This window comes from Lytechinus pictus, unplaced genomic scaffold (assembly GCF_037042905.1).
Source record: "Lytechinus pictus isolate F3 Inbred unplaced genomic scaffold, Lp3.0 scaffold_25, whole genome shotgun sequence".
NCBI lineage: Eukaryota > Metazoa > Echinodermata > Echinoidea > Temnopleuroida > Toxopneustidae > Lytechinus > Lytechinus pictus.
Window position 1 is genome coordinate 618606 of NW_026974145.1, and position 72089 is coordinate 690694.

The 72089-nt window shown below is 37.5% G+C and overlaps 1 protein-coding gene across 2 annotated transcripts; it reads right to left on the minus strand.

Moving 5' to 3' along the window:
• Nucleotides 1-39430: 39430 nt before the first annotated feature.
• Nucleotides 39431-48234, minus strand: LOC129256711 (uncharacterized). Of its 2 annotated transcripts, XR_010296851.1 has the most exons (3): nucleotides 47628-48234; nucleotides 40142-47016; nucleotides 39431-39530 (listed from the first exon to the last, which is right to left on the minus strand). XR_010296851.1 is itself a non-coding variant. In XM_064115246.1 (2 exons), exon 2 carries the CDS (start codon nucleotides 46750-46752, stop codon nucleotides 41155-41157), a length of 5598 nt encoding a protein of 1865 aa, XP_063971316.1. In that variant the 5' UTR covers nucleotides 46753-47016; nucleotides 47628-48234; the 3' UTR covers nucleotides 39431-41154. The 2 variants fall into 2 exon arrangements, 1 of the variants encoding a protein (XP_063971316.1); XM_064115246.1 differs by having other exon boundaries at nucleotides 39431-47016.
• Nucleotides 48235-72089: the final 23855 nt, after the last annotated feature.

Sequence of the window (72089 nt, forward strand, 5' to 3'; positions counted from 1 at the left end):
CCAAATTAAATTTTATGATTGTACTTGTAAGCACTTAAAAATCGACTATATTTGTCACTTCTCGTATAACACGTAGATGTAGAATGTGTAAGTCTCGCTTCACATTTTAGATTGTAAACAGCTAAAATGAGGGATTTTCATGTCAGGTGATATTCTGGAGGGGAGGGGGGGGGGGGTTATACCCCGTAAAGGAATGCTGGAAGAAGGGGATTGAACTCGTTGGTGTCCAATGATCTAGAAAGAAATAAAAGAAAGCGATTTTAAGGATGAAATCTGCCTTAATTGCCAGCTCAGATCTCTCAACGAGCTCACACGTGGAACTTTACCTGTAAATTGATTCTTAGCCCTTGGATAAAAGAACCCTACCGCAAAACACCCACTGCTAAGCTATATCCAAGGGGAGTTCGAATGCAGAGGTTAAAAATAGGGGATGTTTTCTTCTTTGGTACTATATCCCTCTTTCTCCAGTTTCTGGTCTAGTTTGTGTTGTTTTTAGAACAATTATGTTTGGGTTGTCGAGTGTATATAGGTGAAAAGGTATTGTACTTGTGCGTTGGTGTAATTCATAGTCGTGCAGTGCACTTTTGAGATCTTTTAACATGAAAAGAGAACAAAAATATGATTCTTTTATCAGTGGTTACACTCTTGTTTGTATCCCCCCAAAAAATAAATAAAAGAGAAAAAGGTGAAAGGAAATCGTAAATATGAACAGAGAGAGAGGTGGAGGGAGGAGGAGAGGGTTGGGAACCGGGTACGAAAAGATAGATGGAAATAATGGGTGAAAGAGCTAGAGGAAGAGAGAGAGAGAGAGAGAGAGGACAAACATAATAAATGACTTGGGGATTGGGAGGGGTGAACGATTGTGAGCCTATGTGGGTGGAGGGTGCATAAGTATGGTGGGTGAGATTATATGCGTGTGTGTGTGTGTTTTCGTGTGTTTAAATGAACTTATTCATGGATGACGGAAAATTCCTCTTCACAAGTATTTCAAATCTATTTCACTGTTTAAGGGCGAAATAAGCTTGACGTCCTTAACAAACATTACGCCGAAAGAGAATCTTCAATCTTCATTCAATAATAGAGCTGATACACATCTTCAGTTCCAATTGATCAAGTAAGGTATATATTCAAGGTATAGGTACAATGTCAAATACCGCCGAACAGAACAGAATTGTGGTTATAATGACAAAATATCATAATTAGAATAAGGGAGATAAAGATAATATTATGTTATTGATGAAACAATACATAGTAAATAAAGACGCTTTAATAGGAGGAAATTATAATTTGTAAACAAATTTTCGGCATTACTCCTATGTGTTTAAGATCGCATGCTCGATCTGTAATGAAAATCATAAGTCAGAAAAAAAAAATGGAACCAGTGGGATTCGAACCTGCCATCTACTGCTTTCCGGGCAGCGAGTTAACCACCGGGCTATTCTGGTTCACGGTTAAATCACGATGAACTGGATTTAAATCACGATGAATGATTTTCATTACAGATCGAGCATGCGATCTTAAACACATAGGAGTAAAGCCGAAAAATTTGTTTACAACTTGAAACAATGCATGTTACTGTTTGATATACCCCTTCTGTTTGACTACAAAATGACTACAATGCGCATTTAGTGAACACTTGCATGACTGAGCTATACCCATACCATAGTCATGATAAGAGTAATATCCTTATGATTTTGTTTTAAGACTGTTTAATGGCAACATTAACTTGGACTGTCTCGACAACACGTGACATTATAAAGTATAATGAAAGTAAAAGCAAAAAGTAAGTCAAATCACTAAGTTAGTTACACCCTATCCTCCCTTTCCGCCTCGATAGATTTCTCCTGAAAGTTTAACGAATAAGATTTATGGTGCCCGTTTTCGCGACATACAATTTCATTATAGTCCTGTAGAGACTGCGCGCTGTCCGGCGCTGGAACAAAATGGCGCGTGAAAGCGCTTTCTACGCTCATGACTGTTAGGTGAGTGAAATTCGGGGCCAACTCTACTTTGTATTCATGTTGCCAGGGGGCTGGTTGAGTTAGCACGACGAGCAGACGACCAAACAATGCTTGTAGGTATCTTGGTCTTACCTTGATCAGTTTGTTGAGACCCCTTGGAGGCGATTGTTCCCTCCGAACACGTCGTCATTGTGATGCATGACGCTGACGACACCAAATTGGCGCCAAATTTGGACGATTCCCAAAACGGTGTATCGATATGCGCTTGTGGAATCCGGGATCAGACGCAATACCAAATCTGTTCCTGTATGCTCACCTGAGATCAATATTTGAATCTTTAATGATAATCATGACTGCAATAAAAGGTATTTGCTGGAGATTTCTTTAGCCTAGTCGAAGCGAGTCACCGAGTAGATTGTTCAGAGGGATAGGTCCCGGAGGGTGCGGGAGATTAAAATCCGCTTATACAAGACTTTCTGCTGAAAAGGTGGTTATTTCATAATGCATGCAGTTAAAATACGGCTGCTTGAAGCAGGATAAACAGTCAAAGCTGCTACGAAGTCGCGCTGAATTATGCGAAGGCGAATAGAAATGGGGAAAATGAGTTGAGGGTGGGTGGAAAGACAGTGAAGAAAAAAAATGAAAGCTGCAAAAACAATCATGGACATGAGTGAGTAACAAATGTAAATTGGTGAGGCAGGTTGGCTTATAGTAATAAGAGGTGAATGTATTTAGCCTACCGTATACTTACAATAATATTCTGTCCAAAGGCTCTTCTCTTTCCGTTTCTCCCCCTCTCTCTCTTTGCCCTCTTCCATCTTGCTGTCTCCATATGTAACTAATGTTGTTGCCACACCATCTAGTAGTGTTTCTCTAGTATTACGCCGGCAGGCTAGCTGCTACCCACAAACACTTGCTCGTAATACTATAAAAGCATGAATGAAAATGAAAAGAAAAAATTATGTGTGAAGATGGAGAGATATACAATGTAGAATGAGGATGGAAACTCTCTGGACTGCTAGCTTCCAACATATAGAAACCTAGGCAAGGATGGGAGAGGGGAGAGAAAAAACACTGAGGTTTACACATAAAACAAACGGAGCGTTGGTTAAATAAACGCCGACCGAGCCCCAGCAATATTATTTCTGAAACGTCAATATTCGTGGATCTGTTTTGTGAAGAAGCACTGGGCCATCTTTGAACAACATTGTCGGGTCATGTAAGACATGGCTATCGAATACACTGTGTATGAGTCAGGGGGATACCAGCTTGTTATTATTAATACTCTACGTCACTGATAGCTCGATTATTAAGGTGTTAAGTACAATGGTGTAAGCCATGGGGGTCGGTTACAATCCATTGTGAGGTTGCCATGGTGATATTAAATTTGTGTTAAATTGTGGTGGAAGAGTTTGATATCTATGGATTAGTCATCGTTATTTATGTTATTGTTTGAGCAACAAATAATATTAATAAAATATATTTAAGGGAGACAATTTTGAGTCGTTGTCATTAATACATTGCTTTCAATGTAAAGCACGTATAATCCGCAGGAATGAATAATTCTCTTTAGTAAGATATGAGTTGCTATCGGGGGAAGATAACCCAAACATAATTAGATGTGTTGGTCTCTAAATTATTAATATGAAATTTTAATTTCGGTCAAATACAGAGGATAACTAGTTTTGTAGAAAGAGGTATTTTGATATTAGTTTTTTGATAAATTCTTTACAATTATAAATCATTTCATGAAATAATGAAATTCATGTTTATGTTCAGATATAGGACTTTCCAGACTATAATCATGCAAACTTATAAAATAGTATTGATTAATGTATTAATAGTCTATAAAAATAGTCTTTAATAAAAGCAAAAACTTTGGTTTAAATGACTAAATCATGATGTTTACGTGTATGGTCAATTTTAGCCATCTCACCTTTTTTAATTTTCGGCTATCCTCTAACCTTTTGTAAGTATATCAATATGATACTAATTTCATGTTAGAACCGAGGTTGCTTTGTATCAATAAAACACCAAATACATAAACATATATGTATATGTATGTGTATGCAAATGTATGTCAGCGTTGCTTAGTTATTTTGGGAAGCACATGAGCCCTCCTTCCCCTAACACACACACACGCACACCCCCACCCACAATCACACGCAGACCACCTCCACAACTCCCTTGGTGCTAGATTTTACGCTTATGAATTTGATTCAATCTCAGGTTATGAACTTCTACCGAGTTGCCAAGCTATTGACACAGTGGACATCGGGTGGAGAGAGAGCGAGGGGGAGATAGAGGGAAAAGAGAAAGTGAATGGGAGGTAGAGAAGAAGGAATGGTCGGATGCAGACATGGGATGAGAATATAGTGAACGATAGGAAGAGGGATGGAGAGAGATGGAGAGAGAGGGAGAGGGGAAGAAAAAGAGAGAGACGGAAGAGCATTCTGATTGTAAATAGGCCAAGTAGAAGTAATATGACTGTCACTACGTGCAATCATCAGTTTAGAATAAGCGTACCAATTGTCATTTTGAAAAGAGAAAACTGTACCGAACTTAACCATTTTATCAACAGAATCGTAGAACCTGTGTTTTTTTCTTGTGATATCTATCAGAATCAGAAATGGCTGATTAATGATTTGGTCCCAGGTGAAAACACGTAAAATTACCGCAAAAAAAGAAAACATAAGCCAAATTTGTGAATATTTTAGCATGCATGACAGAAGCTCAAAGAGTGCAGATAATTAAAAAAATATATATATCATGAAGAGGTTGAATAGATTTCATCCTCGTACTGATAACATGAACATCTGAAAATTACTTCATAATCATTATCAAAATACCTACAGTATTCATTAATAACTGCGTATTAGTGCTCTGTTTTCAAATCTTAAAGTTTAATCACGATTTCGTTTTCAAAATAGAAGTTAAATCTTTATCGTTACGTTTGAATATGATTACGAGATATAATATTATGCCTTTTATAACGGATTGGTGGGGATATTACAACCGAGGAAAGAAATATTTGGATCTTTAGTAGTCAGATAAGCTTGGTATAATATTGAACTAAACTTGAGATATGTTAATCTTCTCTTGTATAATAATAATAATAATGATATGGTCCATTCATATAGTGCAGCTACTATAATTGCATATACTCTACTGCGCTTGATACTTGGTATCATATTATTACCCCGGCTGTAGCTGAGCGGCCATATAGGCACTAAAGCTTTCACGGAATAAGTCCTACCGGGTACCCATTCATCTCACCTGGGTCGAGTGCAGCACAATGTGGATGAATATCTTGCCGAAGGAAATTACGCCATGGCTGGGATTCGACCCTCTGTTTCAAAGTCCGAAGACTAATCCACTGAGCCACAACGCTCCACACATGATGGCGAATGAAAGGCACATTACCAGACGAACAATGAAAGTGTAGAAAGTGTACTTACATGGTGTAAGGGTTTACTTAATGGGGATGAAAAGTTAAAAGGTGTCAATACAGGGTGTATGTTTTTACTAAAAGTGAATGGAAAGGTACAAATACACGGTGTTAGGGGTTTATTGAAGATAAATGGTTAGGCGGAAGGTGTAAATGCATGGTGTAAGGGTTTACTGAATGGGAATGGAAAAAAGTAAAGGATGAAAATTTATGGTGTATGTGTTTACTGAAGGTAAATTAACATGTAGAATGTGAAAATACATGGTGCATGTGTTAACTTGAGGTAAATTGAGAATGTAGGTAAATGTAGAGTGTGTAAATACATGGTAAATGTAGAATGTGTAAATACATGGTAAATGGTAAATGTGAATACATGGTAAAGGTAAATGTAGAATGTGTAAATACATGGTGTAAGGGTTTACTGAATGGGCATGGTAAGGTAAAAGGTGTAAATACATGGTGCATATGTTTACTGAAAGTGAATTGACATGTAGAACATGCAATGCATGGGGTAAGTGTTTACTGAGAGTGAAGGTAAAGTGTGTAAATGCATGTTTTAAGGGTTTAGCGAAGCTAAACGGAAAGATGGGAGGTGTATTCATGGCGTAAGGGTTTACTGAAGGTAAAATGAAAAGAAAGAAGGTGTAAAAACATGTTCTTTTCTTGGGGGGATTCAAGAAGGTGTACAATCATGATGTAAATGTTTTATACTGAAGGGGAATGGAAAGACAATAGGTGTGGTGAAAGGCCATGAAAAGGAAAAAAAATGTTAATACAAGGTGTAGGGGTTTATTGAAGGGTAGTGGAAAGGAAGAATGTGTAAATACATGGCGTTAGGGGTTAACTGAATTTGAATAATTATGTAACATGTTTACAATCCTGGTGGGTGTTTCATAAAGCTGTTCCTAAGTTAAATGGTATAACTACACCAAAAGTTCATTGGCGATGGTTTAGTGAGTAAGAAAGACTCACCAATCGTTCTTAAAGTCGCTCTTAACTTACGAACAGCTTTACAAAACAGCCCCCTGGTGTATGAGATTAGTGAAAGAAAATAGAAAGATTAGGTGTTAATACATAAGGGTATGGAAATGTTGAAAGTGTAAATGCATGGTGTAAGGGTTTACTGAATGGCAATGGAAAGGTAAAAGGTGTAAACATATGATCTACTGGAAGGAAATTGAAAGATAATAAGAGGTAAATACACGGTGTGTGTTTACTGAAAGAAAATGGAAAGGAAGGAGGTGTAATTACATGACGTTACCATGGTTACGAATTACTGACTGGAAATTGAAAGGAAGAAAGTGTACGTACATGAAGAACGGTTAATGAAAGGGAATGGATGTGTAAAAGGTGTACATTCATGGTGTAAGCATGGACCTACTAGCATGGTGTAAGGGTTTAATCGAGAAGCACTGACAAGTGGTGTATTAAGCAACGCAGGCCGCTGCTAAACAACGCAATACAAAAAGCCATCCTCAAGTTTTGTCAAGCAGCTCCATTTATTTTTCTTTCTCCAAGACGTGCCGCGGGCCCATCCTTTACGAGTCCTCTGTAGGGTCGACATCAAGTCCAATTCATATCTTAAGACCTCGTCTTTTCCTCTTCATCGCAGTGGCTTTCCTTTGGAGACCATTTTATTCTTGACTTTCATTGGACTCCAGATTTGACTTTCTTCGTCCCTATACTCGTTTCATCTTAAAGTTGCATTCTTGCTTTCGGCCTTTCATTCTCGGTGTTATCTATACACTATTTTATAATTCGTTCGACATGGAGCCTTATCGATATACAGAGACACGTTAAGTAACAGATACTGTATTTCCCAAAAGGACATTTAAATGGAAATATTCCCTTACTTTCAGCATTTAGCCATTATCATAATGTAATTTATTAAATAAAAGAAAAATACCTGAAAGTCACGAATGCCATACACGATACTTTTGATTTTAATATACAATCATACGTTAAAAGGTTATGAATAAGATATCTTTATCAAAACCAAAGATGTCATTGTTATTGTGACGCAAAGGTGTATAGCTCGTTATCATAATTATGCTGTTTTATGGCGTAACTCGTCAAAGTAAGATAGAGAGTTGAGACAATTGCATAATTCATCGACGTTAGTCCGTCAGTGCACATGACATGCATGGCGACACAGTCTGATCGTGTCTACACTCCCTAAAAGGCATTCTCAATTAAATGTGTAAACGCTCACTGAAAATGCAATTTCCAAGTAGAAAATTAAATTGAATGTATAAATTGAAACAGTGTGAAAAGGTTTAGAGGTGTTGGATTATTGGAAATAGCTCCTGGTCAAACCTGTAATTGGACCACTCTGGTTGGGCAGGACAAGAGACTTACACAATAATCTCGAAAAGGGTTGAATAATTGTGGCACTTGAATTAAATCACTGCAAATAAGAAAGGCTACAAGCAAGACAAAGTAGTCAAGGATAAAAAAAATCAGAATGCGGGGGGTATATTTCAGAGCTCAGAGAGAATAGTTGAACAGATCTGTAAATAGATAAAGAAAGTAGAATGAAGTATACTAATGTAGATTGTCTGTGTGTCACTGTGTGTGGAAGTGCGTGAGTTGGGATATGTGTGTTTGTGTGGGAGAAAGAGAAGAGGGTGGAATGAGCTTTATTTTTTTTTACACGAGTGATTTTTTTTTATCTCTCAACCAGAAGTAGCCAATCATCTTTTTTCTAAAAGAGAATTTGCATTGCATAATCTGATAAATAAGAAGAATCATAATATTTTTGTAATTACGATAAATCATATTAATGTTAACTGATGGAAAGTGGAGTCAGTGATGGATAAAAGGCAGACCTTTGAAAATAAGGATATTTATAGACAGTGTATGTACACCCAAAGCAATCCAGGTCGGTCACATGTTGGTCAAAATGCATTTTGTGGGTATGTCTTAAAAACCTTCCAAGGATCGCGAAGACTTTAATCCCTCCTTTAAATATTTAAGAATTTAGTTTCTTGAAGAGAAAGAAAGAAGATGGGGGAAATGGGAGCAAGGTACTACGATTGCAAAAAGACGACCCCTGAAAAAAAAAGGGAAGGAAGGGGAAAAAGGAGAGAAAAGCCTGAAGGATCTAACGACTTCCTGGTGTTCACGGTTGAACTGGTCGCTCGTTTTCAGAGGGTTGTTTGTGATTCAGGACCAGGGCTTTTGCTGAAAGTTGGCTGTGGGGAAAGCAAAATATCTTCGGGCTGAGAGTGAGCGAGGGCGAGTGAGAGAGACGTTAGAAGGAAAGAGAAAAAAGAGGGAAAAGTCCGGAGCTTTTTATCACCAGCCGTGGAGAAGAGTGCCGGATCCGCCGAGTGCGCCCGCCCGGCCGGGCTTTCATCATCACCATCATCATCATCAACATCACCACCGCCGTCGCCATCGCCTTTAACATGCACCATCATCATCATCACCATCCTTCTCATGCCAAACTCTTCGTCATCTTCACACGAATAGTCCATCACTTCACCCCCTCTCTTTGCCATTTTCCCCATCCTTTTTTCATCACCTTTCACACTTAGTGCAGCAGCGCACGTCCGTTTGATGACGAAAATAGAAGAGAAAAAAAAACACCAAAGAAAATTTTGAGGGCATGGTTATGAAGGAGTTGAAAATCATGACATTGCTCGATTCGGTGCTCTCTTATTGAAGCTTTGTTCCTTCCATACAACCTGTTTTCCCTTTTCCTCTTCGGCTTTATACCCAGGAGGAGTTTCTCTTCAATTTCCATCACCTACAAGTCCCTTAATGGGATTCAGTCTGTTCCCCTTTCCTTCCCTCTTCTAAACCTCTTTCTTTTGATGGAAAGGTGTGACTTTGTTTTTCAAAAGGCGTTGACCCCGACACAGTGCAAGATGTGAACTTTGACCTGGCATCGGAACTTGAAAACAATAAGTAATTATGGTATCTCTAATCGTATTTCAAATCAATCTACTGGATCATTCATATAATTTCTTATTTATCATGCTATTTCATATTTGGTGGGTGCTAAATTAAGGTACATAATTATTCATTGCTATCAAGTTGATCTCTTCAGATCGTCACTTGGTCTTTCTTATTAATATTAATTTGAATGTCATTCATACATCATTGTAATATGACCAAACCCGTGGTAATTACTGACGATGAATTAATTTAAATTTTATTTACAGTACTTTACAACGTGTATGACTTACAATTGTAAAAATTAAAGACAATCTATTCAAATTACAAAATTAGTACAATATAGGGTCATCCTCATAAGAAGTACAATGTCACACAATAATGGATTCGTATAAATCATTATGTGCTTAACTTACTCTCAGATTTTAAATTTACTGTTCTTATATTTTCTTCAAATAATGACACTCACACACGTATCTGCCCCGTCTATTTCAGCTTTTCTGTCTTTATGTATCTGTTTATGTATGTTTGTCTATTTCTTTCTCTCTCCCCCCCCCCCCTCTCACTCTCTCTCTGTCTCCTCAAATGTACCCTCCCTGTTGTAGAGGCTGTGCATCCCATGATGTGTGTGTGTGGCTCACTGGGTAATTCGCCCAACCGGGTTTCGTTACAGTGGCGGCGGCAACATAAACAAAACTTATCTGTCTTTAACGCCAAGGATCCATCATCGTTATCACATATGTGGGACCGACATATTAACGCCCTTCCCCAAGTTGGCTCTTGTAGCGTATCGAATGAATGGAAAATTATATTCCCACATATTTTCGGAGGGTGGTGGGGGAGGAATTGATAAATTTTTCGGCCGAGATCTGATCCGATGTCAGTTTCACGCTTTAACAGGTTTACGGTGTCTTTTTTGGTTTGAGGGGGCGAAAGCGAAGGTGGCTGTTATGGGAAAGAGAATGGAAAATGAGAATTTCGTAGGGATTTCTTGAATGCAAATGAATACAGACAGCGCCGAGGGACGCGAAGGGTTAAAATTGAATGTTTGTGGTATCATATTTTCTTCATTGACGCCGTCAATGTATGTCCTCTTCGTCATAACCTTCATGGCAGAAGAACCGAGAACGTGACGCCTAAAATGCGAAAATCTGGAAATTCTATTAACTCGAGAACATTGTAAATCGATGACGACAACGGTCTCTTTAGATAGAGAAGTATAATAGAAATGTCTAAAATTTGGCCTACATGTTGTAATTTTATTAGTTTGTTAACACGGTTAATACAAGGCATAAACAAGAATGATAGTGACATATATGCTATAGTATATTTTACTTTCTTGATTATTGTATAAGGATTTTAATGTCGGTGGATTTTGCATTTTTATTTTTATTTGTAGAAACGCTTGAAGCATTATCGACCGGTGTGTTTCCATTTCTGAAATACTTTTCGATTGAGATAAGATATGATTTTAGCTACATGTAAAGTGGAGGTGAATGATGAATATACGACAACTCTGAAATTTCTCTTTAAACTTAATACCTCATACAGAACTGCTTTTTGATATGATGGATGCATGCAACATCTCAATTGCTCTAAAATTAAATTTAAAAAAGTGCAAAAGTTCCTTCATAGAATATTGTTTCTCAGTCTTGGGATATAGTAAAGGAATACGATTGACTTATAAAGAATATAATGAAAGTAAAAGGATTTAGGTTATCACATCAGAGGTGAACAGTTAATCTTCCCGAATGAAATAAGAACCAATCTAAGACGAAGTTAAGGGATTGAAGGTGGATCTCAATTAATGAACCTCGATGAGATCTTCCCATAATTCGATTTGCCTTAAATTTTCTTCAATCTGATTCAAGGATTAGGGGCGTTTAGCGCGCTCACACACCTGTCATGTCCGTCCAAACACAGCGCGTGCTTTCCCCATTGATGTCTTGAAGCTTCAGCTCTATATCTTTATTACCCCCACCTTTCGAGTATTGGGCATGGATACGCGAATTAGCGTGAATAATGTTCCTTGATTTATCAGAGAGAAAGTAAAAGAGAGAGAGAGGGAGAGAGGTGGGGGGTTCAAGAATGGGACTCGCTAGGCGTGATCAAGTCCTCCTGGAATCTCACCAATCCCATTAAATTTGATACCCCTGACAAGAAGATGTGACGAGTCTTTCAAGTTTAAACTAAAATTCCTTGAAATTTGATGGCAGAACTATTTTATACTGAATTCTACCATAACGACTACCCATTCATACTATCTACTTGAATGGGATGCATTATTCCCCGTATTATGTTTTGGAACACTAATAGTCATCTTTTCAATACGGCTTAATATATAATAAAAGAACAATGAGCGTCTTTGCTGGTTGAGCTTTTTCCTCATTAGATTTAGCAAGCGTAGAAAATACTATTCTGGTCGTGAGGTCATCGTCAGGGAACATTGTGATATAATCATGATGATTAGGTTTTGATATGTACTTGTGAAAAAAAATGTATCGGTCTTATGAAAGCTCCGAGTGACTTATATTGTTAATGAGATAAATTTATCGGTTTGGGTGTGCGTATGTGTGTGTATGGGGGTGGGCGTGTGCGTAGCCATGGGTGGGTGGGTCTTGGGTTTGCTTGAATGTGTGCCTGTGTAAAATTCATCTCCCTCTTCTTTTTGTATCTTCCACCCCTTTTTTTATCCCTCTCTCTGTATTTATCAGTACCTTATACGATCTACTGCTGATGTGGAAATACCGAGCTAATGCTCTTTTAATCCTCATTTCAAGAAAAATACTTTGAACCTTGGTGTATTGAACCTGAAGACTTCATGATCTCTTCCTCTTTCAGTGTACCGAACCACCAAACCACACCACCTGGTCTTCCGGTTGTCTGCTTCAATCCAAATCCCCGCACCCCTGACATATATATCCCCCGAACTTGATTAAGGCAGGTTGAATGCGCTTAGACTTAATAACCACGGCTTATTGAATCCCTTTGCCACTGGAACTCCTTGTCTTATCGATCTACAGCGTTAGTCAAGAGTGGGTCAGAGCAATTGAGTCACAACACACTATCCCCACCTATTGTTGTCTTTTCGTTACTTCTTAATAGGATAAGATGGTTTTGGCTTCTCACGTGTGTCGGGGATGCAGGATCTTCTTTACGGAATTAGGTAAGAGAAGCTCGGATCACTGCCTGATCACCTGTCATCCACGTCACAGTGTAGCCTTCCGGCACCGGGAACTACCTCAGACCCATACCTATAATACCATTGCACAGCAGAATTTGAGTACCCGCCAACGTCTTACGTGCTTTAATCAACGTACACGAATCACAGTCTGGTGGCGCCACCCAATTTCTGTCACGTGGTCGTATTGTCGAGCTAATGCTAAGGTGTGCTTTTTCCATTCATGTGATTCATGCAATTATGATCACTTATTTCTTAAAAACTAGGGATCACGATTATTATGAAATCAAATTCTAATGAAACTTTACTTAATATACCTGTGAAGTATGTCATCTCATTTTAAGTTTTCGATTACTATTTTTTTAATGCGTTTAATTTCAAATGAATACTATAGTTTCCCGGACCTGTTATTTATCACATGCTTTTCCACTGAATCATTTATATGCAGTTAAGAATATAAAGTCAACAGTAATTTATTAGGATTTGAAACGTACCAACAAACAAAAAATCATCCACATGAGAAAGAAATATATGGGTAGCTTTGTTGCTAGCTACCGTAGATGTAGACACACTTTAAATACGAGTGCGATATGTGAATAGAAAACATTTTACAACAATAAAAATGGTTTCAAATACGTAATTTCTCTAGGAAGAAGGCTCTGCATCACGACATTCTCAAATGTACATGGACTATTGATGGTGATTAACTGCCATTATACAATATCATGTGTACACATACTACTCGATGAAAATGTTAGGACTGTTAAGTGTGGACAAACTGTCGTGAACAGTCTTTTTTTTTAATATAATGTAGACATGGAAATGTTGCATACTCCTAGGACTTTTCCTAAATATTAGCTTTCATGACTTTGAGTTGTCATTCAAACTGTAGAGCACTTCAGATCTCTATTATTTAGTTGGCATGCTCATGATGGCGTTCCAACTGTCCTTCGTCTATCTTTCGGTTTTTTTCTCGCATCTCGGAATAAAAATTCTGAAATGAGAATTCTATTTTGAATGGTAATCTCCATGACCTCGTACTTATATTTCATGTCACGATGATATACTATTGTTCTAAACGAATAGAACATTTTTTGTTATTATCATTATTTAAGTATATGAAAGAAACCGTTTTACCGCCAAAGCCTGGTGAATTCTATCACAATTTTCTGAATAGATTTTATGGGGGAAAATGTGGAAAAGTTGAACGAATTGAATCTTGCTCACCATTTTGACCTGTGGTCAGTTTCATTTGAAAGGCCGTTTGCAACCCAGCTAATTGTGAAAACGAAGAGAATGAATATAAAATAAAGACGAAATCAATGCAAAGAAAGAAGGGGGAGAGAGAGAGAGAGATTTCTTCTCTGAAATTCTTTTGTTCTATTTATGCTATCATTGAATACAGCCAATCCTTATGCTTAAGATGCCTAACAAAGAAGCATACGCTGTTGATCTCGGTTGGAACTTTTCAAAATGCGCCGATAAAACCATTTTCAAACGGAAAGAATACGGTAACTATATAATAATAGCTCTATGATGGTGGATGAAAATACAAGATAATGGTATTCAATTGGACTGATGATCGCCTGTGGAAGCACAGGAAATCATAAAGATTAAAAGCCCATTTACATGGAAATAAAAGGCTTTCTAAAGCGCATCATTATGCCTGAATAAAATAACTGCATTTTTATAACCATGTCTTGGCAATACCTATAGACAACCTTCATTTCAGAAATGAAGATAATAATGGAATATATAAAATTGAAAATAATCCTGAACTTGTTCACGCTTTTAGAGGATTTCAAAAGAATTATGAAATATCAATGGAATTTGGTAATACTTCCTATTCATCGTACAAAATACTGCACCGGTAAATATTGTTCATATTGTTCATGTTATTGTGAAGGGCACATAAAGAGCTTGAGAAGCAATAAAAGATATTCGATACCCTTTTGCAGGATTTTATTATACACTGTTAGAAAATTTATCCTTAAAATAAAAGAAGTTCCTGCAGCAGAGTCTCGAGAACAGCTGTAATCTTACCAGATTGCGTAATCTTACATTATATCATGTAAAATTACAGGAAATTGGTATTTGGTGTATGGAACCTTACAAATTTCCTTAAATAAAACACCCTTTTCCCCTTTTTAAACAGACCTGTTCTGTTAAATTGCAGAAAAAAATTCTGTTTTATGAATTTACAGAATGATTCTTTTATTGCTTTCTTCAAAATCTTATCTTTTTTTCTGTACAATCAGGTTTTTTTTAACAGTGTAGTATAAAAATAATTTGTAATTATAAAAAAAAAAAATGTTTTTTAAACAAAGCTACTTGATCAATTTTTGATATATTTTGATAGTATCATTTTTCCATCGACATAACCAAATATTATTTACTATCATTCTTCGGAGTTGACATTGACAAGGGGTTAGATTTATGCTTTGTAGTCAAATGTAGAACCTTAATGGTGACAGTATAATATTGATAAATTTATTAGTATTATCACGTCTAGATTACAATGCTTTACTATACATGCGAGATAATCAACGAATCACCATTTGCGCAACTCACAATGCTGTTTTCGGTTTTGACCATGTTAAGTAGAATGTCATTCAGTAACGTTCTGGCTTCACGTGATTTCTACAAGTGATTTTTCTCCGCCTCACACCGACATTTCCTTTCCTATATTCAGTTTCGTTAACGCGTGTAATTACCACACATGTATAATCGGCATCTCGTATTACTTCTCAGATGCTGGTCGACAAAAAAAAATCCTCTCACAAATTGCTTCGTTTATTAAAAGGTAATCACACTGAAGTGATATCGATTTCGAGCAAGAAATCAGATAGTTTTTTCGCTCTTTGTTAAGTGCGTTTCGATTTGATTGCCCATCGACAATATGCAAAGGAACCAAACCGTAATAACAGTTTTATCACCCGGTTGACAGCTTTTCGGTTAGTTTTTTATTTGAGTGTAAACTCGAGAAAGATGGATGGGGATATGGTAAAACGCGCATACAGGCATACAGGCTGGTATCTTGTACGATAACTTGCAACCATTATCGTTTTCCATTAAAGAATGATAAGGGGTGCAATGTTACCGTCGTTAGAGGAAGAAACGGCTGATGTTTTTTTCGGGGGGGGGGGCTGGTCCTTATACAATTTTACATTATGTTGTTAAAAAAAGCAGATCCAATAGAGATGGAAAATCAAATTGATAAGAGTTATTTCAGATTATACAATCGGTTCCCTTACCTAAACTATGGGGGTATAAAACATAAATATACCTCCATGTCTAAACCTAGCACTTTGTTTATACTGCGTTGAAATTTAAGAAATGAAATATTTACTCAGCAGTAAACTATGTTATTCTCTTATATATTCCATGGTAATATGATAAGAAATTGTTCATTTCGTTAAACTATTGTTATTCCAATTTGCATGATTTTAGCGATTATCATTTCTTTGCAATTTATCAGCTAGGCAGGGGTATGCTCACTCATCATATTCAACCCCACCATCCACCCTTAATCGCACACCCATGGAGGAAGCAGTTACACCTCCACATGACATGATGTTACCTGAAGCCCCTATCCCAGGCGGGGATACATGATCCTAGCCCCAGGGAAGAGGCCGGGCAAGGGGACAAGATGAGAGAAGAGAGGAAGCAGGGTGGATGACACCATCTGGGTTTTGGTTCCGCATCCGATACCACCACTACCACCACCACCACCAATAACTTACCACCAGCTATCCCCCCCACCTCCCCCTCCTCCTCCCCCTCCTCTCTTCCCTTCCTTCCCCTCCCTGTACATCAGTCATCGGGTTGAGGTGTGAAGCCGGTATACGCGCAGGGCGTTAAATATAATATCTGGCGCAAAACAAAATTCCCGACATATCCGAAAAGTATTGTGAACCCTCGTTCCCTACACCGCATATATCTGTCAGGAGCTCTTTCGGAGCCGCCTTCCATCTTCTTCTGTTCCCTTTCTACTTCTCTGCCCCGGTGAGCAGGGTATGTATAAAGGGTAAAGGGGGGTATTGGTGTAGATCGATCGCTAGTATCGTCAGTAGTCAGGATCGTTTTGAAAAATTAGCAAGGTGCAGTGGCCAAATGGTCTAAGGCGCCCGACTGCACCATGAAAGTCCGCGGTTCGATTCCAGGCATGCCCCTTGACCAAGGCATATCTATATACAATGGTCTTTTAGCTTGCATCAAATATATATGAAAAAGCTTTATGCATTATTCAATTGATACCAACGTGTGCACGAATCTGAAAACACACACACACACACACACACAAATCAAGGTTTAAAGATCTTCGCATGGATATTACAATTGGAGAAATTTAAATTTGTATTTTTAAAATTCAAATCTCAGATATCAGAATGATTTTAAAACAAAAATGCAACCCGATTGCTTTAACATAAAAGTCTGTTGTATGACTTATTTTTGTCAAATGAATACCTGTGTTTAAACTACTTCTTCCTGTCAAAAGCGATGCAAATATTGTTCAAAATTTGTGGGGCTTACGCTATCTAGCTATTTATCAGTAAACTTTTTTTTTTTTTTTTGGGGGGGGTTATATTCAACTTCTATTTTTTTCTCACATTATTCAATGCATACAATACCTTAATAAATCATGACACAATTCCCGTTCTCTCTCTCTCATCAGGTATCCATCCATTTTCCCTTCATTCCCCATTATGTGTCTTTCAGTTTTCAACTTCGCCCTTTATTTTGTGTATAACTGCACTTTTCTAGTTGTTTATGCGTGTTAGCAAGCGATGACACTGAACCTCAACCATGTCAACGGCTCCACAAAGATGCAAGTGTTAAAGGTCTTGTTGAGGAAAAAATTGGAAAGAAAATTATGACAAATGGAAGAAAAAATAAATCATTCACGAAGATGAATCATTATTAACGAAACAGTCATATGTCTTGTTTATTGAAATACCATGGAATTATGTATAGATATAAAAAAATAAATTCTAGTCACGCGATGGAATTGAACATGGAAATTGTTGAAGTTGGTATGTTATATACATGGGGGGAAAGAGCAGAAAGGAACAGATTTTTAGAAAATAGAAAACATGATTTGCCAATAATAACATGTGACAAAATGTGCACCCTAATAAATCATATTTTAGATTGTGAACGACCGATTATCAGAGTGGTGCTCTTTTCAGTCATGTCCATGTGTCAAACTGGCATACATGAAAACTGTATCATGCATGAGATCTCGTCCTATCCATACTTAGAGTTCCTTTTCAAAATGAAAATGTAGACAACTAATGTACATTTAAAACAAAACATCCTTCGAATAGAGACGATTTCGTTTTTTGCTGTTCTGTTCAAAGCTTAGAGGTTCAAATTGAATGAGAAAATTTACATTGCAAAATTACACCGATTATCATTGGATCCGCGTTTTATTATCATTTCTTACATGTAGAAAAACACACTACATTATAAAAATATAAACAAATAAAACGAAAATATTTTTAAAATGCTATTACTTCCTTTTAATGTATTTTTTTATTTTTTTAAATTTTAATCAACATGATCCCCTTTTTAAATTGTTTGTCAATTTGAAACATTAATATACTGTGTGATAATAGCGATATAAATAGGGTGGGACTGGCATTCACAATACGCATTTATCTCTATTTATGAATGAAACATTCTCTCGTGATTTTGACGAGTTCATTCATATTTCCAAGCCTCTGGAGAATGGGTAACAAAAATAATACAATTTTGGGAACTGGGAGCCGAGTTTTTTTTTTCTTTTTGGCAACGTTTTATACTTCTTGTAGCCGACCGACTGCCTGCTCCCTGCAGCTATCACGAATACATTAAGAATTTTATTAAAACGCGGTCATGTGGAAAAGACGAAGACATTATTCGATCGGGCATTAGAAAAGAGTTTTAGACGCAAAAGGAATGTTGAGAAATTCACACATTTTAAGGGAATATAATGACAAGATATGGCATGGATTCGTTGCAGGCTGTATCTCATTTTCCATTTAAATAATAACATTCTCTCTTGATTATCACTGCATTTCCAAATAAATCATAGTTTACATTATAATACTCTCAAATTTGATTTATTTTTCAAACGATTCCGAGAATATGTGAAGGCTAAATATCACTAAAATGCAATGATTAAAAAAAAATGAAATTGCAGACTTTTATACCACCTCTAAACAATTACATCTTTTGGATGAAACACATAATACTTGGAGAAATTTAAATAGATATTATCATATTTATTTTGAAGGATTTGAGTCCTTCATGCATTTACATTCTCCATATTTTAGATAAAAATATCTATCAGTATAATACCCAGTGGTGACTCACACGTGCTTGCATCTTTTTTATATATTTTTTTTCGCTAGGAAAGTTATTACTGTTGGAAATGATATTATGCGGCATAATATTTGAGATAAGTACAACCAAACTACTCGCCTTTGTCATGTTTGTTGCTTGCCAAAGATCTGACACATTTGTGCGTCATCATATATCCGTGGTATACTACTGCAATAATATGATCATCTATATCTACATCACTTACACAATATCCTTGAAGAAAAATAAAACAATTAAAACAGAGATCAGTTAACATGATATTGAAAGAGGTTCAATTAATTTTTAAACAAATTCATTCAGTACCAAATTTTAGGGACTGTCTTTTATTTTTTTTTAAGTTTTCGATGTAAAATATTATAAAATCGACTATGATTCTGCAAATTTTGCAAATAGGACAGGTCCATTCCACAATGAAGGTTCTGTTTTGCTCAATTTTCTCGTTCCCCTGAGGCTGGAAAGTGCCAAACGATTACGGGAAAACTCCGGGAGACATTTCAGTCGTCAACCCATACAAGATTGCCCCATCTACAATCCAAAACGGTGGAAGGACGGATGAGCCTAATATCCCCGAAAAGCTACGGGCATTTTTGAGAAAGTTTAGATCTAAACAAGATCAGGCGAAAGGGGGACAGATCGGAGGTGTTGTGAAGTGTAGAAATAATAAAAAGCATAACAACGGCTGCGAGATCATCAAAAGAGAAATCATATTCTATGCGAGGCTATGATGTGTGTGGTCTAGCGGCACTCGCCCGGGCCGGCGCGGAAGGCTTTAGAGTCTAAACTCGAGCATCAATCACCAGCAGGGGTATTATGGGGTGGGGATGCTTAAATAGAACGAATGAGAAGCACACAAATGTACAAACATCTTCACAATTATGGGATTAAGAATGTCGCTGCTCAACCAAGCAATCTTCTCCTCGCACCTCCTTCCCCCACATATATTTTTTTTCTTGAGATATTCTCCCTTCGTCTACCCATTCATCTCTCCATTTTGGTTTCTCATTTTGTTTTATCCCTCTGTCTTTCTCTTTTCATCTTAGAAGGGCTTTCTTCAAGACTCGATCCTCGGTGTTTGACATATTTAGAGCCCTGAAATTAGGCCAACAGAACCCTACGCGTCAACACGCCGAGACGCGCCGATCTGCGCGCTCTACTCTCGCCTCGTTCTGATATAGCACCATAGACTCTTTTCCAGTCGTTTTGTTTGCCATGCATGTATTACTGTAATTTCTCGGATCAAATCACAACTAGATATTTAATAATTTATTTTCAGTATTGGTGTAATGTTATCAAAGTATCTTGTCGATATTATGAGCCACCAACACATGTTTGGTTAAAAAAAAAACTAAGAAAGAAAAAAGAAAGTTTCATGATAAACAAAATACCATAAGTCACATGTTTCAATTTGTGCAACTTTACTTCGATCAGTGGATGTGTGTAGATCTAAAATGAATCTCACTACATTAGCGATATTCAGAAAGTTAACATTTCAAAGCATCAAGAGTTGAATTTTCTTAGCAAATGCACTCATTCTCATTTAGACAGTTATGCTTGTATTTCTAAATCACCGTCTAAAGTAGTTTGATAACCAAAATCAACAAACGATAGTTTCTAAATAATGTAGGGGCAAACTGAAAACAATTTTATGACTTGGTTAAATGTTATAAAAGCAGCAAAGTAAAGTGATAATGTTGTTCCCTATGGTAAATTAGACAATCGTCACGAGTTTATGTAGGACTACTGTGAAGTGTGTCAGATTTTGTCTCTTTATCTCTAAAGTCACATTGGCAAGCATTTGTATCATGCATGCAGATACTTTAAGTCGGATTTTTACTCACTTGATTATCGACCTGTATATTCGCCGATAATCTCTATATTGTATGTACAACGTTTTGTAATGGTGTTTTCACTTTCAGTTTCTTTGTTGTTCTTTTACTGAGAAATCTTGTACTTGTATTCTCCTTTCTTTTCTTCTTTCTAAGCGCTTTGGAACGTCCATACAAAGCGCTTTATAAATTGTGTATATTATTATTATTTTTATTATGCACTTATAATTGCCAAATTATTTATTGGCTTAACTCCCATCCCTCCTTCACCTCCAAACATTCATATTCATATCTGATATGACCCCCCAAAAAGTAAATAAATAAATGAAAATTTTCTTCATAGAGAATTAATTTTTTCTTATAAATGTATTTTCTGTCATTGTCGCAATTCCCACATGAAGTATGCTATGTGTAGCCAAATCCGGTTTACTTTATACACTATTGAATCTTTATTGCTTTTTTTTCATAGCATCCCTTGAATTTTAATATCTTCCTTTTTCTTATTATCACCCACACCACTCTCTTTCTTTCTCTTCCTGAATGATAAACATTTAATTTGCATTGAATCATTATCAACAGATGGTACATCTATCAGTTTCTCGTTTTAATAGGCAATATCCAGGATATAAGATATGAAATAAGGAAATTGATAAAACATTTATATAAGAAGGCATAAACCTGCTCTGTTATTTTGGATGGCCGAAATGTATAAATGCTTTACTTGTTACTTTTAGAGCTCCCTGAACACCCTCTTTTCAATAATCTGACAATAAACAAGTGTTTGGTACCGCAAAATCGTAAAATAGCCTTAAAAACGGACATACTGGAGCTTTTCGACATGCACTCATCGGAGTAAAATCGCATGAATGACTAAAACGCTAGAGCAAAACAATATATAAATATCTGACAATAATGCTTGAACTTCGGACACGTCAGAATGATATATACAGTCTTGTCTAGAGATAAAAAAAAAGTAATTCATATTGTCAATTCAATTTAAATGTACAAATATTTTCTTCCATTGCATAAATTTCTTCATTTTTTGATATTTACACAGGGTAGCCATTGAATCTTTACGATTCCCGCATAACACAGTTTTATGTTATTCATTCAAATTTGAGGAGTACCAGGAAAGGGGGCTAGTAGGTCCAACGATACGATCTGGATCGTCCCCACGATCATCCGTTCATGAGGCGGGCACACCACCACAACGCACATCCATTATGTTCCTACTTGAAGATACGAAGAGAGAACAGAAGGAATAAAGTGTAACACATTATTCTTCCTTTATTTGTTTTGATCAGCAACATTAGTGTTTCATAATTGTTGTATATATTTCAACATATCTGCTCTATAGATGACGTGTTGTTTACGACGTGTTGTTTACATTTTTTTTCAATCGTTTGTTGTACGCTGTCATCATTTTTCTCATTTAAGAAAATACATCCAACAGATTCGACAGAAGACGGCTGGGATTCACGTCTACACCTGTCAGTGGTATTGTGTATCTAGGCCAAAGGGTCTTGTACTAACGAGTGGGGGTTGGAGGGTAGTAGGGTACTATTCAGCCCATAACTATATAGAAGAACACACTAATTGGCACCTAAACCAAGGAAGCCACTGGGACGCTGGAGTCGACTAGATTAATTGTTATCCTATTTTGGCGAAAGGCTGTTCCAGTTTCGCTCTTTTTTCCCCATTCTTGTCATCTCCGTCTTCTCTTTCCAAGTTGCATTATTGGACTTTAACTCCTCCTGCTTTATTTTCTTATCCCAAAACTCCCCCCTTTTTTTTGGGGGGGGGGGGGGACGCCAGGCGTACACGATTTTTCAATTTTAAAAAATGTTCATAGAAGTTTTAGATTGGTATGCGTATCATAAAAATAAGGAAATCGTTAAAGAATATGATGCGATAGTTTTGTCATTAAAAAATAAAATGCATGAAAATTATTTTTTTTTAAAGCAAGAATGTTATCCATGTCTTAAGAACGCAACCAGGTTTAGAATCCTCTATTGGATTATATTTAATTTTCAGGTATAAAAAAAATCCTTGGGATTAATTATCTAACAACATTCAACATTATCCTTTATCATTTTGTTGATCAAAGTCAATCGAGAACAAAGGAATTTTTCAGACAATTAATACTTTTTTAATTGATATGTTTCTGATAATCATGATAATCGTGAATATATTGGTAAAGATCATCTTCGGTTTGGATATTGAAAGTGATATGAATGAAAAAAGGTTGATTGTAATAATAAAATGTGAAATAAAACGATATCAAATACAATGAGATCCAAACTTTCGCAAATTGTCAAGCGTACTTGATATCCGGATATTTCTTTTATCCTTTGTCTTTTCCCTTTCCATTTCCTTTTCTCAGCGCCTTGAGCACATAATCATTGTGGATTTGACACTTTGAAAATACTCTTTATTATCGTCATTATTATTATTTTTATTATCATTGAAGTATTATTATTGAATTGTCTTTTCCAGCAAGCAAGTCGTGTCACAAATGGGAATTCCGCCCTCGTCCGGCGTAACGACGACAGTCACCCCCTTCCCGAGAAATCTGCCTTTACCAGGTCGGCCATGCCTCAAACTTTCCCTTTCATCGCGGCTATTTCTAAATCTTAATATTTTACTAGTACGTTTAACTTGATTGGTAATTGAATTGTATTCGATATATCCTCAGTAGAGCATGCGGTTGAACCAGTAAAAAATGCTCTAAGGATATAAACAGTGGTAGGCCTATCATACGATGATACTTTCTGAAGTATCAGCGTATCTGAAGAAGATGGTGGGTACGGTGTAAAGCAGTCTCTGTGCTGGTTGCTTTTCTATCCTGTTTAAATATGTTTTATGGGATAGGGATATGCTGCTTTTTATGTTTTTAACAATCACTCAAAAGTTTTATTTTTAAAAAGGAGAAAAGAAACAAATATAAACGATTTGGGAATTGATAATGTGTTTTATTGGTTTTACAATTCGAGAGATGTACCATAGGCATTGATTTCATGCAAACGTCATGACCGGTTTTTAGAAAGAAAAAAAAAACCCTGCTCTTTTTTCGCTTAAAATGATGATTATGTCAGAACAAGTTATTACAAAATCTTTATCATGTCAAGTGTGATAATGGTTAAATTGCACAAAAGAATTATGACATTCATTAGAAAAGAAAAATCCGTTGCGTAATAAAATTGTGAGTAACTAAAAGAAACACTGGACCAAAATGATACAAAGAAGAATATTAAACAATGACATAGTATGCCATATTTCGATGAAACCAATTGTTTACCTTTTATTTATTTTTGTTGGGGTGAGGCGCGGTCGTGATACAAATATGAATTCAAACAATTATGTACTTATATTCATTTCCAACAGAAATAATCCAAAATTATTATAGTTTACAGTTGGTAACAGAACTGAGAACACCAATAGTGAACAAACAAAATAGTGGTAAACGTGTGAATATAGTTTGTGAAAATGTTAAAGCCTGCATTGATTTCATACTGACTTGAATTTAAAGTTTGAATTCATTGCCGGATAAAATGAAGAATTACATCATAAAGCGGTATTATGTAAAAAAAATCCAATGTGAAAATTGATATCAATGGTTACAATTTCACAATTAGAATATTTCAATGAATTTGTAGTGTATCCTGCCTTAGTATATAACATATGGGCCATGGGTCATGGTATAAGCCACTTCTAAAACACAGTGAGAGGGAGACATGATAGAGAGCGAGAGGGGGGGGGGGTGTAAAGAAACAAATATTTAAACATTGACGAGTATAATAATAGGAGAGTGGTAAATTAATTACAATAATTGAAATTTAGGAGAGGTAGCACATTGTGCTGATTCACATGTGCAGCTACCCTTTTGGCCAAATTATGTTTGTGACGCAGCGAAATTTGTGAAAAAAAAATGAATTATATATAAAGTGCTGATAATCTTACATCAGTAATCAATACCATCTACACTTTTGATTCTTCATATTTTAGTGTAATGTAAGAAAAAAAAGATATCATTAAACTTTGCCTTTATGTCATGTATGTCATCTGGATAAAACCATGCCATGATAAAACCAATTCATTCACCTTCTCGCATGGACTTTTATGAGTAACGCACGCATGGCGGGATACTGAAATATATTTGGGGCGAGTTTTTAGTGGCGGGTAAGAGCAGGGGCGATAGTAGTTAAGCTCAGACGAAAAGCTAGAGGGAGAACTCCCCCCATTTGTTTACCTTTCGGCGCCGGGTTGGCGGTATCACCTGCATACAGATATGCCTTTCCAGCTCATGCAGCTAGAGCTATTCAAGGCGATTTATTTTTGCGCCAGCCCTCAGCAAATCTTTATTTAATGAAACATAGAAACATGTTTAAAACAAAGTATGGAAAATCTTGACTCCCGATAGTAATTAGACACTATCCTTCCAAAAAGAAATTCTAAATTGAGGAAACAAGAAGATAAAGCGCTTGTTAACGGCAATAATATTATTGATAATAAGGGATATGCCTGATCGCAGACTAGTTTCGTTCTTTTTCTTGCGAAAGCTGGAGAAAGTGAATTTGGGGCGCGAACAAAATAGGTTGTCAGGAAGGATCAAAGTTGCTGTCATCGACTTGTCCATTTATGCTTCATTTTTATGTCATGTCATCTCCGGGCTTTTCTCTCTCTCTCTCTCTCTCTCTTGCTCCTTTCTTTAAATTGCTTGTCTCCCTCTCTCGAGTCTTTCTTGATTTCTCTTTTTTATTTATGTTTCTGCTACTCGTCCGTTTGTCTCTTTGCCTTTATTTTATCTCTCGCTCTATTGAGGAATATTATGTTTAACTCTGATTTGTTGTCCCCCTTTTCTATTTGTGTGCCACCCTCGGTGTAATCAGCATAGACATAATGGGGGGGGGGGAGGGATAAAAAGTGAATCAGTAATTTGTTATTTCTTAACCCTCATCACTCGCATCGCTCAATTTTATCCTTTCAAATTTATTCATTTTTTACATATAGGCAATATTCAATCTTCTTCAATTTCTCATTGTTATTCCCATCTCTCTTCCCCAACTTACCCCTTGCCTTCCCCTCATATATCAATCTTTTTTTTTCATCCACCACCCCCAATTTCCCCTACCCTCCCTTCCCCTACTCCACCCTTCCGATCGCCTCTCCTCTCGGCTGCCTGTCTGTGTGGTCGCACAATTTCGTCTCATAATTATCCAGGTGTGCTCCATCGGCATACCAGTTTTCCCCTTGATCACGCCGCCCTATGCCCCCATACTCCCCATCGCCCAGCCTACACCATAGGCCTTCGGGGGACGTGTTCATGAGGCCCCGGTGGTGATGAAGCGATCCTTTGTGCGCCCCCATTTAACAGCACTGCGCGAATGTTGTAGTTTTGTTTTTAATTTTTATGTTATTTTTTATTTTTTACGTGTAATGACGCTCAAGGATTTTATTTTTGGTAAACAAATAATGATTATACATGCTGTTATTAAATTATAAAGCATCAATGGATAAAGATGGCAACCTTCATTAAATAAGCATTTTTCACACATACACACACCACCCCCCCCCCACGCACACACATAGATATCAGAGAAGTTTGAACATTCACTGATGGTGGAATATATAAGTATAATAGCAATGATAATGTTCATGAAAAGTCTTATTGTGATGCTTTCTTAGTTTATGGGCATTCTATGTTAGAGAGGTTCCAGACATGCCAGATGAATCATATTTTACATTGAACGAGTATTGTATATGAATAATTTTCTCCAAGAAACTAATTCTGAACAGAACGTATGCTTGTACTCTGCACAATGTGATCCACTAAAATGCTTTCCAATTACTACTTTTCATAATAAGTTCGGACTTAATCAGGGTTTTTCAGATGTGAATCAATCAAGTACGATTTTTTTTTCATGTGTGGAGACCATTTTGTACGTCATCACCCCAAAGAAGTAAGTCTTGATAAAAGTAGCAGGATCCACTATAAATCAAAGACAAGATTGCAAGAAGGGCCTACACACATAGTGAGTCCAGTTACAGGGGGAGGGGGGGGGGCACATATTGTATGCTTCCCCCTTCCCCAAAATGAATCCGATCGTCTATCTTTGTTGTTACTGATGTGGTTCTCCTTTTCAGAAGTGAGGAACTATTCCTACCCAGATGAAGATGCTAAGATAATGTGATAAGTGTGTACGCTTACAATAATTAATTTATGCAGTTGATTCTTTTTCAATATCGAAAGGGTGCTCCGGGTTAAAAATGAACATAGACAGATAAAACGAAATATAGTGAAATTTGGAAAGCAAACATGCAGAAAATTTCATCAAAATATGATAACAAATAACGAAGTTAACATGGTTAATTAATTTTAAGGTTTATCAATCGGCCCTATCTGCTGAAAACAGTTATATGCACGTCGTCATGAATATTCATTAGGTGGGCTAATAATGTTATGTCCCCATTTTCCTTTTTCTTATTTCATTAGATAAAATCATAAGTATTTCATATGGGCATGGTATGTCTCCCTTATGATAAAGTAAGTCCCAGCAATGAAAATTTAATGCATTGAATCGGTTGTCAATCCAATTTGTTTTAGTTCTTGGAGGATAAAATTTAAATAAACATGATTTCATATAATAAAATACAAAAGAACAAGTGACGATATGACATCATCACTTTACACATTAAATATTGATGAAGACATGCATGCAGAGAAGTTAGCATTGTTTTACCGAAATAATGTCATTCCTTGTCCGATATAAATCAAATTTTCAGTGTTTCGTTTGTCTGATTGGTCTTTATCTGATCAAATCATATTATTTTTAGAGTTGAGTACCTTTTTAAACTTGTTTTGTGTACTTATAGACTGTAGGTAGAATAGACCTATGTGTATACTTATCTTCCTACAAAAACAGCTTGTGGGGAAACTGTTATCAATACCATGTACATTATTTTTACTTTACTATGGTTTTGAAATTTGATGTCAAGACAATATTATATCTAGGTCAAAATTCACTTCCCCATTCGATGATGTCAAAATAAGGTAAGAGAGAGAGAGAGAGAGAGAGAGGGAGGGGGGGGGGAGGGGTTAACGAAGAAAATTTCACCTTGTATATATGAATGAGTATTATGGTGGGGGAACTACTGGAAGTATTGATGCCGGTGCAATAAACACAAATCATCTTTATGTACGAAATACCATTGAAACAAACAGTAAAAAAATGTGAGTTGGTGGACTAAAAGTGAAGACCTTGAGTTAGAACGGAGTGTGTGGTCACCCTCTACACAGTGCTCAAGAAAAAGACAATGCTGGAAAGATCACAGTGTCATACAGTGTGATCACAGTGTGTTCACATAGTGGACTATGTGAAAATATTATTCACACTGTTAAAACGGTCAAATTCAACAGTGTGATGATATCTTCACACTGTGGACACCTCGACAGCGTGACTGTTCAAATGGTCGCCTATGTGAATAGGTAGGCCTATGTGATTCACACTGTTGAAATGCACAAATTGAACAGTGTGAAGGTGATTACATGTTTGTGTTCCACACTTTGTACACACTGTGGCACATACTGTAGAACACTGTGTTCTTTCCAGTAGGGGCTTGATATTCCCTTGGTAATGATTGTTTCTTAATCATCTCCATGTAATCACACTATTTATCATGATGAGGACATGATTTAACTAGAGACAAACAAATTAAAATGGAGTGAGTAGCAACATCCTGCATTTAAATGATAACAGTAATTTCACAAATATCGACAAATGTCGATTATGTCATTTTTATCAAGATGGCTGAATTTGCACAAGGATAATCGATCTGTAGCAACACAACCTGCATTTTAGAGATTTTATCATCCTAATATGCTGCAGTTATAATTTCTTATGGTTTGCGATTGTTGTTCATGTCATCACAAATTATTCAGTGATTCGACTATTCATTTAGGCCTACATAGGTCAAACTTAAATGACGCTAAATGCATGTGGTAAAATGAATGGCGAAATATTAATATCAACCCCTAAATATTTTAACAAAACACTTTTTTTTCTATAATACGCTATGCCCAGACCTTCCTAACAGTCACTTTAATAAAACTTTTCTGCATTTTACCCTTGATATTTAAAATTACATAAATCTTTAAATTTTCATCCTCATATTGAAAACAAAAGGTGCGTGCAAGCTATTGCTTTATAAATGTCAAACATACTGCGCGACCCCAATATTTTATGGAAAGAATGTGTCATTTTTGGTTTCTTGCTAGAAGTATCGCGACCTGTCTACAGTAAAAGAGCTTCAAGCAGTGGGTGGGATCGGGTAATGGAAGTGTGGCCAGTTTATTACTCTTTAAAGGACAAGTCAACCCCAACCAAAACGTTGATATGAATAAAAAGAGAAAAATTCCAACAAGCATAACACTGAAAATTTTATCAAAATCAGATGTAAAATAAGAAAGTTATGACATTTTAAAGTTTCTCTTAATTATATATAACAGTATTAGGCACATCCCAGTCGGTATGCGAATGAGGGGACTGATGACATCACTCAGTCACTATTTCTTTTGTATCTTATTCTATGAAATATTCCTATTTTCTCCTCATTGTCCTGTGAAGCAAAGTTTTATTTTTCCCTGAACATGTGGAATTACCATTGCTTAGTATTTTATGGTTCAGTCAAGTTGGTCCTTATTGTCTAATCTGTAGATATTGAAATATTGTATAATTCAAACAATAAAAAAGCAAAAGAAATAGTAAGTGAGGGACATCGTATAAAGTTACATGTGACTAGATTGTGCATATATTCATTTTGTGACAAATAAACAGAACTTTGAGATGTCAGTCTCAACTTTCTTAATTTACATCCGATTTTGATGAAATTTTCCTTTTCATGCTTGTCTGATTTTTCTATATTGATTCAAATCAACATTTTTTTCTGGAGTGGACTTGACCTTTAAAGAATCTCTTCAAATTTATGATCTCACCCCCACCTTCCGTGTTCCTCTGAAGGGGTCATGGGGGGGGGGGGGCGGCTTATAAATTTTGGGCATATAGCCTACTTCTGAATGGTATTCGATATCAATTTTGTGGATGATGGGCCTACCAGCCCCTACCTCTGTGGTCAGGTTGTACCGGTCAATATATTTGTTAAAATTTTTAACTCACACGAATTTATCAATGCATTGGATGATCTTGTATCCGTCTTCTTCTGTTTCACCAATTAATCAAATGTGGTAGCATATCAATCGAATGCAATATTGGATCATCGCAAATGTGCTCCTAATTTGTATTATTATTTTTTGTTGAAATTATCAATTGTTTTTTATTGTATTTGCTCTACAGAATTTGATTAAAATCTCTAGAACTAAGTTTGAGCTTTACTGTAAATGAATCGATCTAAATTTGATATCAAGTAGGCCTACAAGTTTTCTATCTCCCATTTACAAACATGTAGGGCCTACACTTTTAAAAATGTTGGGCAACATACTGTCCACACAACAACTGGTTAAAGCTTTATCCATTTCTGGGTAGTTTTAAACCAATAATGTGTGATTTGGATGAAAACTACACGGTATTGGTTGACAATTACCAAGAGTTGGATGAATTTTTTTAACCAATTGTTGTGTGGACAGTATGTTGCCCAACATAAATTCCAGTTGTGGGAACGATCTCAAAATGACTTTTTACAGAATTTGATATAATAAAATGATCACCAAAGTGTCTGTTTGTATGAATAAAAAATATGTGCCAAAGGATTCTGGAAGAAATTGTGTAATTGCTGAGAAATAAGCAAAATAAGCGCGGATTCGGTCACTTCCGTCGGGTCTTTATTCCAGCAATAATATTACACTGTCCCACGTGTGCCTATCTGTGTTGGCGATCTTCAGTGTGATCGTTTTTTAGCTAGATTTTATGATTTCACAAAGTTCAGTTTATGTAACTGTACCAGATCTAGATCCACGATGATATATACATACTTTACCTTGGTTTTACAGACTTTCTCACGAAATTAGTGTTTTACTGCAACTATACGTTCATTTAGCTTTAAAGGTATTGTTTAACTTTGTGAGCAGCCGATTTAAAAAATTCTCAAACCAAGATGAAACATGTGTACAAGTGCATGTATTAGAACTAATAAACCCTGAAAACAACCATTATTGAGAATGAAAAGCTAAAACTACAAGGCAAACCCTGATTTTGTAAATAGGCGTCTTATAGACGCCAAATAGTGCACATAAGTGTATGGGATGAAATTAAGATGGTGTTTTCGGTCACTTTATATTTCAATTTTTGAAGCACTAAATAATTATTTTCGAACGCAATTTTTTCTGGGCTTCATTTTTGTAACATATCACAGACACAGGTGACAAGTGTGACCTCCTAGCTCAGATTTTCTAAAAGTCAAACCAATGTTAACCAATCACTTTAAAGGGGAATCCAGCCTTGGCCATAAATTGTTGTGTTGGGAAGGAGAAAAATAAATTAAACAGAATGGTGAAAGTTTGAAAGAAATCGGACAAGCAATAAGAAAGTTATAGCTGCTTTAACATAGAGATCACTAATACTATGTAGATTTCAAATTGGCAACTGAGTAAGTAAATTATGACAAGGGGCAAGGACAACTTTCCCATAGGCCATGTACTTTATTATCAGGGATTTGTGGTTTTCTCCTAAGTACCCATTCCCCTGGGGCAGTAATCTAAATATAGCCCAGGTAGTATATTGTTTTATGTCCTCATGAAAGAAAAATACAATTTGAAATTAAAACTTTTGGGGAAAATGAAATTTTAGCCATTATATGTATTGGAGTACATGGAAGAGTAGTCCTTGCCTTACATCACTATGACACCCATATGCGGCCAATTTGAAGTCTCCATGGATACAGTGATTACCAATATTTACAACTTTTAAAAATTCATAACTTTCTTGTTGTTTGTCCAATATTGTTCAAACTTTCACCTATCACCTTGTCTGATTTTTCTTTTCCTTATAAAAACAAGTTTTTATTTGGGTTGGATTCCCCTTTAAGAGCGTAGACCTATACACCCAACTCAGCTCCGACCAATAAATTAGATCCCACCATCGGGCACAATAACTATTTCCAACTGGGCTAAACCAAAAACCCAACCTAGCATAGCGATATAAAGAGCCCTATCAAAATTTAATAGTTCGACCGTAAACCACATCGATAAAATAAGATTAAAGGAGGGTTACTTCAATTTATGCTTCATGTCAATTCAAGTCCATTTCGGAGTAATATTTATTGGCTCTATGAGACTGAAGGTCAGAGAAGGAGTGCTTAGTCAGAATTTTGTTCGTTTTTCTACCGGGGTAGGGGGGGGCATACACGCATGACCACAGGTTTTTCGAAAATATTCATTAATTCGCTTTTCATTGGTCAAAATAATATCCAATTCAAGTATTTCACGAGCTGTTCATTCCATCCCCTAAACGAGTTTAAACCCAATGCCCTCAGACATGTCAGATGCTAAAGTATCGGCCTGTTTACAAGTGGTATGCCAATTAAGCAACTGATGACGTCACTCATCGGCCCTATGAAAAAAATATGAACTTTCTTATTTATAATTCAGATTTTGATGAAATTTCATCATATGTTTTGTTTGATGTTTGAGCTTTGATGGATATTGTTTTTTCTTCAAAACAATACAAGATAAATTTTTAAAATCATAATGAGGTGTTAATAATATTTATTGGTTTTAGACTGAATTGAATGAGCTTGGCACGTACATCTATATGGTAGTGCGATGCTTGCTGACTTTTAAAGATAGAGACATGCACAATGAGAATAGAGACCTATACTTATGTTATCAATCTGTTTACTATGCTTGAGTAAATTGACCAGAGAAATCGGCCTTAGATGAAAGGTAGTTTGAAATACTGATATCAGTTGGAGGATAATTATGAACATTTTTTTACCGACTTTTTGGAGGTATGGTAACTGAAATCATATGGTTGATGTCTATCGTGATTGGTTGACAGAGAATAATCGTAATCCTTGGATGAAAAGGGTGTGAGGTCGGCTTGTCATAATCGTCTCGTCCATATTAGCTGATCTTTCCTCCATCTTCTCTATCACTCCTAACATTTCTTTTCATTGACGTAATAGAATCAACTTGTATCATCATATCTTGCTCCAAATGGACGTATGGTTTATATGGACAGGCCAAGCGATAGTGCTGGAATGACGGCTAGTAATGGCAGTAGTCAATGAGGCGAGGAGGGGCGGAAGGGGGAGGGGGAGTCGGGGTCAATCAGACAGAGATCTTGTTTTAGATATGTTTCTCTGGATTATAGGACTATAGATTCAGCTTTACACCTTTACCGAATATCACACCAGTCTGAAAGACGGCTATGACTGCAGGTTGCCATACCGATTTCGAATCGACCGATGGTCTGTAATATCTTTTGGTCTGGAGTCGGTTTCGCAAAAAAAAAAGATAAATAAAGTTGCAACTATGAAATGATTTCTATTGCAGATCAGTATGCATTCAAAAGTACGTAAACTTGTCACTTCTTGTCACTTTTACTTCAAACTAATTTGTAGTTTGTCTGATAAAGTTTGGTAAAGTTTGCGATGACACAACATGATTTATCTTTTCGAAAAAAACAGAAATACACAATAGGCTTTGCTTAGGATAGATAGGTCTTATCGTATAGTCTGGATGTTAAAACTAGCTCTGAAAACGATTTAACAAATGTAAAGGACATATACTTGGGCCCACCCGTATGTTTATAAACAGATTGTTACGCTTGTCAGATCATCGATTTATCACGATTGCCCAATCAACATGTCGTGACCGCTGATCACGTGACTAACCCATAATCCTTAGCACGTACTTACATCATTCTATCCCATTGCTTGCATCTACATGGATTGTCGTTATTCTGCCAATCACACTTCATCTTCTAACACAGCAATGCATGATGGGATACGGAATTTGAAATGATAAGCGAAATCTAAAAGATTCGATTGAAGCAGCATATTTCTTAAAAAATAAACACGGATATTTATGAAAATATACAGAGGGAATTTGTGATTGAGAATTGATAATGAGTGACCCATCTACCTGAAAAGAGACACTTTCCAACTCCAAATTCAATCTAACGTTTACTCCTGACAAAGTGAGGGGAAAAATGCACAATTTTTCGAAGAAAAAATGATAGTTATTAAGCACATAGATGGTTACGTGTATCTTGATGTTTATAATGGAAAAGGGAAAGCGGAAGGTGATGACACTGACTGAAAGATGGGCAAAGGAAAAGATGACGAGGAAAAGAAAACAGAGCTACGGAACGAGGTGTCTGATGCACAGACAAAAAATAACACTACATAGAGAAGATGATACATCGGTCATCGTTCTCTTCAATCGAGTTGTTGCTTCTATTGGCATTTATCATTCAAATGTGAATATTTGAGCTTTAATTATGCAATGGGAATGTTTGATATAATAAAATACGACATAAGAAAAAAAAAGTCGAGCGTTTATGACATCAGTGGCTCATTCATTTTCATTCATGTCATATAGGTCAGAATGTGCACATAACCTTTTGGTGTACACTCTAAATTTCAAGGATTTAACACTGAATAAATAGAGTGGCTATGATTATTTAGCAGCCGAACATAATATCAAGACTTACATCATTCTATCCCTTGTAGATTTGAATTCAATGCTAGAAGATTTGAATTCATTTTTTTTATTCAAAAGTTTATCCTTATGATTCGAAATACATCAACTTTTAAGCTGGTCACTATTTACAGCTGATCTGGATGTATTATAAATCTCGTGTTCACGAGTAAAACAAGAAACAAATGTTTTTTTTTTTAATATTATGTTTTGTGCTTGACTGATTTTCCATCTATTCCTTCGAATGAACTTGTTGCTTGGGAGGACTTGAGCTTTAACCTTAGTAACCTCTTCGTAAATCAATGAGTTCCTAATGTGATGATACTTCATATAATTATTTTATTAAATCATTATATGTCTGACTACTTTCAAACAGGAAATCTACTCCAATCAGTTTGAAATGATAAGCAAAAAAGGTTGTTCGCATTTTCAACATTTTCAAATGCCACCCAGCAGCGTGAGCCAACATATCAGTAAGGACTGAAGCGTTAACTTCACTAAATATTGATTGAATACAATCTTGTTTGATCAACGAAACTATTTCATAAGCGATATTTGTGTAATATCGCGCCTGTCTAGAATTTCTTTCATCAATTTCTTGATGACGTTCATTCCTGCCCCGACAGTTTTCATTCTTACTCATTCCTTTACTTCATTTTCCGAATTTGTCAGAGTTTTGAGGAATGTTTCCTTGCCAGTCTAGAGACGAAAATGTACCCGGACACCAAATATAAAATTGAAAGAATAAACGTTATCTAATCATGTTATCGAGTTTTAAGGGAGCTAAAAAGTATGATGGACCTGAAGGGACATCGCAAATAGACCAAATCGCGAATATTCACGACGAAATTGGCGACGAAATTCACGACGTCGCCAATTTCGTCGTGAATTTCGTCGTCAATTTGAATATTCACGACGAAATTGACGACGAAATTCACGACGTCGCCGATTCGAATATTGACGACGATATTCACGACATCGTGAATTTCGTCGTGAATATTCAAATTGACGACGAAATTGGCGACGTCGTGAATTTCGTCGTGAATATTCGCGATTTGGTCTATTTGCGATGTCCCTTCAGGGCCACCATAAAAAAGGGAAGTTCATCCTGACGAAAAGTTTGTTGTAAAATACCAGAAAGTAATTAAAAAAATCGGTGAATGTTTGAGAAGACATCACCCGGTCGCTATATGCTCCCCCAAATACAATCACCTTATGACTGGAATGTGTGTACCAGGGGTTATACAACCGCCAAGTTTATTGTGATAAAATTATACAATGCCCTATTGCATACCGTGTTGCGAGTTCAAAATAAGAACTTTCTAGCATTTTTTCTTGCTTGGTCGCTACGCTCTCTTGCATTTTTTCGAGGATGCTGTTCCGATTCATATTAAACGTCTCCCGAACTGCCGAAAGTCATGACGGTGCCTCTATTTGCATTTTATATAGAACCCTGGTTTCAAAAACAAAATAATGCAATAAAAAAGAACTTGACGCCGATTGTAGCTGATTTTTCCAAACCCTTTCACCGGTAAATTCCTGGCCCAGCATTCACAGGTATCAATAATGTTTTCTTTCATAAAGCGATGAATATTATTTGATTCGTACTCGGCATCAGTGAGTGAGGAGGTTAGAGACCTTCGGTCAAAATTCATTATCGATACCATTCCCCTTACATCGATGCGTCCCCCCCCCCCCCGTCCCCAGTTTTTGTGGTACATGTATCATGGTGTCCTTTGTTCTTAGGAAGGCCGCCAGCGTTCACACCACCTACCGTCTTAGCCAAAGGGTCATTGACCGTTGTATTCACACCTGAGCCGCCATGCAGGGCCTGCCACCCACCTCCATCCCTCCCTGAGATGCGGGGCGTGACAGGGAGCTCGCCACCAGATCAAAGTAAATCCACCTCTCACTAAACCCTTATAAAGGTGTGAGCGCGTCAAAGAAAACAGGCGCTGATCCTCCCCAATAATACAGCGCCATCTGGCACCGCTCGAGCAACCATCGCTGGAAGATAAAGGGAAAACAAAAAGCGGATGACGACAAATAATTTTGGAATTGTAAACAACAGGTATTGTAGAGGGTATCAAAACCAATCGGCACAGATATGTGGCTAAATCCTATCATCCCCTCCCTCATTCCATGGAAATGAATTGAATTTTATCTTTCCCCTAGCGCGCCCGCTTGGTCCCAGTAGCAATCATGTGAGGAGTGCCCGCAGCGGGTTTCAGGGATTTAAGGATAATCAGTTTAGATGATTACTATTTCTATCGAAGCGATAGCTCAACATTCAATCCGAATGATATTGGTTTTTCCTTTGTTTCCCCCAGATTATTAAAATGATAGCAAAAAAAAAAAAAGAGAAGAGATGGTTTAAACTTCCCTCCGCTGCAAGTTATTTGTCATTCTTGTATACACTTTCTCATCTATTTTTCAATATCTAGTAAATATCCGATTCTAAGATTCATTTATCTTAACTTATTCAGCTATTATCAATTATATTGATTGATGATTTTTATTTTCTCGCCGACATTGCAAAAGTGAGACATGGGTTCCGCTTATCCGCGGTGGTGGCATGTTGACGACGGTTTCGCGACGTCGCGGCGTTGCTGTCAACAATGGAATCTTAACCAATGTTAAGTTTCGGAATGTCATCATAATTATGGAAGTATATGAATCTATTTCATGATACTTGGTAATCAATATTATTTGACATGACTTTCAGGTCACATGATCAAAGTAAAAGTCTATTTAGGGTTAATGAACTATGACCATGTTTTGGCATCAACTCGAGGCACTTAACCAAGATTGTGATTTGAATTTTCAAGATAGTATTGAAAGTTTAATTCCTTATTGCATAAAACTTACATAATTAGCATTATCAAGTATCAAAAATCGATGAATACAATTTCAGGTCACTATAAGCGAAGGTCAAAGGTCATTTTAGGTCAACAAACTTAGTTTCTTATCATCAACTCGTGTTTTTTTTTTTATAATTCATTTTGAAGAGTTTTAAGTCTGCTCTTCTGCGAGACAGGTTACATACTGCAAGAGGCGTTCAACTTGCTTAATTTATGTATTTATGTATTGACTCATTATTGGTTAATTATTACTATATTTATTTTCATTTATATTAATTCATTAAACAAAATATGCATATTAATTATTCATTTACTTGTTATTTACTCTCCCTTCTTCTCCTATGTATAATAAATTGACTCTTAATGTTTTCTCTTCTTGTTGAAATATTAAAAAAAAAAATTGTGTTCAGCTAACCAGCCCATTAAAATGCATAAACCTTCGTTTACGAAAGACCATGATATATTGGAATGTTTTCAAGGAATCATTCGAAATGCTGTAAATTCAGATTTTTTTCTAACGGATACGAGAGATCTTTAGAAGACACTATTTCCGGTATTTATTTTCATAGGAGCAATTACTGTACTATTATGCCCAATCCCTTTCCGGAAAATGTGAAAGAAAGTGGCAGTAAACTTACAATTGTTTGGAGCACAAAATCACAAAATCTGCAATTGGGCTTGATACAATATGGTAAAACAAAAAACATCGCATGAGATTTACATACCCTATGACCACTTAATTTTATTTATTTTCAAGGAGAATCATTAGAGTGCTGCCTTTATATTCACATTTTTACATGGTATATATCCATTCTAACATTCTTCATGACACAATCGGGAAAAATTCATGTTTGAAGTACATAATGAGATTTTATGTGGAGGTTGATATAAAAAAATAGAATATCATCACAATTATAAAATTCGTCCAAGTACATGGGGACAGTTTCATGAATTTATTTATAAATTAGGAGCAACTTAAACGCACGATTGCTGACTCCTTCCTGTGCTAATAAAAATGGGATAAATACTATTTCATTGCATTTCTGATAAACCTGAAAGTTTTTTTTTACTATTGATTTTTTTCCATGTTTATTTGGCCTAACAGTCACGAATTTAACAAATATAGGATTTCAACTTATGGGGTTCAAGGGTTCAAAGTTATTTGATATTATCCGATGAATGTGTGCGTAACTTTCGAATAGCTTTATGAAATACCACCCTGATTTGGGTCGTTGTGTCCCTTTAAGATTGTCTAGTCTGCTTGCAAGCGATGACACGATGTCATCGTGTGATTATAAAAACAAAGAGAGGGCGATAAAATACAAACTCCTTGCGATGTACGATAACACTGGTACCTGATAAGTGTGGCCAGTCACGCGAACCTAGGATTAATCAGTCGAATATTTGACCACCGCAGGAGAACCGATGGTGGTGGTGTGTCAGGGAAAGGGCGTGGCCTTCAAGCACCCCCCCCCCCCGCCCCCATCTACTCAAAGTCAATACCTCCATACCTTGGAGTAATATATCGTGAAGAAGGCTACGATAAGATCAAATTGTATTGAGTACTAATCCAGGATATTTTGTAGATAGGTAGGCCCTATTCCTACTTTGATTTTTATTTTCGACTTTCAAGCATTCATTACCCCCCCCCCCTCTCTCTGCCTATTAAGCTTTTCGTCATTTGCTTTTTTTTCTACCCCTCAAATATTATTGATGGAAAAAAAATGAAAGCTCTCTTGTAGACCTAAGCGAATAAAGGAGACAATTAAAATTTTGACTAAAAGAGTACGTATGGGGAAGGTACATGATAGGGGGGCTTCTAAAGTGAGTAAGTAATCAAATAAGTTATCAAACAACAATGAATTCCCTTTTTTAAAATAATGATTCTAATTTCGTCTCTTCTAAAATCAAACTCGATATCATATTAGAAGGGAGAGGCCCCATCTCACAGGAACATACAAATCAAATTCGAAACCACCAGGACAGCATCGACGCTATAAAACGGATGTAAACAAATACAAACCAATATTTCACACCCCTCCAACCACATTACGTAACTCTGAATGAAAGCACCCCATTGATGTCACTCAGTTTCCAATTAAATTGCACGTGGGTGTCAGAGGGTGTGGCTGCCTCACTTAACACGAGATGCTAAGTAAGGAGTTTCGGTCGAGTTCGAAGGGGGTTCGAAGAACAATGCACTCCAAAAGAAACTTATTCCGAACAGAGAGAATTACCGATGACGATTCGATTTTAATTGCAAAACTCTCGTGTAACATCAAGTTGAGTAGATGTAGTAAGTAATAAGTAGTAAGTAGTAAGTAGATAGAATACTGCGAGAAAAAGAGAACAAATAGAACGAACATTTAGTATTCCAATTCACAAATGATATTACGAAAGAAAACAAATAATGCGACTTTATGCTATGACTAAATACTAGAAAAGGTATGCTAAATTACTATTCTAACAGCTACAAGTGAAACAAATATGAATAAAGTAAACAAACTACATAAAACAACTGGATTATGTAACTAGCATTAAAAGGAGAAATAAGTTAATAAGTTAAGATAATAAGTTCATCAATTACATAGGTACAGACTAATTAATGTAACTAAATGGAATTTCCTTATAATATGAATAACAAAACATTCAAGAAAGTATTACTAACAAATATGTCTCATAAACTAGTTAAAACAACACAGAAATTAATGAAGACATTAATAAACTCACTTAACAATTTGCGAATCAAAACATTTAAAGTGAAGATAAATATAGGTAATGTAGTTATTAATCATAAAGATGATCTCGAAATAAAGCTACAACTTTGCAATAAGAAATATCCTAAACTGAGTTCTAAAAATGCATATAAATTTACTATATTGCTACTGCTTAAAGAAATTAATATAGAGATATCTATAATAGTGAAGTATAAAACTATTCTTACCAATTGGAGGCTTTGAACTGTTGAAACTGAATCGAAGGTATCGAAAGATCGAACTTAATACTTGAGGTGTCTAAAATATGATGTTAACTCGCTGGCTTTCCGAAATGTAATGACTTGGCTTTCTCAAAAAGCTAAAACCCAAGCCAAGCTCTACCAGTACATGTTGAAACTATAGAAAAGGGGGATGCACAAACTGAAAGGGGGGTCATTGTTCTACAATTACTTTGGCCAAGTTTGTGTACTAAAGGTCTGAAGGTCCAGACAATTGCTCCTCTGGGAATGAATAGAACCTTCACAGAGAACATAGTTCTCTTTAATCAGGGTGTCTCGATCTTATAACACTGAAATATGTACAAGTATATATCTACTACATGCAAGTATATTGAATACTATATGAAAAGCTTTATGTACAAGAAAATATTATATATGCCTACTAGATATACACCAATAAGACTAAATTCAATATCTAAACATAATCAAAATCAGAAGACTGAAAGCAAGTTAGAAGATATCATTATAGATAACCACTGAATTAATATCATTTAAAGAATGAAAAACTGAATTAATCGAAAACATGTACATTTAAAATTATAAACCTTCACTGCATACTGCTGCAGTGACATGGCTCCTTTAACTGCTTTAGGCAGTTACCAATCGAAAGCTAAACGAAAACAATTTTACATAAATTTCGAAGCAAATTATTCACCAATATCAAAAGAATAAAACAGCTGGCGCTTTGAAAACAAAAAGCAACGATACAATAGTTAAAATCGACTAACTTGAGCGAAAATACGAAATTAAATTAGGAGAGAAATAGAAAGGAGATAAAAGGTTAAAGTAGTTGAGAACAAGAAAAGTAGAAATACAGAAACAAAGAATCAAAACACTTGAATTTTGACAAGTCTACTCGAGCGAACTATCAAGAGAAGATTGGAAAAAGAAATGGCAAAGAGGAAGGACAAGAACAAAAAGGTGGAAAACAAAGAGACGAAGAATTAAATTAAATCAAATGTTCATTGTGTTGTGCTGGCTCCTTGATGGGGAATCCCTTGGTCTTCTGTGTCACTAGTTTCCGAGGTCTCTTCTGGAGACAAGAGAAGCACCAATTTGTGTACAGGTCTTTCCAGCATGGTGGGTTGTTTCTTACGCTTGCCCTGGCTATCTAACGATGAATCTGCCATGACGAGTTGGACCTTGCGCACAAGCCCATCGTTGCTAGGATACACTTTCGACACTCTTCCAAGGGGCCACTGAGCACGGTTATCATCTGCTTCTTTGGAGATGACAATATCACCGACTTTAAGACTTTTCCTTGGACGAGCCCACTTCTTCCGAGTTTGCAGGTCGGTTAGATATTCTTTCCTCCACCTCGTCCAGAACTCGTTGGTAAGATGTTGGACTCTACGCCACCATTTTCTAGCATACATGTCTGCTTTCTGGAACTTGCCTGGCGGTGGGAGGACTACTTTGGCCTTCATAGTCAGGAGATGGTTAGGTGTCAATGGTTCTGGAGCATCAGACGAGCTCAGGTTCTGTGTTGTAAGAGGCCTTGAGTTGACGATTGACTCTGCTTCAGAAAGAAATGTTCTAAATGCCTCATCATCTAGTTGTTTTCCCGCAGACATCATGAGGGGTTCTAGAGCACGACGAACTGTCTGAATCTGGCGCTCCCATACTCCGCCCATGTGTGATGCATGAGGTGGATTCATTACGAAGGGAATCCAGTCAGTGTTATTTTCAACCAGATACTGATGGATCTTGTCTTGGTCCATCTGTTTCAAGGCGTCTCGGAGCTCATTCCTAGCACCCACGAAAGCAGTTCCTCTGTCAGAGCGAATTTGTCGAACAGGTCCACGGCGATTAACGAATCTTCGAAGACAGTTGATGAAGGAACTGGTGTCGAGGCTGTTGGCTGATTCCAGATGAACAGCTCTGGATGCCATGCATGTGAACAGTGCTACATATCGCTTCACTGTGCTTCGTTTCTCAGTGATCGAGAATGGCCCAAAGTAGTCGACAGCACAGTAAGAGAATGGAGGAGCCTGTTCCAGTCTGTCTTTCGGGAGGTCTGCCATCTTTTGCTTCTCCAGAGGTCCACGAAGTCGCTTGCAGGTCACACATTTGGTGATGATGGATGAGACAGCTGACGAACCACCTATCACCCAGTAACCAGCCTGACGAAGTTGATTGTGAGTCGATCCTCTGCCCATATGATTTACTTCTTCATGGTGATGCCGAATGAGAAGTGCTGTCAGATGAGCATCTCTGGGGACGATGACCGGGTGTTTCACATCGTCTGGGATATTTGCCCTCTGAATTCGACCTCCGACTCTAATTAGACCTTTGCTATCCAGAAATGGGTCTAATCGATACAATGTGCTTGTTGGCTTAATGTCATCATTTCTCCGTTTCGCAATCTGTCGATTGTTGTCATCTGACACATCCAGGTTGGTGAGTACTTCTCGCTCGCGACCAAGGTGCCTTTTCTGGATTAAGCCGAGAATTTCCAACTCTGCTTCCTGGAGGTCAGCAACGCTAAGAGATATTCTAGGTATTGGTCTCTTCAAAAATGGCGATTTTTTAAGCTTGATCCCTCTCATCTTTAGACGCTGCTTGAGTCTCGCGCACAAGGCTATTACTCTCTTGGCTTGGTTCCAGCTAGAGAGATGCGATAACCGGCTGGTGTCGAAGGTGTTGTGAAGTTCAACTCTAGATGAGAGCGTTGTTGATTTCTTCACTTCTGGGTCGGTTTCTTCCACTTTAATTCGAATGGGTTCAGGAGGATGAAACAGTCCTTTCTCATGCAAGAAGTTTGGACCTGCTTGCCAAGTGCTGCTCTCCAACAACTCTTTTGCCGTGAGTCCTCGAGAAGCATCATCTGCTGGATTGGTTGAAGTGTCTACGTAGTACCAAGATGCAGGGTCAGATACATTGCGTATTTGTTGCACTCGATTGGCTACATAGACATGAAACCTTCTGGACTCGTTGCTGATGTACCCCAACACGATTTTGCTGTCAGTCCAGAAGTATTCACGAATCTCATGATATGTCAGTTCTTTGCGAAGAAATGCACTCATCTTGGCCGAGATAACAGCAGCAGCTAATTCAAGTCTTGGGATGGTTTGGTGCTTGAGAGGGGTCACTCTAGACTTAGCGATGACAAGAGAGCACGATACTTCACCCTCTTCATTCACAAGTCGAAGGTATGAGCACTGACCATATCCATTTTGACTGGCGTCAGAGAAATGGTGTAATTCAGCATGCTTGACTGAACCGAAGTTCTGGGGCTTGAAGCAGCGTGGAATCTTTAAGTTTTCCAGTTCGCTTATTTCCATTCTCCATTTCTCCCACTGTGGTCTGATGTCTTCTGGAATTGGGCTATCCCAGTCGATCTTGCTTCGGCATAAACTCTGTAAGATCTGCTTGCCACGTAGAGTCACTGGACTAGCGAAGCCATTAGGGTCATATATAGAGCAGACAGTTGACAAGACACCTCTCCTGGTGAGGGGTCGATCATGGAGCTCTATGCGAAATTGGAGACTGTCGCTCTCAACACACCAGACTACACCAAGAGCACGCTCCAGAGGGTCGACATCGAGGTTCAGATCAGCCAGGCCCTTGGACATGTCGTCTGTTGCAAATTTTTGCAGAACTTCCTTCTTGTTCGACATGATTTTGTGAAGTCGAAGCCCTGCTTTTTCACAGATCCCTTGTGCTGATTTCAGGAGTACAATAGCTTCTTCCGATGTCGATACCGACTTCAGTCCATCGTCTACGTAGAACTCCTTACGAATGTAGTTGGCAGCTTCACTCCCAAATTCCTCTTCACCGTCGTCTGCTGCCCTCTTGAGACCGAAGTTGGCACAGCCTGGTGAGCTTGTCGCTCCGAAGAGATGCACCTTCATCCGATATTCGATCACGTTGGAATTTGGATTGCCGTCTTCCCACCAGAGAAAGCGAAGAAGATCTCGATGCTTCTCAGTAACATAGAATTGGTGAAACATGCTTTTTATGTCGGCCATGAATGCGACATCATCTTGCCTGAAGCGACATAGGACACCGAGGAGTCCATTAGTAAGGTCCGGGCCTTGAAGGAGATGGTCATTGAGGGAGATGCCATTACATTTTGCCGAGCAATCGAAAACGACACGAATCTTACCCGGTTTTCGAGGATGGTACACTCCTGTGTGGGGAACATAGTTGACCATCCCTTCTACACTGTGAACTGGTGCTCTCTCTGCACAGGTCTTGATAACTTCATCCATGAAGGCTCGATAGTCGTTCAGGAACTGAGGATTTTTCTTGAAACGAGCTGTGAGCTGTCTCCATCGTTTTTCAGCTACTTGTCGGTTCGATGGAAGGCTTACATTATCTGTCTTTAGTGGAAGTGGCATTTCATAATGCCCATCCCGTCTCTTCACTATTCCCTCCTCAAGGAGATGAAGGAATCTATGGTCTTCAATGGACATTGGTTCTTTTGAGTTGTCATGTTTGAAGTCAGTTTCCAGAGCTTTAATCACCTTGTCTTCAATGAGAAGTTCCTTGGCCTTGGTTGGGAATGCGAGGTTCTGGTACAATTCAGCAGCTATTTTGTGACAGCTAGCTGAACTTGATTCGATTGGATCCTTGCAGATTCGTCCGACAACTCCCCAACCAAGTAGAGATTTCTGCCCATAAGGTTCCGCTTCTCCTCCAGCGACGATTTCTCGAGGTCGAATCGCACTTGGGCAGTCTGTTCCGATGAGAAGAGAAACTTCGACAGTCTGGTCATATGGCATCATCTCTTCTGCCACGCGGATGAGGTGAGGCCATCTTTCAGCGATCTGAGCCTTTGGGATTTGAGACCTTGTGGCAGGAATGTCATCCCTGGTAAAGGCAGCTGGTAGGCGAACGATGTTTTGCCTTTTGTGGTCTTGCAACTCCAAGTCCTGCACCTTGAAAGTATCAATCATCGAAGTATCATGCAGCGTCGTCAGCTTGAGGCTGGTTTTTTGGCCTTGGAGGTTCAGCTTATTGTACAGTTTGCATGATATAAAGCTGACATTGGATTGTTCGTCCAATATCGCGTACTCTAAGAATGATTTTGATGGGTTATTGACACTCCTCACCCACACAGGAACAATCATCGAGTGGTCTTTTCCTTGAATTTCTTGGAGACTGCAGACCGAGGTGCAATTTGCGGTTGCTTCTTCCTGCTTGACTGGCTGTTTCTGCCACGAGTGGAAGCAGGATAGATGCCTTCCTTCGCAAACAGCACAAGAACGCCTGGCCTTGCACTGCTTGCTCCTGTGGTTGCTGTGCTGCCCGCATCCAAAGCACAACTTCTTCTCAAAGAAGAATGCCCGCCGCTCTTCGAGGGTGATATTTTTAAACTTGGAGCATTCTTCGATGAGATGATTATCTTGACAATATGGACAGGTCTTGTCCTTGGACGGCTTGCCTGAAGGTTTGAAAGGTTTTCCTTCAGTTGCGAAAGTACGAGCGTGTTTTCCGCTTGGCTTCAGGTTGACTGGCTTTATCTGCTCCCGCACAGAAGCACTGAGCTCTGGGATATTGGCCTTGTCCGCCGCTCTCCTCACAAAATCAGCGAAGGCGATGAAAGGAGGGTATTCTTGTCTCCCATGCCTTTCCTTGTAGCGATCGATTTCATCCCTCCACTTGCTTTCGAGGTATGAGGGGAGCTTTTCGACGAGTTTTGAATTCTCTTGAGGAAAATCCAAAATCCCCAGGCTCTTTATTAACTTCTTTGCAGCAACGACCTTTGCCAAGCAGTCTGAGAAATCTTGAAGTCCGGTTGCGTCACGGCTGTTGATGCGTCCCCACGAATTTAGCTTAGAAGTAAAGGCTGAGCTTACCACCGTCGGGTCGCCGTACCGTCTGGAAAGAGTCTCCCGAGCTTGTTCATACGCATCCGGGGAGCCAATCAAAACAAAGTGCTGCACAATTTCTTTTGGCTTCCCAGCGACGCAGCTGTGAAGCAGATTCAATTTGGCTCCATCGTCGAGTGGTTTTATATGTACAGTTGAGTCGAACGAGTTTTTCCACAGAGGGTAGCATAGTGGGTCACCAGAAAACAAAGGGATATCGACTTTTGGTAGCTGGGCTTGAATCAACATATGTCGATTTAACACCCCTTGCTCGAGAGATGACTGTGCTAGTTTCTCAAGTGAGGAGACGATCTTGTGAATATCGTCAGGTGAATTACTCACGGTTGTGGACGACTGTCCCAATTCTAGGTGTGTAACGACTGGAGTTTCCTCCTCTCCCTGGCGATTAAGAAAACGTGAAATCCTTTCTGCTTCGTTTTCCTCTTTAATGTCTTTGAGATCGTGGTTGTCTTCGGGTCCATGAGAAAACTCAGACTCGGCGTTCTCCTCCAGAACAGCTTGTTCGGCTTGAAGACAAGCTAGCTTTCTTTGTGTCCTTAAATTTCGAAGTGTCAACTCCAGCTTAGCCTCTTCTTCATCGAATGCCGAACTTGCTTTAATGGCAGCTTCCTGGCGACGTAGAATAAGGTGATCACTCCTACTGCTTGCTCGAGAAGATCTACTTGCTCTGCTCCGCGCTGACTTATGACTGACAACACTCACAGCATCTGTTTGATTCTCCATAGCGAAATCACGAAATCCAGTTTCATCAACGAATTTTCAGTCCCTTGTATTCTATTGTGGCTGCCTCACTTAACACGAGATGCTAAGTAAGGAGTTTCGGTCGAGTTCGAAGGGGGTTCGAAGAACAATGCACTCCAAAAGAAACTTATTCCGAACAGAGAGAATTACCGATGACGATTCGATTTTAATTGCAAAACTCTCGTGTAACATCAAGTTGAGTAGATGTAGTAAGTAATAAGTAGTAAGTAGTAAGTAGATAGAATACTGCGAGAAAAAGAGAACAAATAGAACGAACATTTAGTATTCCAATTCACAAATGATATTACGAAAGAAAACAAATAATGCGACTTTATGCTATGACTAAATACTAGAAAAGGTATGCTAAATTACTATTCTAACAGCTACAAGTGAAACAAATATGAATAAAGTAAACAAACTACATAAAACAACTGGATTATGTAACTAGCATTAAAAGGAGAAATAAGTTAATAAGTTAAGATAATAAGTTCATCAATTACATAGGTACAGACTAATTAATGTAACTAAATGGAATTTCCTTATAATATGAATAACAAAACATTCAAGAAAGTATTACTAACAAATATGTCTCATAAACTAGTTAAAACAACACAGAAATTAATGAAGACATTAATAAACTCACTTAACAATTTGCGAATCAAAACATTTAAAGTGAAGATAAATATAGGTAATGTAGTTATTAATCATAAAGATGATCTCGAAATAAAGCTACAACTTTGCAATAAGAAATATCCTAAACTGAGTTCTAAAAATGCATATAAATTTACTATATTGCTACTGCTTAAAGAAATTAATATAGAGATATCTATAATAGTGAAGTATAAAACTATTCTTACCAATTGGAGGCTTTGAACTGTTGAAACTGAATCGAAGGTATCGAAAGATCGAACTTAATACTTGAGGTGTCTAAAATATGATGTTAACTCGCTGGCTTTCCGAAATGTAATGACTTGGCTTTCTCAAAAAGCTAAAACCCAAGCCAAGCTCTACCAGTACATGTTGAAACTATAGAAAAGGGGGATGCACAAACTGAAAGGGGGGTCATTGTTCTACAATTACTTTGGCCAAGTTTGTGTACTAAAGGTCTGAAGGTCCAGACAATTGCTCCTCTGGGAATGAATAGAACCTTCACAGAGAACATAGTTCTCTTTAATCAGGGTGTCTCGATCTTATAACACTGAAATATGTACAAGTATATATCTACTACATGCAAGTATATTGAATACTATATGAAAAGCTTTATGTACAAGAAAATATTATATATGCCTACTAGATATACACCAATAAGACTAAATTCAATATCTAAACATAATCAAAATCAGAAGACTGAAAGCAAGTTAGAAGATATCATTATAGATAACCACTGAATTAATATCATTTAAAGAATGAAAAACTGAATTAATCGAAAACATGTACATTTAAAATTATAAACCTTCACTGCATACTGCTGCAGTGACAGAGGGTGTGTTTGAATTATTGGAATAAACTCATGAATATGTCAGGAAATGATTATACGCTATTTATACTTGGTATCTTTGGGAACGGTCAAACCCGGGATATGGTCAAACCATGGATTCCGGCCTGTCAAACTATCCGTGTAAAGTTATAAGAGACAATGCTTTTATTCATGATACAAAAATAGAAAAAAAGGTCGGGACAGATGAACCAATCCTTTACAGTTCTTAGAAATGAGCATTGTTTCCATTTTCATTTTTGTAATTAATACACTCTTGATCACCAGGTCAAAACGAACTTTGTACTTTGTACTCAAGTTTGAATATCAACGAGATGTTCCATGATTAATAACAATTCATGGAAAGATACTCCAGACATTTTTTTAAAAGAAAAATTACTTCCAAAGTAGTAATTGAACTGTGCTTCGTGATATAATAGGTGTCTCTATTTTTTTATATATACAAATGACCTTTTCCTCATGTTATTCTAAAGCTTAATAGTTTCGACTTCTCTATCAATACATGAAATGAATGAACTAACCCTTTAAGATATTGAACCTTGCGTAACATTTACGAAGCGCTTCTTTTTCGACCGTTGTTTAGCAAACAGGTTTGAGAAAAACCCCTTTAGCAGGCCCACCCGTAAGTTTCCGTGTGGTGTGAAACCCGAGCTGACGACTAAACACGGAACGGAAGCTAGAGGTGTGAACATGGGTGCACGGGGAGCGGAAGAATCCTGCCTCACCGTTCGGCTGGACGATGAGTGAAGATATATTTAATTTAATTTCATCTCGAAAATCTTTCTCCTCCTGATGATGACGAAGCCGACAAAATTTATGCAGCTCTCGAACATCGACTCGGAGGGGGGGGGGGGGGGGGCAAGAGAGAGAGGCAATGAGACAGAGATTAGGCAGACCCTATAGTATACTGACAAACAACGGCAGAGTTAATGGAAATACAATACAATTTGAACAGGGTTTATCCATAGAGCTATCTCTATGGTTTGTAAAGAGCTCCCCAAGTTAGGGATGGTTTTTTTTTTTTTTTTTTTTTTGGGGGGGGGGGGCTAACATAAATAAATTTCAAAGAATATGAGATCAAATGAGGCTTCATCATAACGAAGTACGAGGAAGATGTGTATTTCAGGTATTCTTCCCGAATCGTGTCAAATGAGTTCAGTATAGTCACAATTATTAAACAACCTTTAACAAGGCTAATATCCATATAAAAATCTAAATAATCCCTCATTTACATAACTCAACAAGTCATTTTATCATGATTTTCATGAGATTAAAGTTGATTATTTAGAAAGTTCTTAGATCGTGTTTCATCGTTTTCATGCATGGTCACAACATACACTGCACCAACTCTATATTCCATTCGGTCAGTGTATATTTCCACGGCATCATCGCGTGATTAAACCCCGTTGATTGACAAATCTCTGATACCATTATTGGAGTTACCTAAAACCCAAATAACGTGACCGATAATCAACCGAATTTCATACTTTCATTTCTCCTAATCACTGCCAACCTCTGACAGACCCCTCACCCTCTCTGGTGTCTCGCGCTATGTTTACATCTTCCTAAGCCAGCGTCAAGCCTTTGACTTGATGAAGTTCATCTCACCGAATCCAGGAACGGATGTCTCTAATGTAAACGATTGTGGTATCTCTTTACATTGCTATAGTGCAAATCGTGACAATGGTTTGGATCTAGAGTAGCAAGAATTGTAGAAGGACTGCATTCAAACCCGGAGATAAAGGAGGGTGAGGAAGAACTAACCTACAGAACAGCAAAGACACTGAAAGAAGATCATAGATAAGAGAGGTTTGGTTCGTGGAGCTCTTTCGTTGAGGATTAAAAATTGGGACGTCCTTTAAATCATATTGCTCCCCCCTCAAAATACCCTGACGCCGCCATCAATACCAATGCTTTGTTTCTATATGTGATGACTAGATGTATACTCTCTAGCGAGCGGAGAATATGCTTGTAAGATGTCCGATGACGGGTAAAATTATAAAGCTAATATAAACGCTACTTTGCTGTTTGCATTGACGTGAATGAGCTCGACATGAATGCTTAACTTAGAACTACCAATATTGTGTGATTGTTTTAATTTCATACTTTCTTTCTTATAAAATCCATATTTTATACTCGATATCTAGATGTTTAGAAACATTTTACGACATGTAAGCTGTAAACACATCTGAACCTCAAGCAGTGTTTCGTGAGTGCGAAATCATGCACGGAATGGCAACCCTTTTCGGATTTGAGGCACGGCGTATATGGTTGGACTGCGATAAAGATGAAATCCTTTATTAAACATGGTGAAATGATAGGAAAGACTATCAGCTTTCATATCTTTCGACCATCTTTTTCACTTTTTGAGGAGGTGAGGGACAGTTTGGTGTAAAATGTGAAGACACTGATTGAAGGATGATGATGATGATGATGACAATGCTGATGATGACGATGATGGGTTACCATGGTGACTGAGGATGAATGAGTTGACGACGATGGTAACAGGTACGATAAAGATACATTTATCTATGGATATATCTCCATTATTAATCTCGTAATCATGATTCTGATAACATTAATTGAAAGTGAAGCTGCTTGACCGATATCAAACCAACCTGTTTCTTTACATGCTTTACACACACAAAAAAAGAACTCAGCTACAATCTGTACACATTTTTCAGTATAGTGACCTAATTGATTTCGGTATATTTGCATTTGGTCTAATGCCAATTTGTCCAATTATCAACTCGTTTACTATCATTTGGTCTTCCATCAGTTCGTCCAATATTTCATATGGTCTAATTGCCATTTCTTCCACTGAACATTTCGTCTAATAAACAGTTTGTCCAATTGCCTCTTCGTCCATATACCAATTGGTCTAATTGGACCAAGTGTTAATTGGGCAAAATGAATGAAAACAAAATGGGTATTAGACCAACTGATTATGAGACAAAATGGTCATAGATGACCTGGTGATTAGATTAAGTGATGATTGGACCGAACTGTGATTGGACCAAGTGTTTGTTAGACAAACTGTTAATGGACGGAATGTCATTGGACTAGATGAAGGTAGACCATGGGATGAGTGGACGAGTTGACAATAGACGAATTGGCAATTTACCGTTGATTTCTATATCTCCCCGGAGGTAGATTTATCCAAATAGTCATCAAAATCGATTCAATCATTTGTTGACATTAAGTGTACTTCCCAACTTCCGAATTTCTCTTCAATTCACCTACACCAAAGATCCAAACTCTTCAGGGCCATTTTCGTTGAAAGCTGGAGAGCAAAGACAAACCCCTTTCCTTTCGACATGTACTATTTCTAGCATCAACGGCATACAGATTCTCAGCTGATACGGTCCATTAGTGGTGTACCATAGCAGCAGGAAATAGATCCCGGTTGTCTGCGGAAACTTCTGTGTTAATTTACGCGCTCGCCGCAACCTCTTTCGCGTCAACGTGCAAAAACCATGACGACAAGGCAGCACAGAGTAGCCGAAGAAAATACAGGATTCAACTTACACTTGGTCTTCTTCATCCTATCTCTTTCCTCTCCTCTTAAACTCTTTACCCATTCTCTCCTCCATCAAGCAAAATAATCTGCGTTCTGCCGATTTATCAATGCGATGTAAGTAGCTGGTGATACAGCAAGCTAAGCGCTTCAGACACTTTCGTTAGCGACGGTTTGTTCACTTCGAGTACGAGCGAGTGGACTCGAGTGGACACTGCGCGAACAAAAAGCGCGCGGATTGACAGGGGCGAACAACCAAGAAGTAACATCGTCTGCCGAAACGAGGCCCTATCTTACTTTATAGGGTTAACGCTTTGGTCGTGTACTTCTTGGAGAACAAGTATTTCGGCCAGCTCCATTACCTCGAGTGCGGTAATGTTATTCAAATGTTTATCTTCCAATTTTATTCTTCATGTGGAGTGTTTTTGTTTAATTAATGCAAAGGACTGCTCTTCTGGAGATGTGTTCTTGAGATTTGCGAGTATCAGTAATAAGGTGCTATCTTCCTCTACACCTCAACCAAACATGTCCTGATGAACCCTTCAAAAGGTTCATCTCTCGTTATTCATGGACCAACCTGGAGGACTTGCCTCATAAAAATCACAAGCGTCATCATCATGATCATGCGAATTGTGTAAAGGGACATCGTCAGCTAGTGTTGATCATCGTAGTGAATGCAATAAGTGTAGTATTATTGTATAAAATTATTAAAAGAGCAACAGTAATTATCATGATCAAAGAGATAAAAGAAACGGTGTCCCCCAAAGCAAGTTTGTTCGGGTTTCATCTCCTCTTCCCTAAAACATATTTACTTTTTACCATTATTCAGCTACCCCCGGAAAGAAAATAAAATTAATGACACGGTTATAATTCAGACATATAAAATAGATCTATAGTATGTCTTTATTCATAATCAATATGCAATTTCGCACCATCGGAAGATATCGCTATGGTCAGATAATAACTCAATAACTAATAAAAAATAAGTAGTTGACCTACAATGAAGGTGAAAATGACCTATTTATATAATTTGGTAACAGCCGACGATTGATCATTTTCAAAATCCCTTGGTGTTCCATTTTATTTTTAAAGTCGCATCCAGTCAGTTGAACACTCTGTCTTCATTAGAATCAGCCCCTCCCGGCAGAGAGCTCGCGCGCGTCCGCCACGTGCCTCAACGCCGCGCGTTTGTTCGTGGCGTCGTGATAGCGGCCATTTTGAAAGATTGATGACGACATCTTTGGTGATTAATGGGTCAGTCTTACGTAGTCCGATGCTCGAAGCCTCTGAACCCTATAGCCATGTCTTTATTAATCATTATCCTGTCAAGGAAAATGTGTGGAAAGGACCAGTGGCGTACATGGAAACATGGGCGGAAATCCCAGGGGGACAGGGGGGACGTGTCCCCCCTACCCAAAATAGTAGGGGGACCCAATATCGAATGTCCCCCTACTATCTTTGGTCTTTTATGATGGAAAGAAATACATCATTCAAAATCGAAATAAGACATGTATTTTGGATGAGATGACCTTACTTTTCGGGTGATAACCTTTTTTTTGTGTCAAGTTTTCCAGCCCCTGGTCCCTCTGCTTTTGGGGGAGGGATTTCCGCCCTTGCCTGGAAACATTGTTAAGAGGGGCAAAAACTTTCTGGCTCCTAAAAAATATATATTCATACAAAAATATATATGTACATAAACATAAATCCCTGCAATATAAACATTTGTTCTATCCAAAAAAATGACGACTAGAAAATAAAACGACAGGTTTAAAGCTTACCCTCAATTCCGGAAGCAACCATAAAAAAAGACTCTGAGGAGCAAAAAATTGGGGCATATCATGTCGGGATGGGGGGGGGGGGGTGGGGGCACTCTGCTCCCTCGGGTACTCGAGTGGAAAGGACACAGGACATGATGATGGTTTATATAAAGAATTATTTTCATTAAGTCATCTCCTTTCCTTTAGCATGATAAACGAAAATATATTATCTCACTCGTCTCTCAATCTCACTGAATAATGATCAGTTACCAGGTTTATAATTATAGTGATCTGAAAGTCCCTGAATAAGTTTATTCTCTATTCATTATACTTCACTCTTCGGAAGTGTGTGCACCTATTTCACTAGAAAGGTATAACATTTGTTATTCAAGGTCAACCCAGCAATAATTTGATTTTGCTAAAAAAACACACACGCAACACTGACAATTTCATGATCAAAATTTGATGTCAAATGAGATAGCAATGACATGTTACAAAACAGTTTTCTCTTGCATAATGCAGGTTAAAATGAGAGAGCCGATGATGACATACAGTAACAATATCTTTCATACTTTATTTAAAAGAAAATTATGATACATTGAAATACGATTATTATAAATTTGAAGATAAAGGGGTTCTCTATTAGATTAATCGATTAATTATAATAATGGTAATTTGATACGCCCAGGGTAGAGTCGAATTATTTTCAAATTCTAGAGGAAAATGAAATATTTCATACAATAAACTATGAAATATTTCATACAATAAACTGTATAATGGATGTGTTACGTAAGCAGTTATTCCTCTAATTTTGCACACTGCCAGTATTGTACACAATTGCTGTAATGTGAAAATAAGCGACATTCTAAAATGACACAATTTTCTTATTTTACACCCGATATTGATGAACGTTTTATCACTTTTCTTGTTTAATTTGGCTATATTCGTTTGAATCAACTTGATGTTGCATGTTATTGGGGTCGAATTTGCCTTCGAAAATTAAAGATAACCATTGTAGCGAATCATTCACTTCAGAGTGACTTATTTCTGATTTTGGCACAATACGCTTACCTTTATTCAAATCACATGCTATTATACAGATTTATTTTTTTAAATACTACTTTAATATTTAAACAAACACCTCCCCTTCAAAGTGGGGGGGGGGGGTAAATGAAATGAATAAATAGAGGATCAACATTTAGATTCGGTGATTGAAAAGGTTTTGTAAGTATTACAGTCACCGTAGATGGCGTTATCCGTTTCATTAGCAACCCCTTGCACCATCTACAAACTATTTTGAGCGTCTTGAGTTCCGACTCTTTCATTTCTGATTCCTAAGCTCGCTATATTTTGACGTATGTTGTTGTTGCTGAACTTGATTTAGGTCTTTCACCTTTTAACCCCATACCCTTCTTGAATAATGGTGCATTTTGTATGCAAAAAAGAACACTGTTGTATTATTAGAGCCGTCCCCTGTGATTACATGTATATGGTTTACATGATTGTATACATTAATGTAAATCTCATCTTGTGGAGATGCCAAGTTTGAAGATGAAACTGTTTTCCAAAAATTATAGATAGGACGATAGTATCGGTTTACAGCAAGGAAATCGTATCTTTGGCACAACGTGAACATAGAGGGAACGGCTGCTAACGAAGTGTGACACCCTCTTAATACACCCACATAAGAGGGAACAAAATATTATCTAATAATGAGGGGTATGTGTAGTCTTAAAGAGATATCTAGTTAATCATTTTCGGTTTGGCTTATTGATAAGACCAACAGCGATCGTTTGCAGTTTGTAAGTGGATCATTATGCATGATATGAAAAAAATATATATAGTTGTACAAATTGTAATCATGATAATGCAATGCTTTTTTTTTATTCGTTAGTAATCGAAGACTACAAAATATTGTCATCAAATGTACACCAATAAGACGGTTGCTGTGTGCCTAAATTTTGGTGCCGTGTTCATGTAACATTTTATTTTTTTAACCAAACCTTGTGCAATGATAGTAATACACTCATTGTTTGTTTGTTTTTTGTTTTTAATGTCTTTGCTGGCTTATATATATGATTCTGTAAAGGCATCGGAGGTAGGGTGGGCGTCGTCCCTTTATCAACTCCTCTCCCCTTTTCAAAAGCTGCAACACTCCCTCCCCCTTAAAAAAGGGGGCTCAGTGGAAGTATTTTGTAATGTGATTTATGAATGGTAGTCATCAGCGCAGCGGCACGTCTCTCCCCCGTGATAACCCCTGACAAATTGGGGAACAATTTAACGGTCTCGGCGCACAGGGTAAGACAGGTGCACTCGCTGCAGGAGTGGACTCAAATGGGACGTCACATTCAATACTCTCTCCCCAGAGCTTGGGGCATGCTAGGCGCTGGACGAGCCCCTCGCTCATCCCATCTTGGCGGAAAGAAAGAAATGTATAGATTTTGGGGTTGTACATGTTGAATGTAATACTGTAGGGCATCATTTAGTGCATATTCGGTCGTACAAGAAAAGCTGATAACGCTCCCGAAATTGCCCCACTGTAAAGTCGGTTACACATTTAACGATTTAGAATTAAACTATCTTGTGAATATACAAAAGAGAGCGAATCGTAAAAAAAAATTACTCAGTATTTGGAAAGCGAATCTACATGAAATAAATAATCAAAACTATTCAAAAACCTTATGTTTTAGCCCTCAACTCCAAATAATTAGATGGAGGCATCAACAACCAAACGTACGAATTGCAAGCAAACGACTGTCCTATAAAGCCTAGCTATGATCAGGGCCTGTCAATGTTCGCTGGTACACCGCTATGCGTCGAATGAGCAGAACGCTGTGACCTGATGCGCTAACTGCGGGGCGGCAAATCGGCGAAAAATGGCCGACATACTTCATCATTTCTCATGAGGAGAATGTTTGAAGTGGAATCGTCATTTTTCAGTGTTGAGGGTAGCAGTGAAGTATGCAAGTAAAATTCTGCAAAACAAGTTTGAAAAGTCATTATTTAGATTTTTGTTATTATACATTTGTTATTTTGTTTGAATGCTTGATGTGTAAAAGTATTAAGAGTTTATCGTAATGATGGTATGGGGGGGGGGGTAAGGAAGGACTTTTGTTTCATATTGGATGGAATACGTGGTTCATGTTGTTACAAAATTTTAAATTTGCTTTTCAGTGAATGGGCACGGATTGTAATCCAGGGAATTTTTTCGAGAGTCCTAAAGCATCTCACACCATAATGCCAGCCTCAGTGATATCAAATTAAACATTGATTTGACATTTCATTGATATCAATGGACGATTCATCCTTTTCTTGCACGACGCCAAGCTGTTATTTGACATGCCAACTGCACCCAGAGTAGGGATGGCTAACATGCTAAACACCGTAATCACAAGCACAGATGGTGTCGCCATGGCAACGTGGACAAGCTTTGAAGCGTTTACAGGAGTCACGTGACCAATGTGAGCTGTCATGCTCATGTAATGTATTGTATGATATAGTTTCATATGAAAGCCATATGCACCTGAACTTGATTCTGAAGTTTGTTTAAAGACCTGCAAAATTTAGCATTGTGCTAACTTCTGTCATGTTTTATAAATCTGTCGGATTCTGTGTAAATTTTATCAGTTATTATTGCAAATAAACTTCTGATTCAACTGCATAACGTATTGCCAGTTACTCAATTGCATGTCCTTTAGCATACGTGTCACTTACATCTGTCTTCGAACAGCAGTATGACATTTAGTTTTGACAGCTGAGATTTAAAATTCGTAATAAACAAAAATAGAGAATGTTCTTGAGGGAAATAAAATATCCGAACACATAATAATCATCTCACAAACTCATTTTTTTGTATAATGCAATGTAGTCATATGCCTAAATATTCGTCCTTTAAACTTTGCATTGGTTTGCATACAGTTCAGCATATTGAATGATCAGTTTGATGAAAATGGATGGTGTTAACTTTCATGAATTGCGCCTGATGCCCTCAGAAAAAGTATACACCACATTGTTCCGTACTGGTCAATTCTGGATGGTAACTAAGTTCAGTCCTATACAGGCCAGGTACTCGATCAATTACCCTTAACATGCTTAATGCATCATTATGTATAGTTATACTTGCATTGTTGTTGGAATTCAAACGCAAGTCCTCATTCTATCGATCAATATTATGGGAATAAATTGATACCTAGAACTGTTTACTTGGCATGAGATTTGGAAATACAGCCGTTTAGCTCATCATATATCGGGATAGGAATAGGTTAGTCCGCACCGTGGTCCGTAATACTGTCAGAAAGGGTTGGGGGAAACTGAAGAGGAAAAACACGAGGAAGTTGTATCTATCCCTCGAAGCACGCAATCAGATAAAAATCGAAAGTGAGCATGATATCACCTATCAATAAAACGATTTTATGTCAAACATGTCATAAAAAAAAAAAGGAATTCTTCTGATTTCCATTAAAGATAAATACCAGTTGTGGTAACAATCTCAAAATGAGTTCGAACAGAGTCCAATGAAATTACCACCAAAGTGTTTGTATGTATACATAAAAAAATATGAAATAGCTCTGGAAGAAAATTCGTAATTGCTGAGAAATGAGCAAAATAAGCACGGAATTCCATCAAATGTCGGGTATTTTTCAAAGCAATATTAATACACTATCCCACATACGCTTTTCTGTGTTAATGATCATCAGAATTATCGATTTTGAGCTTAGATTTCATGATTTTGCAAAGATAAGTTTACATTAATGTACCAGATCTAGATGTATGATAATATTTTGACAATTAAGATTGATTTTAAAGACTTTTTCACGAAATAAGTGTTTCCTGCACTGTCAAAACTTTGGTGTCAAAACTGACACCAGTTGGTGTTTAATAATAGAGGACCACATCCTGAGGTGTTAAAATTTCACCCGAGAGATTGAACATAACATCAAACAGTGTAAATGTAACAACCAAAGGTGTTGTATAACACTTACATGTGTTAAACTAACACTGTCAATTTCACACCGGTGTAAAATAACCTGTGTGGTCCTCTATGTACAACGGTTAACACCACAGTTTTTGCTATGTGCAACTACCTTCTTTTACCTTTAACACAGTTTTTAGTTTTAGACGTGAGTTTTTCAGGATAAAATTACCGCGAGGTAATCAAACATTGGAATTGTTCTAGATGTCATGGGATAATTCGTTATAACGTTTATAATTTATTGAAACATAGACAATAAATAGAGCTTAGGCTACGCTAAAGAAAATGTATTCTAATTCCTAGAGCTTCTTCGATTTTATGTGTTCAAGTTTATAATAATTGGTGTTCTTGCGTCTCTCATGAATAAGTTTAATGAGCACCCATGATGTAAGACAATATAGAATGCCTAGGAATGTCTTATGATATAGATAATAACAATCGTTCACAGATCGTTTCAGCAATGCAAGCCCAATCTATTTGTCTTACATTAAGATATAATTTGAATAGGACTGATATTTACCTGATGTGGGATTGATGATTTCAATTTATTCCAGAGAAAGAATTACACTGCAAAGAAGTTTAAAGATGAACTTGAAAGAAAGTGTCCTGAAATAAATATAAATGAATATACATTTTTAAAATCATATTAACAACTAATCGCAAACGCATATTTCAGTCTCCTTCCCAAAAAATGACATCACAAACTTTATCATTCACCTTGCTTGCGTGTGAGATAGTGAAAGGTAGTATTGTTATGAAACACGCATGAGAAATCAAAGGATTCATATGGAACGAATCATTGGCTTGATTAAATATCAATAAGTGGATAATGTGGCGTGGTGACGACATGATTTGAGGCATCGTCCCGTTTTCAAGATTGAGCCGAACATCGAGCAGGGGGGAAAAACGCAAGGAATCGCATCTCGGTAGCTTGAAAACATTAAAACAACAAACCCCATGTTTCGCAATGTGTATTTATTTGAAGGAAATAATTTCGATGTTGAAGGTAAGCGATAATGATTTGTGCGTGTATCTCTTGCCATTACTAGGTCAAGTTTGGGGCAAGGGGAGAGGACGTGTGCAGATCATATTCATGTTAACACCGTATCGCTGATACTTCCAACGCAGGCTTGCTCTCTGTATAAACATAGGACGAGATGTGAAGTGGCTCTCTATTTATGTTCTTTCCAAATAACACCGTCAATGAGGAGAATCAGGCGAATTGGCTCACTAAAGTACACTTTATTTGTATACTTTGTAAATAGCGTAATGTATAGAGTCCACACGTGGGGTTGAGAGAACAGACAGGGAGCCCGTGATGGAGGACGGGCTGTTGCGTGGAGTTTGTCGCGTGTCTGTCCCACTGGAGCTCTCTCACCTCCTCGTAAAAGTTGGCCTGATGATAACTGCGAGTTATACTGTGCCTCCGAAGTGTACATCAACATTCGCAACACGAACAAAACAAACAGCTTGACTTCAAACTTCTTGCTCTTTACCTCACTTCTCTTGTTCATAACCATTTTCTGCTTGCCCTCTACTTCTAGCTTCTTTCATGATTGCTTTAAACAATGTATTTGCCATAATATTTCTAAATTGAACTTTTGCCCTCATAATCACCCCTTTAGCCTGTCATAACTTTATATTTTTATGGCTCCCATAACTGCCCCCTTATCCCTCCCCTTCTATCCTTCTTCCTCCCCACCCCTCCCCCTCTCTCCTTCTCCCTCCCGACCCCGACCCCCTCTCCCTCTCCCTCCCCCTCCCTCCCCTGTATACCCTGTTATTTTCTAGTTTCTTGCTCGACGGTGATTTTCATGAATAATCCTTCATTTGAATCAACAAAAGGGTGGTCGCCACACTAGTTTAGTGATGATGCACAATTGCCGTCGGCAAGCGTTCTCCCCCCTTTTTCACTTTGAAAGAAACCCTGATCGAAATATGTCGGAGAATGTGGCAGGTATTGTTGGGACTTTGGTAATTTTTGAGCTGGTATGATATAACCGTAATTTGAATTGGTTGATCCTCTTTTTCGCGAAGTTTGGGGCTCGGTGGGGCTCCGATTTCTCACCCAGAGGGCCAATAGCCACCGCTCCATGCGCCCGTTCCGACCTGGGTTACCGCTTTGCTCGACTTGTTTGCAAGAAATCTTGGCTGGTAACAGATAGAAAGTGATATGGGCTGTGATTTGATATTTATCGCTATAAAATCGTTTCTTCATTATTGTGTTACTAATTCGAATCTTGCCACAACCTCTATTCTCAGCGGGCTAGGATTTCATCACCGCGTTTCAATAATGATGTTAAAATGAAAAAAAAAGGGGAAGAGAGAGGGGGAGATGGGGGAACGAGTGCTGTGAAACCCTGGAGACGGGTACAACGGATTGAACAAAAGGTGCTGGTTAAGGTGACAGCAACCCCAGAGAAGAAGAGAAAGGCTGTTCTCAGCATACCGCTTAACATTAAGGTAATAGAAAGAGAGAAAGAGAAACAGAGAGTGAGAGAGGGAGGGGGGGGGGTCTTGTTGGATTATTAATAATAGTCTAAGATGGTGTGGAAAGAAGTTGTGTCCTAGAGGCAAGCTTGTCAGAGCTACCGTGATAATACAAGAGAACACCCCATCCATACCTTCTCCTATAAAGATCAGCGGAGCGCAAGTTGAAATGAACTCTTTTTGAGCAAAGCCAAGTCTCCTGCGCGACGGCTATGCTATCCCTACAGATTTAGGGGCCGAACAGAAAAATACAGATTAAAATTGCCCTCGGAATTTTAGGACTTTTTTTTCGATTTGGGTTGTCACCCACCATAACTCGATTTCTTCCAATAGAAAAGGCAGGGTTATTGGGGTGACCGTGAGTGGAGTACAGGGAAAGCCAACACTACACAGTGGTTAGATGAAATGTATATATACGATTTTCGTCAATCTCAAAGAAAGCAAATGTATTTAATTATTTATTTATATATTTATTTATTTATTTATCTATTTTTTTTATTATTATTTATATCACATCTTTCTACATGGTAACCAATTCAGCTGCGCCATAGTATGACCGTTGACAAGATCGTAGTCAGTTAGATAGTGTCGTTGCCTACTCTGGAAAACAAAGTATGATTCCATCAAGGAGCTTCAAGTTCCTTGATTCCACCTCGACTTCTTTAATATCGTTGTATGACCAGTTCTAAATGAAAATATAGATACAACTTTATCTCAATTGACAATCCATAATACAGATAAGCAATTCACATTTCAGTGTTTCATGCTGTATGCTAAATTTAACGAAGTTAAAAGGAAAAAGCCTGATGATAGGCAATATTTTCTCGAACACCACTTACTAAGATACTTTTATTCCATAACGGAAAACTCCTTTTTGTTGTTGACACACATTATACAAATTGTTACACGCTTCAGCTCAATGCATCATTGCGCTAATTTGCACGGCCATGACCTTCGCCATGTTCGTAATCTTTGCTTGTTGGCTATCTTTCCGTTTCGTTGTAAAATGAAATCATATTTTTCACTTTCCCCGTAAAGCGTTTTCTTGCATAGGAAATTGCTAAAATTTAAGAAACACTGTAAACAATCATGATAAAGACTGTCAAACTATAGACCATTCATTACCATATTCCAAGTAATATTAGTTAATAATGATAATAATCCGCTTTTATATAGCGCTTAATACATCGGAAACGAGGTGTTATAAGCGCTTTACATATATATATTACAGTATTACCCCGGTCATCGGATACAATCAGTCATTCCCGCACACAATGTGTGCACATCCTCCACTCCCTGGGGAGTATTCCAGTCAGTCGCCGGTGATGCGCACACAACACTGTAGCAAAGTGTGGATTAACGCCTTGCTAAAGGACGCCAGACCGTGGTGGGATTCGAACGCACGGCCCTCTGTTTACAAGGCGAGAGACTTAACCACTACACCACGGTTCCTCCACATCAGTTGAGTATTTACATTATAGGCCTATATCATTCATGATTAATCCATTATCATGATTATATGAACATAATAAGTGAGGCCACCCACGGTTCCTTCAGTGACTTCATTAACTGACAACCATTAATAAAAATAATGATCACCCCTCACGATTTGCTCGACATCTTACATTCTTCCATCTATTTTTAATTGCCAAGTCTTCGTTTTAGCAGATCTTCGGTTCTCTAATGATTTGAATTTATTTTTAAAAGAAAAACTAAAACATAGAAATCAGTTTCCTTATAATTCTATGAATTTATCGTAGGAAGGGCACATGAATTGTACTACAGATGGACATGGTACCTTCCAGTCGTGAGTGTGTCTTGAAGCAATGTCTTATCGCCCTTTACAGGAGAGCAGGGGTTGCGAACTCACGGGGAGCCAGCTAGACTTAGCAGACCTTCAAGCGAAGAAAGCGACTTGGTGTGAAAAAGCCAGCTCTCTTGTGGATGCCAGAATGAAGTGAACTGTGCAAAACAACATCGGGGGAGAAAAAGATAAAAAGGAATAAACTCCCGAGACCTAGAGTTTAGTCCCTTCCAGCAAAACGCTGGTGTTTTGGTGTGAAGAGAGAGAGGGGTGAAAGTCAGGTCCTAAGCAGTGGAACTCTGGAGTAGGCGGACCGAGACCTAATTTACCTGCCTGTGCCAACGGGCTGGCGACACTTCATTGAAAGAGCTCCTGGCACTCTTAGTGCGAGGGGACCCTTTTCGCACGCATTGCCAGTCAGTCTAATTTAGAATGAGGTTTCATGAGCGGCAGGGACAAGGTGGGAAACGGAGGGATCAAAGTTGAAAGTGGAAATTATTTTTGTCAGATTGGTGTGAGGAGATTCTCTGTGGGGCCATTCGTCGGTAAACCTGAAGAAAAACAAGAGAATTATTCAGATGTAAACAGCATAATCAAATTGATATCGTTTGAACTTTGAAGTGCCTCTGAAGATGGGTATGGCTACCTAGAACTACACAACGTATTTATGATGTTGTTATGACTTGTCACAAAAAAGCAAAAACATACTCATGTCATTTGGATGCTGTAGCGTATGCTGTAAGAGACATCGAAAGTGAAAGAGATAGAGGTGCGAAAACATAGGGAACATAGTAATAAAATTAAATATATATTAATTTGTCCTAAACTGAACACTATCTGAAGTAAGTATAAAGTGAATAAAGTGTGTGTGGGTGTGCATGAAAGAAAATAAGATTCATGTGGGAGGGTGCAAGAAAAACCAATCATCTTGCTATTGCCTATTAAAAAGACATTAATAGCAGGATGCACATCCTGAAACATTGATAAAAAACATTACTAATGTGAAAGCAAACGGAGACGGTTGAAAAGTAGGACCTGGATACTCAAAGCCTGGACATTTCAAGTAACGGAGAAGAGGGGGCAGGGGAGAGAGAAAAGGAGAGAGAGCGAGAGAAGGTTTTGAATTGTAGGTCAAAGACCCTAAAAGGCAAGGAACAAATAGGGAGTCAGAAAAGTAGGGTAGACCACAGGTATTACGAGTGTCGAATGACATGGTGAATCGCTCAAGAGTTGGATTGTTGAAAAGTCTCCAACCTATTTTGAGTGTCACGGTGTCTCATGGCCCCTGGACATCCCCTTAACCGATCCCCCACACCCCTCCCCTATAACACCCCTCATCCTCCAACCACCCCTGCCGGGATACGATCAATGCCAATATGCCTGCCAAAAGATCAAGATCACATTCATATCCACCTTCCTACATCTCCTGATTGCTTGTTTTCATATTCCTTCGTGTTTAACAAGATATCAACCGTGGATGGTAGATTCATAATAATAATATTTAAAAAGGTATCAATTGATTGATATATTTTCGATCAAACGGTTGAGAGGTTTGGGGTTGAATCAAGTCCAGTCGCCCACATTGCTTGAGAGGTACTTCCTTCTTGGAGTCTACTTCCTTCTTTCTTTTTCGACTTGGCCAGTTGGCTTAAATCGATGTCTTGAATATATTTTAATTTCAAACAATATTCAAGATCACGCCTTACTTCTGCTTACGGTTGTGTATTAGGAAAACATTTAATAATTCATGTTTAGATTTCTTGTTTTGTCCTTAATACTATCACATTTGAATGATAGTTATATCATGCATGGGTTTAAAATTGTAAATCATATAAAGAATCACTCTCTGCTGAACTTTCATTGGCATGATTGGAGAAGAATCTGTCCCTAAGTACTCTGAGAAAAAGTCTTTACAGTGCACCTGACAACGTGGTGTTTCCTGCAAGATATTTCAATGTCAGAAAATGGTAATAAAATTACAAAATTATTCCGCGAAACAATCCTCATAGATGTAGTTCCATCATGCCCATGTATTCATTTTAACGTGACAGGTATCGTTACCTTCAAATGAAACAAAACGCACGGGGAGACGTCTTCCGTCAGATTGATGTTTAGCAAATGATATCGTTATAAGAACAAGATGGAATTAATGACGGATGTCACAAAAAGTAGTTATAATTAAAAAAGAACCCATCTAATATAGCGTTTGAGCTACAATGAGACGCTAAGAAGAGAGCACTTGTCAGACTACTTGAAAACAAAGCAATATGAAATGGAAACAACACCAATACCAATGATGTCGAATATCAGTTGTATGTCATGTTTTTTTCCATATTCGTGACAACTTTGGCAAGATTGTATTTCCGCAATAACAGAAACACACTTCGGTTTAATATTCGTGATATACTGGCTACTCTCTTCGTACTTGAGGCACAATTACCTGTTCATGAACATGATTAAAATTATGGAATAGATAAGTACATTTTGAAGAAAGCAAGCTACTATGATTGATTTCCTTAGGAATAAAACTGATGTATTACATTAAATAAGTGTTAATCTATATTCACAGAGCGAAAATAGTTATGCGGTAAAATCTATAAATATTGGGTAAAAACGCTCCATGAGGGTAATTATGTGTCCAACCAACATTGGGCATTGCTTTGGGGCATTTTTATTTATCCAGTGTGATGAAAACTTTGCCCATTCTTCATTAATAGCAGGGCCCGCTGGGAGAACAGTTTTCGGAACTGAAGTGGCTATCCTGGGTAAATATGCCGCTATTATTATTATTATTATTATTATTTCATTTCGTTTATTTCCATATTCAACAATTACAGTTTGTTTTGTACATTTTGACACATAAATAACAAAACATATTTCAAGTATCCCTGTACAAAAATTATATTCAAGATTATTACATATCAGGTTGGAAATGGAGGAGGCTGCTAAAAAGCGGAGCTTGTAGAGTGCAGCCTCCTAATAAATATTCTTGTAGTTACATAGCATATGAAAATAAAAATAACAACTTGAGCATAAACCAGTTAAATTAAAAAGAAATAGGGGAAATTAAAATAGAAAAGGAAATAAGAAAAAGAGAGATTAAAGGTCTCCAGAATCCAGCCCCAGTACTCACAAACGGACCTCGCTTATCATCAGGAAAACAAAAGAGATGAAAGATATAAAAAAAAATACAAGAGTTTGAGTGATGAAGAATTAATTCAATGGTTATCTTGGATAAATTTTTGAACTTATATTTGAAAGAATTTAGGCTTGGTGATTCTTTGATGTTATTATTAATAGTCCCCCCCCCCCCCGAGTCTAGGGCCTTCAAAAGTAAAAATTGATTTTGCAATGATGGTCCGGGGTAGTGGTAAATGGAATTCATCTGATTGACGTGTGGGATATTTGTGAAGAGTTTTGTTTTTGTTAAATGAAGAATTATATATGGGTGGTAACATATTGCTTAACTGATACATGAATTGACCCAAGTTATATTGGTACAGTGTTTTTATTTTTAGAATGTTATTGTTGAAAAACAAGTGATCTGTGTGGGATCTCCATATTCTAAAGTAATTGCTGCTCATTTCTTAACCTTACTAGACGATATGCTTCCCGCAATGGGTAAAATACTGCCCAAAATTGGTTGGACACAAAATTACCCCAGTGCTGCTTAAAATTTTACCAATGTTTTACAGTGTATGATTTACATGTTTGTGGGTAATATCCTAGCTTCAGAAATAGTACATAACCATTGGGTATGGATTATGACTGACCGACATTTCAGAGTCGTTAGAATCTTGTGTAAAGGATTAATGTTTCGATCTTTACACCTGATAATTCATGGATTTGGAAGAGAACCCCACCCCCGCCACACACATTCATGTTGTTATCAGTTGAAAATTATGACATTTCTTTTGAATATTAAACATAATTATTACGAAAGAGTGCTGGATTATCTAACTTCACCAAATCATGCAAGTTGGATGTGTCTTTTTATGTGTAATATATTTTAAAAATTCACCGAAAGACGTCCGAATTCACCTTAGGCTTGAATTTCCCAAGATGTATGGATTATAAGTTATTCATTAACTCGTTTTATTTAGGTAATATTATTGTTGATGAAATAAGATAAAATATGAATATATTTCAAGTATTCCTGTTGCACTTTAATAAAGTATATGCGACATGAATAGATACCTACGCAAAAGACAACTTCATGTCCTTTCATTACGAGGGACGAAGTACATAGAGATGGTGTAGTCCCACAGCTTGAGTTCGGTGTGGTGAAACTCTTGGCCGGCTTGGGCTACTCCATGTATATTGTCGCACGCAAAGATGCGAGACAGCAAATCGTAGGTGGTCCATTAACCCGTCGTAGTCATCTTTGCAGGTGAATGCAGGAAAAGATTGAGCGCCGCCCGTCAATCATAAAAGTAGAATGTCATCCATTTTTATGACGTCAGACTCTGAGATGGGGTTGAACAGGAGGGCCTGTGTAGCCTATCTGGGTTGCTTGATGGACCAAGCTGTGTGTCCCTATTGCCCTAGCCTATAATCTAGGCGGAGGCTGCAGTTATTGTATTTGCTGTTATGCTGAACGCAAGCGATACGTCTGATCTGGCAAAGACTACGCATTGTGGCTACTACTGCCCCAATGAAAACTTAATTATGAAGTGTCTCGACATAAACTACTGATCAATGTCTATTTGTTTCTGATATTAACCTTCCATCTGATATGAGCACAATGTGAGCCAACTTTCGATTACTTTCGAGCATTAATTCGACATAAACTCTACCGGTTCATGTTTATAGCTTTCCATAATCTGGGCCATAATTGTTTCATATTTTAGTGTGCCATACAAAACTTATCTTTGAGGTCGACCATCGCCGACAATTTATTTATCATGAATTTTTGTTCAGTTTCCACATTTTTTTTTCAAAAGAAGAAAAAAACATATCTCTTCATTAGATCAATATACATTTTAATTGACAAAAAAGCATGTGAATCCGTCATAACTTTTTTTCACAAAAGCAAAATATTCTGAACCGCACTTTCCCTTTTTTATCAAGTTAATTGTACCCTAAACTGTTTAATGAGTGCCAAAATCACAAATAAAAAAATGCACAACTACTCGACATAGATCGACACAATTAATTGAAAGATTGAAAATCCATTACCGACAAGCAGAACAAGATTTTCCCATAAATCACGTGACATTATGGCTATGAATTATTTATCAATATTTGTATGTTTCTTATAAAAAGTAACCAATCACCATGATCATGTAATCATGGCAATGGGAGCTCGTCGCCCTTCGGAACGACCCACGACGACGCGTCATGGCATGGTCTTACCAATTCCTGCTTCCTTGCTTGTACCATGGAGCTATAAAACATAGCTTGTTCGGACCACCTTCACCTAACTTCCCCTGCTCATCCTCGTTACTCCCGTATCACTTTGAACTTTTCGAACATTTCATAAACATGGTTATGAATTTTCTTTTTATGGGAAGGTAAATCCAAATTGCCTCGTGACAGAACAGACCACCCCACTCGTCTTGGGGAGCATTAAGGAGCTTCGCAAGGATGACTAGGTAATGTATCTACCGTGCGCTGAAGGACAAAAGGGAAATCTCACAAGATTTGGAGTCGATTTAGGACCAATCCGCTAGACTGGGTTCGGAATGAAAGGCGTTCATACTGACCTCATTATTCAACAACTGGGTTAGTTTCTTGTTTGTGGTTTATATACTATACCTATGAAGGTATGCCATACCCCTCTACAATATCTTTAAGCGAATCAACTCGCATACCAAAATCACAGGTATATGCTAAATTATATATAAAAACGTTTATCATTGTAGCCCTGTTGACTTCAAATGTGCAGACAGCAGCCTAATACTTTAAATTTTAAAAAGTGAATATGATATTACTTTGCAATGGAAAGAGGAAATATCTTCAAACGTCCTCAATTAAAACATAATTACAATAGGGGAACATAGCAATATCGAAAACAGTCATGTGTGCGATCTATGATACGATTTTGAACCTAGGTTGCTTTTCTAGACAGTGTCTATAGAGCCACTACATGTAGGGCCAGTCCAGTCCCACCTCCCTGCATGGTAGCTAGACCAAGAAATTGCAGGACAAAGACATTCAAATATAAACTGTTGAGTCAATCACAATTAGGATCTAATTCAACATTCTCTCTTTGATTTTCACGCAATTAGACCCTGAAATAGGTTTATTCCAAGGTGGCGTGCCTCCTTCGATATCCGCAAGGAATTTTCTTGGGTTTAGGAACCCTGATATGTCAGGACCCTCGCAGGTTAGATCCTTGAGCCCTGCTAGTGTCCAGCGTGTCTTGGTTGTAATTTCATCCGTGATATGCCCAGCTTGCAGACCAAATTTCAGGCCTACGAGTGGCGGGTAAGCAGTGTGTTTACGCCCTGTAGTTAAGGATATATTGGGAGCAAAAGGTATCAACTCCTTCGAGTGGTTGATCAATGATTTGTATAATAATATTATTAAACGTGATTAAGGTATTTTATTTCAGTCCCTTTGAATCCATGGAAACAGAAAGGTTAATACCTTTTGGGGAGAGGGGGGGGGGGTACTTGGGGTAATTTCACGAGCAATTTAGTCAATTGCATGGTTTCATAATTAAAATGATGTAAGAACGTGAAGAGCAATAAATAAATGTAGCAGTAATATTGCAAAAAAAAGTATTTCATTGATTGAGCTCATTCCTGTCCATGGGATGTAATTGGCGTCATTTGAACTTAACACGTACTCATCTACGGAAGATGACGAAATGCCCATTTAGCACTGAACTCGATCGCACTGCGCTCGCTTACTTCCTACCCCTTTCCTTTATTTTTTTCCCTCTATCTTTTTTTGTCTGATTGGTGTCTGCAGGTGTGTGTGCCCGTCACCCAATTAGTCGGTAAACTTCTAACATGGCTAATGAGCTAACGAGCTGCCCAATACCATTCCAGACAGAGGAGAGGGGAAACTGGCGGGGAGAAAGAAAGTGGAGGGGGCTATTTTGGGGGTCTACTGATATGATACGTTGTACCAAGTGCTGAAGCCCTCACCCCGGGGGCCGTATGTTATAAGGTTACGGCCGGTTTCTATATAGAATCGTTCAAAACCCGGTGGAAATGCAAGACGGATAATACTAACAAAGCTGGCCGCACGCTGTCCCGGGTGATAATGATACCTTGTAGATGTAAAGAAGGGAATGAAACGGCCTTGATAACACTACGCATATTTGGTCGTTTAAGACAGATAAACACTTTATATAGCAGGGAAAATCGTGCACACACAAATGTATTCAATTCATGTATAATCCATCAATCCTTACTTGATTAGAAGGTTATTTAGCAAATAGATACAATACTTGCTCAAAAGTGGTGTCGACGACGAAAACTAAGTTGATTATGGATGAAAGAGGAAAGAAAGAAAGACATTTCAAGACGAGCTCGATAACAAAGTAATAGTAACCGTAAGAAGGGATTGATAAGTTGATTGATTGAATATTATTTTTTCCTTCGATTGGTTGATTACCAATTATAGATTATTTATAGCGACGGAGGAACCACCATTCCAGTGGCTTATAAAACCAGACAGCCATGCTCAAATGCCTAAATTAAAGATAGGGAACCTGATTCACAGGCTAAGCTTCACAAGGTTTCCTCCACAAGACAGCTTTTAAGTTACATGAATATTGATCATCTAACTACTTTTATGAATATATTGTCTCATTAACTTTCGATGTAATTTGAATTGTACTTTTTTCATATGACTTTTATATATACAACTGTATTTACTTTGCTGTTTAATATTGTGTGAAAAATGAAGTGAAATAAATCAAACAAATCATACTACTAACAATTCCTTAGGGAATACGAAGATATTATGGGAAAAAGGTTGATGAAGAAAATATAACAAAATAGAATTGTAGAAATTATAAATTTTGAAAAGTCATTACGAATTTGATCATATTGTGATCATGTTGACAGCCTGGTATAATCATGATAATATAGGCATGGTAAGTGAGCCTCTCTATTGATATGATTGCAAACCAGCTAACCCTCTTCTAATTCGACACCATTTATGACACGCTTTCATCACGATCAAGAAGGTTATCAATACCCAAGATAACATGGGGATTACAGTCATCATGCTAAAGTGCCATAACTTGGAGTGTTTTCATACAGACATAGCGATAGAAAGACACAGAAGTTATCTAAAGTTAACTGAAGTCAACTGTACATCATACAACGACCCGGTCACAATATGATTTATTGGGAGAGCAGTCAAGTTCGTGTCTGAATCATTTTTATCTAATATGTCGTGTTGAGTCGTTCACATTCACATTTTTGAATTAAAATAAAGGTTAAATATGATTCCTAAGTAATGACGTGTATAGAATTGGTGATAAAACAGATCCAAGCAAAGCTACTTATATATACATGCAAATGAATGATACCCCTCCCCCAACATTAATAAAAAACCATCCACCAACTGGGTATATTTGTTTTATAATAAATGTAGAAAATATATAAACTTGAATCAAAGTGTGATTCTTGAAAACAAACTTACAAGAGGATGTAAATGCATAAATAATAAGGAAGAGAAAACAAGATGGCAAATCACATATCGGAATGAAAAAGTTATTCTTTCTCGAATAAAAATAAGCTTATTCAAAGACGTCTCCAAGAAAAGAGAAAGTGTTTATGGACTGTTGTGTGTTCAGTAGATTTGTCATTTTTATATTAGTTTTTAGATGTGTTATTCACACTATACTGTGGTGATCTACTTTGTACAAATTATTAGTGTATGATTTCTACCAGGCTACACTCTCCACACATAAATTAACATGATTAATGAACACATTGTTCTGCGTATTGTTACATTTTAAGTCGTTTCGTTTTAATAGTTTACAACTTTGATGGTTTGCAATATTTTGCAACTATTATGATGCGATACAAATTAAATTGCCTGGTAGATGCTTCATTGTTGTCTAAATTACTATTTGGTTTAATTTAAGTCGAAAATGAACGGAAAATAAATATATCTCACATTTTACGTGTTTGGACTATTTTAGTTGAGAAATCGTCGAAAATATTATGATTTTAATCCCATGTACATACTTTGAAAAATGGGAATCTGAACTCGGTTCTTGGTTCATCCGGATCGTATAATAAAGCTAGCCAAGTTATGGTCCCACAAAGTTTAATGTTTACAATTTGGCGAAGGTTTGCGATAAACAAATGAGA

Coding starts and splice junctions, on each gene's coding strand:
- LOC129256711 (XM_064115246.1), bottom strand. CDS start 46,752: ATGGAGAATCAAACAGATGCTGTGAGTGTTGTCAGTCATAAGTCAGCG.